General features: G+C 32.4%; 6 protein-coding genes across 6 annotated transcripts in view; 1 reads left to right on the top strand and 5 right to left on the bottom strand.

The window, feature by feature from the left end:
- Positions 1-9,640: 9,640 nt before the first annotated feature.
- Positions 9,641-10,886, bottom strand: LOC133304654 (glycine-rich protein DOT1-like). The gene is made up of 3 exons (XM_061504704.1): positions 10,790-10,886; positions 10,558-10,605; positions 9,641-10,467 (listed from the first exon to the last, which is right to left on the bottom strand). The coding sequence occupies exons 1-3, from the start codon at positions 10,884-10,886 to the stop codon at positions 9,641-9,643; spliced, it is 972 nt and encodes a 323-aa protein (XP_061360688.1).
- Positions 10,887-23,128: 12,242 nt separating this feature from the next.
- On the bottom strand, positions 23,129-23,817 carry LOC133304655 (uncharacterized). The gene is made up of 2 exons (XM_061504705.1): positions 23,733-23,817; positions 23,129-23,484 (listed from the first exon to the last, which is right to left on the bottom strand). Exons 1-2 carry the CDS (start codon positions 23,815-23,817, stop codon positions 23,129-23,131), a joined length of 441 nt encoding a protein of 146 aa, XP_061360689.1.
- Positions 23,818-26,568: 2,751 nt separating this feature from the next.
- Positions 26,569-27,620, bottom strand: LOC133304656 (glycine-rich protein 5-like). The gene is made up of 3 exons (XM_061504706.1): positions 27,536-27,620; positions 27,014-27,280; positions 26,569-26,870 (listed from the first exon to the last, which is right to left on the bottom strand). The coding sequence occupies exons 1-3, from the start codon at positions 27,618-27,620 to the stop codon at positions 26,569-26,571; spliced, it is 654 nt and encodes a 217-aa protein (XP_061360690.1).
- Positions 27,621-34,889: 7,269 nt separating this feature from the next.
- On the bottom strand, positions 34,890-35,468 carry LOC133304657 (cold and drought-regulated protein CORA-like). The gene is made up of 3 exons (XM_061504707.1): positions 35,359-35,468; positions 35,214-35,266; positions 34,890-35,128 (listed from the first exon to the last, which is right to left on the bottom strand). The coding sequence occupies exons 1-3, from the start codon at positions 35,466-35,468 to the stop codon at positions 34,890-34,892; spliced, it is 402 nt and encodes a 133-aa protein (XP_061360691.1).
- Positions 35,469-46,966: 11,498 nt separating this feature from the next.
- LOC133304658 (glycine-rich cell wall structural protein-like) lies at positions 46,967-47,794 on the bottom strand. The gene has a single exon (XM_061504708.1). It carries the CDS (start codon positions 47,792-47,794, stop codon positions 46,967-46,969), a length of 828 nt encoding a protein of 275 aa, XP_061360692.1.
- Positions 47,795-70,755: 22,961 nt separating this feature from the next.
- LOC133304659 (putative E3 ubiquitin-protein ligase XBAT31) overlaps positions 70,756-72,089 on the top strand; it is a 1,401-nt gene continuing 67 nt past the window's right edge. Inside the window, exons 1-6 of the mRNA XM_061504709.1 lie at positions 70,756-71,037; positions 71,157-71,213; positions 71,325-71,399; positions 71,499-71,620; positions 71,709-71,784; positions 72,073-72,089. The exon at positions 72,073-72,089 is cut by the window's right edge and continues 67 nt beyond it. Of these exons, the coding sequence (XP_061360693.1) occupies positions 70,858-71,037; positions 71,157-71,213; positions 71,325-71,399; positions 71,499-71,620; positions 71,709-71,784; positions 72,073-72,089 (527 nt within the window). The 5' untranslated portion in view covers positions 70,756-70,857. The remainder of the gene's footprint in view (positions 71,038-71,156; positions 71,214-71,324; positions 71,400-71,498; positions 71,621-71,708; positions 71,785-72,072) is intronic.

Consider the following 72,089-nt stretch of genomic DNA (forward strand, 5'->3'; position numbering starts at 1 on the left):
TTTCTGAGTTGTATGCGAGGTAAATAGCCGGAATTTCCACTTGACTTGGAGATTACAAAGACAGAAAAGAGAAACAGGAAACTTGCTCGGAAGAATATTGCATTCAACGAGTTGGGACTTATGTCTGAAAAAGAACACAAGTTGGCAGGGAAAAATGAAGCGGACAATCCACTCATGGACACCATTCTGACGCCACTATTTAACAGGCTCAATTCAAGTATTGTCCATCCTGAAGTTGGCAACAATAATTGGGAGCTCAAGTCTGATAATATTCGACTGGTGGAGAGAGCTCAGTTTGGTGGAGAGGATGATGAAGCCCCCTCATAGGTTCATAAACAGATTCCTGATGATCTGTGACTCGACTGAACATCCTCAAGTGTCTAATGTTGCAGTCCGGCTGAGACTGTTTCCTTTTGCTCTTAAAGGAAAAGCTTTGAATTGGTTGGAGAGGCAGCCTGCGAGAAGTATTCCCTCATGGGAGAATTTATCAAACAAGTTCTTTGCAGAGTTCTTCTCGATGGAAAGATACAATCAAATGGTGAATGATATCACCAATTTCACTCAAGCTGAGGGTGAAACTATGTGTGCAGCCTGGAACCGGTTCAAAGATCTAATGAGGAGGTGTCCTCATTACCCCATGACTAATGGTGATCAGGTCCGGATCTTCTTCAACGGTTGTAAACCGGAAATCCGGATGGTTCTGAATGGTGCAACAGGTGGTAGCATTAAGTCAATGAGAGCAAATGAGACTCTTGAATTGATTGAAAGAATGGCTGCCAATGAAAATGAAGGGTTGTCATCTAAGCCTAATAGAGGCATTCTTCACAGCAGATGGTGAATTTGACATCAAGGCTTGATAAAATGCAGCTCTCTAGCGTCCAAGCTCAAGCTGCTTCAGTTATTTGTGAATATTGCAAGAAAGGTCATGAATCTAATGAATGTCCTACCTTGCTATCTGATGATCCCCCTCAACAGGTGCATGTAAATGGCGTGTGGTATGATCAGAGGCCCCCACCACAAAATGTTCCAAGAAATCAGAATTTTCCTTCTGGAAACAATAACTTCCAGAGGAGGGTGCAGGGTATTGGTCTTGACTTCAAGTCCAATAATTATCTGCAACCACCACCAGTTCAACCGAAGGAACCTTCTGATTTAGAGAAGCTAGTGGGACAAATGGCCCAACATTCTAATGCTTTCATGGAAGAGACTCGGGTAAATACCAGAAATACACAAGCCTCCATCAGAAATTTGGAGAACCAAATTGGCCAGACAACTAAACAGATGGCTGAAAGAGCTCCAGACACCTTCCCTTGTAATACTGTTACTAATCCCAAGGAAGATTGTATGGCTATCACAACTAGAAGTGGTAAAGTGTTAGCAGCTCCAGAAAAGCCAAACACAATTGTGGAAATTGATGAGAAGCTTAAGGAGGTTAAGGAGCCAGAAAAAGAAGTGGTAATTCCTTCTAATGTTGAGAAACCTGTTCATAAAGGTGAAGAAGAAGAGCCACCTAGTGTTGCTGAAAAGAAGAAATTTGAGTTGAATCATGAATATGTGAGAGCCATGGCACCTTATCCTGAAAGATTCAAGAAGGATGCTCAGAAGCAACACTATGCTAGGTTCCTAGATATTTTCAAAAAGCTTCACATTAATATTCCATTTGTTGAAGCCTTAGCTAGCATGCCAAATTATGCCAAGTTCAGAAAGGATCTGTTGTCTAGGAAACATAAGCTGCAAGAATGCCAAACTGTTGCACTTACTGAAGAGTGCACTGCTATTATACAGAAAAATTTTCCTCGTAAGCGTCGTGATCCAGGGAGTTTTAACATTCCTATTGTCATTGGTAACAAAAATGTTGGCAAAGCTTTGTGTGATCTTCGGGCAAGTATAAATTTGATGCCCTTGTCTGTGTATAAATCTTTGGGAACCTCTGAGCTCAAGCCTACTAAGATTTCCTTGCAACTTGCTGATAGATCTTTGAGGAAACCGAGTGGTATTATTGAAGATGTTCTTGTTAAAGTGGACAAATTCATCTTTCCAGCAGATTTTGTAGTGTTGGATATGGAAGATGGTACTGAAATGCCTCTGTTGTTGGGTAGACCTTTCTTGGCTACTACTCAGGCTATGATTGATGTTGAAGAAGGAAAACTCGAGTTAAGGATGAATGATGAGACTATAACCATCAATGTCTTTGATTCTATGAGACAAGCTTCTGATGAAGGTGATTGTTTCGGACTTGATGCTTTAGAATAAGTGGTGGAAGAAGAGAAATCTTCTATTCAAGAGCTTAAGGAAGAACTAGAGGCGCGAGGTATTGTTCCTTTTGAGGAAAAAGAAAGTGTTGTGTTTGAAGTTCTTGAGAAGAAGGATTCTGACAAAGAAGATGGTGCCCCAAAATTGGAGTTGAAGGAGCTTCCTGAAACTTTTAAATACATCTTCTTGAGTGATGAGGAAACTTACCCTGTTATCATTAATAAGGGGTTGTCTTCTGAGCAGGAAAGGAAGTTGACAGAAGTGCTGAAAGAACATAAGACTACCATAGCGTGGTATATTTCTGATTTGAAAGATAAAGATCCCTCTTACCGTACTCACAAAATTCATAATACGAATGATGTCAAACATATGAGGAAGCCTCAAGGGAGGAATCATCCTACAACGAAGAAGGTAATGAGAAAGGAAGTGGTAAAACTCTTTAATACTGGTTGGAAGATGTGTGTGGATCACCAACAAATGAAGGCCTAAAAAAGAAGAGTCTTTGACAAGAGACACCGAGACTCTATCTCTCAAAAAAATCAATGCTTCAAAGAGTTCTTAACATGGCTTCATGGTTTGGACCAAATCTGGGAATTGTGGTCTCATACACGAAGGCGTCCAGTACCACCAGATTTTCCATTTGCTGAGTCATCCCATGCTGCTGAGGGGGATGACATGGATGATTGATATCTCCTTGCTGACGGAGATTTTGTATATTAGTTTATTTTTCTGTTTCGCATTTTTAGTTACTTTGTGTTAGTATATTTCTCTCTGATGTTTAAATGTGCGCATTATAGTTCATCCTATATGCCACTGTTTGTTTCATTGTGCAGGTTTTTCTTCCTTCTTGTGGTTTAATTATTGCTGAGGGCAACAATTCTCTAAATCTAGGAATGGTAGGCTTGCATCTTAGGACTGCAATTCTTCTATCAGGGGAGATATTCTAACTCTTTTAATTTTCTTAGTTATTTTTGTAGTTATTTTGTGTGCTATATAAAAAAAATAGTGATCTGTTTTTCAAGCAATTCTCAGGTTTAAATGTGCTTATCTAGTTAATGTGCTTGACTGAATTTTTGGAAGTATGTTATATGACATTCTGGCATGACTTTGCATAGATATGAGTAGATTTCATGATTGCTCGTTTGTCTAAATTTTGTGCTAGAATGATTAATGATGTCTGATGTTTCTTTTGGAAGTCTAGCTTGACATCATAACTGGTGAGGTTTTGTGCTTAAACACTTATTTTATTTTGAGAGACCTCACTGTGATAGCATTCTAGAACTTGCTCTGTTTCTCTTAGATGCATGCATTGATTGAAATGATTAAGGCAATTTTATTCTGTTAGCCATGGCCAGATAGCCCACCTGTTTGATTTCTCCATTGTTAACCCCTTTGAGCCTGAGTCTTTTTGTTCATAGTTCCTGCTGATTGCTTAGCCATATTCCTATTGTCTTACTTTTGTTGAGATTGAAATACTTGAAAAGAAAAGAAAAATCGATTGGGGTAAGTTTCATTGAAGTTAAGTAATATGTCAAAAAGAAAAGAAGAAATATAAAATATTTCTTTGAAATTTTTGAAAGGGTCTATAGCAATGTAAAAAAAAAAGGAAAAAGAAAAAGAAAAAAGAAGAAGGTGGAAAATAAAAGGGATGGACCCCTGATCTTAAAGAATATTGGAGCTGAAATTTGTTTGAGATTTGATTGTTTTCAAGAATATATCAGTATTCCAATCTCAACTAACAATTTTAGCTACTTTCCATAAATTCCTACCCTTAAGCCCGGGCAAATTATATCCATGAGAAGTCCTTTTGATCAATTGTGCATGTGTTAATGTTCCTCATCTTTAGGAACTTGAGAATATGATCAAGCTTATGGTAGTGTTATTGCTGTGATGGATTGAGTGATTGTTACTCCCTCAAACACTTGAGTGTTGAGCGTTATATGTTTATCTTGGTGAGCGGTGTTCAAGCTAGATTCTGATATTTTCATGAGAATAGAAGGCATTGTTAGGAGTTCTTTGCATTGATTCAGTCATGCTTAACATAGTGATCTATTGATTGTCTGTGTGATGTTATGCTGGAATGATTGTTTATTTCCTGAATTGAGTCTTGTACATTGCTGGGGACAACACCCTTTAAATCTGGGAATGATTTGATGTGCCTCTGGCATGTGATGTTTTCCAAGCCAAAAATAATAAGAAATCAGTCATAAAAGAGCATTTCTTGTATATTAATTACTTTTATTAGTTAGTTTTCCTATTTCAGTTTATTTTTCATCTTTTATATCACTTTTGCAGGTTAAAGCAAGAAGAAATAGGAAAATTGAGAAATATTGAAAAAGGAAAGTGGTGCTACCCGCGCCACTTTGGCGCTGTTGCAGCGCCGGAAAAATACAAAGACCAGGGATTTGGCGCGAGACCCGCACGAGAAATCATCCCAGTGCAAAAAAGTGGCGCTAGACTCGCGCCAGAATGGCGCTACCCGCGCGGACTTCAGCGTGGAGGAAATTTCGAACTTAAAAGGACGCTGCGAGGGTTCTTTAACGGGACTTTTGACGACGAAGCAGAACAAGGATTCATGAAGGAGGAGAAGAGCAGAGGATTGTTCTTAGTTTCTCATTGTAATTACATTCTTTCATCTTTATCTTTTATAATTTTATGTCAGCCATGTCTATGGCTGGTTAATTTCTTTTATTGTAGTTACGGTCACAAACCCTATGTGAACCCTTTTTACGCTGGATTGATTATTTTTGCTCGTTTATTTTAATATATTTTAATTTTACCCTGTGCGTATTGATATTATTTCTGTTAGACTTGATCAACCTAAAAGAAGATAATAATTTGGGAATTAGGGCTCGCAATAGGAATATTGGGGTTTTTTATTCTGAAAGGGGGTAAGGTAACAATTTATGCATGTTCTAGGGATAGACTTGTGTGAGTTGCAGTCGTTTGATTTATCGTGATTAATGCTTAATTTCATGCGGGGTTGCTAAGGGATTAGGATTTCAATTGAATTAAAGGGTTAGATTGCCAAGGGATTGAGATTTAACTAATTATTTAAGATGATAATTTGTCTGAGTTATTAAATTGAATGAACGTTGTCAATCAATCCAAAGTTTAAAGTGGGGATCATATAGTGTGTGTACCTTAGCTGCAATGCCTTTTATTATTCTTACAAAAATCCATCTCTATTGTTTTTCTCATAAACAAAAATTCAAAAATACGTTTTACTTTTAATTCTTATTATTCTCAAATCCACGACAATATTTGTCACAAACTATTTGAACTCCTCCATTCTTGAAAGGACTATTAATTGATATACGATCACAATTCCTGTGGAGACGAACTTTTCTTATCATTATATTACTTGTGCGATCGGTATACTTGCCGGTGAGCATCATAGGGGCAGAGAAAGACCGCGGCTGTGAGAGAGGAATGGAATGACTAACACTAAGGATGACCTAACCTAAAGAATACCACCTTCATAAAATTACTATAATAACCCTTATACGGGTTGACACGTTAACCAGCGGGTCAACCCGTGACCCGGCACGAAAAAAAACGTGTCACTTTTTCGAGACCCGTACACGACCCGTCTTGACCCGCGGGTTGACACGACACGAGATTTGGCGGGTCGTGTCACGGATCAACCCGCGGGTCAATACCTGTATTACCACCCCTACTATACATAAGATTCACTTCCTCTTCACTTATCATCCTATAATTAAGAGAGAAATTAAATAGTATCTCATGAGTGTTACTTTTGAGTGAGGTATATTATCCTAATATAAAAGAGAATAATATTTTTTTGTCTCTTTGTATTCATAGAGAGGTTATAAATCTTCTTACCTTGGTTAAGTTGTAAATATTAAGGGTAATACTTTTCTTATATTACTTAAGAGAAGTATTATCTCCTACACTCACATTTTTCAAATGAGTCCCACAAGAATTTTTTTCTCTCACCTCCAACCTTTTTTTTTCTTATTTATTGTTTGAATAGGAGATAATACTTCTCTTATGCAACATAAGAAAAGTATTACCCAAATATTAATTGGTTGGGCTTAGTCTTCTTTTAATAAATTAATAGAAGTCCTAAGAGGCATATTTTTCTTTGTTAGGCTAATGGGCTAGAAGTTTAGATCTAATTGTGGATTTGAATACATGTAGTTAGGGGTGTTCATCAACCGATCAAAACCGATTCAAACCGCAGTGGCCGAACCAAAAAACTGATAATGAATAAATCGAAAAATTGAAAACCGAAAAAAATCGCAAATTTTAATTGGATTGGATCGATTTTCGGATAGGTTGAAGAAAACCGATCCAATCCAAACCGATCCAATATATTAATTTTTCTCTACCTACTTGGACGTTTCCTCAATCATAGCCCAAAAATTTCTAAATCCAAGACCTGTTAACCCACCAACTACACCAAAAAAATAAACCTAATCACTTCTCATCAACAAAATTTCATCTGTGTAGAGCTTTGATGCTCACCGGCAAGTTTACCGATCGCACAAGTAATATAATGAATGAGTAGAGTATCGTCTCCACAGGGATTATAAACCAAGTACCACAATAACCAGTCCCCTTAAATTGGAAAATTCGGTTGTTTAGGAAAATAGTGAATTGATGATTAAATAGAGACAAATATTTAAAATATAGAATTTTCAATTTAATAAGCAATGGTAAAAATAAATTGGATTTCTGAGAGAATAATAAAAAGCATTGCAGCTAAGATACACGCACCATATGATTCCCACTTTAAACTTTGGGTTGATTGACAACGCTCATTCAATTTAATAACTCAGACAAATTATCATCTAAAAATAATTAGTTAAATCCCAATCCCTTGACAATCTAACCCTTTAATCTAATTAGAACCCTAATTCCTTAGCAATCCCAAATGAAATTAAGCATTAATCACGATAAATCAAGCGACTGCAACTCACACAAGTATATCCCTAGAGCATGCATAAATTGTTATTTTACCCCCTTTCAGAATCAAAACCCCCAAATATTCCTATTGCGAGCCCTAATTCTCAAATTATTATCTCCTATTAGGTTGATCAAGTTTAACAGAAATAATAAACAATACGCACAGGGTAAAATAAAATATATTAAAATAAACGAGCAAATATAATTCAATCCATCGCAAAGAGGGTTCACATAGGGTTTGTGATCCTAACTACAATAAAAGAAAACTAGCCAACCATGGTCATGGTTGATCTATGAATATTCAATATCCACTAGAAATAAAAGAACAGAAGAACGAAGATCAACAAGAAGATCTCTCAGGAGGTCTCTCTCTCTGAAGCACGACGGTTCTCTGATGAATGCAAAATATAATTCTATCATGAAACCTCCTTTTTATAGTCCCCACATATCGTCTTCCAAAATTTCCCTTAAAGGACATGGTGATGTGATTTCCGCAAACTGGCGCGGGACCGCGCCACTGTGGCGCGGGACCGCGCCACTGTGGCGCAGAATCGCGCCACATCTCTAGAAGATGGCCTAGCAACCTGGTACTGGATCGCGCCACTATGGCGCCAGATCGCGCCATTTCTCTGGATTTTGGCCTGGCAAGACTGATGTAGCATAAAACTTCCAATCGTGTGGATTCGCGCCACCAAGCTTTTTACACTTTCGTATTTTCTACATTTTCTCCCTATATAAACATAACAAATAGGTGAGAAATATCATTGAAATGGAAAAGTCAATATAATAAGCAAATATGTATATAAAGTGCTCTTTTATGACTTAATCCTCATCTTTTTTAACTTGGAAAACTACATATGCCAGAGGCACATCAAGCTTCATATCTCATTGCCTAAAAAAATAAATTATATTATCGTTTACTGATGCTTTTTTATTTCAATTTTTTTTACAAAACCAATATATACAAAAGATATTATTTGCACAATAATCATGAAATAAATTTTAGGATTTTTATAAAACCGAAAATCGATCCAATCCAAACCGGAAAAAATTGGATTGAATCGGATCAGATTTGAAAAAAATTCAAACCGAATGGATGATTAAATGATCAACCGAAGGTATTGGATCAGATGATCTTTGCTTCCAAAATCGATCCAATCCAAACCGCGAACACCCCTGCATGTAGTTTGCTCAAAAAAGATTTTTTAAAAATAAAAATATATCATAAAACAACATAAAGTATATATTGAAAGTAAAAACAGTACAAAAGTAAAAAAGACAAACTCAAGAAAATGAAAATAACAAATTTTATTTCAAGTTCAATGTGATTTTTTTAATCATTGTTTTTTTTTTACCTCTTGCTTTGCTTATTATAAATCAAATTATGATTTAGCCATTGAGTTGCGACATTGCTTACCCAGCTTATTTTACTTATTTATTTGATTCATGCTTTCAAAAACATTTTAGCTATCAAGTAAATTTTTTAAAAATTGATTTTCTTACTTCACACAACGATTTCTAATATTGTTTGATATTTAAATGTTAATTATATAATTTACCAAATCAAAGGTAATTTGAATTGTAAGAATTTATCGTATAGTTATGTTGTTTTGCACTTTATAGAATAGTGAGTTTGTTTTCAAAATAAAGTCTTTCTTCTAAAAATTAAAACAATATTAGCCCAAATTCATTTAAACGAAATACATTGGTTTTAAATTCCTCTCGCACAAGAGATAATATTTTATAAATTAGTTGAAATTATCAAGCGTAAATAATTCATATTAGATAAGGGCAATATTATTCTTATGCAATAGGAAAAAAAATTTATCTTATGTCCATACATCGATACTTGTGCCATTTATTTTTTATTTTTTTTCATTTTTTTTCTATTGAGTCCCACTTTAAATTGAGTGTGTAGGAGATAACAAAATTTTTATGTGACATAAGACTACAATTACCCATTAGATAATTAGCTAAAGTAATAAAACTGAACTATTACATGGAGGCATGTATATTCTTAAATTAAATCGTCATATTCAGAAGAGTTTCATTTGTAATGAATATATGCATGTGCTTATATTCTCAAAAATAAAATGGTAAGCCATAACTCATAAGCTCACACGATAGACGCAAATATATATGTACATATCAAACTCTCCCATTATAGCAACAGCTAGCCACTTATGTCATAAATTTTGATCAGGAAAATCTGTAGTTAGCTAATTGGATTGCTACATGGTTGTTAAAATATAGGATAATATATATGCGACATAAGTCTCGGTAATTTTTCATTTCAGGATAAACTTAAAACATACATGAAAATAAGATAATGAAACCAGATTACATCCAAATTTAAATTCAACAAAGAACTAAAACGTCTAATTCTAGTCTTTGGTTTCACATCCTACAACACCTCCTATTCCTTTATTTTTAATAATATAGCCTCCTTTGTACTTCAATATCCTCCTCCACCACCTCCTCCTCCACTTCCACCACCACCATATCCTCCGCTGCTACCGCCTCCTCCTTGGCTACCTTCACCTCCTTGGCTGCCTCCACCTCCACCACTTCCGCCACCACCATAACCTCCGCCGCTACTTCCACCTCCTTGGCTACCTCCACCACCTCCTTGGCCCCCTCCACCGCTTCCTCCCTTACCACCTCCTCCTTTGCTACCTCCACCTCCACCACCATAACCACCACCACCACCTCCGTGGCCTTTGCCACCTTCTCCGTGGCCACCACCACCATATCCTCCTTTCCCTCCTTTCCCCCCTTTACCTCCACTTCCACCTCCTCCTTGGCTACCACCACCTCCTTTACCACCTCCACCACTTCCACCACCACCACCATATCCTCCGCCGCTACTGCCACCTCCTTGGCTACCACCACCTCCTTGGCTACCACCTCCTCCTTTGCCACCTCCACCACTTCCACCACCACCATATCCTCCGCCGCTACTGCCACCTCCTTGGCTGCCTCCACCTCCTTGGCTACCACCACCATATCCTCCGCCGCTACTGCCTCCTCCTTGGCTACCGCCTCCTCCTTGGCTACCTCCACCTCCGCCATAACCTCCTCCGCTACCGCCTCCTCCTTGGCTACCTCCACCGCCTCCTCCTTGGCCACCTCCACCACTGCCACCTTCACCGCCTCCACCGCTTCCTCCTCCTCCTCCTTGGCCACCACCGCCGCCTATTCCTCCCCCTCCTCCACTACCACCGGATCCGCCGCCATATCCACCACCTTTCTTCCCTTGACAGTTGTCGATACCCTTTACAACTGCATAATGTCACGTATAAAGCCATAGCTAAGATTCATATTTGATGTTGGCTTAAAATAAAACGTGGGAAGAGGAAACAAAATACTTACAATATGGCCGCTTTTCTTCACATTCTGGAATTACATTTGTTTCAACAGCTGCATCAACAAAATAACATATATACATGAGCTATAAAGGCTCACTATATATAAATTACATGCAAAATGTCGAAAATGGTTCGGTATAATTCATGCATTATATATATGCCATTCACAAATTAATATCTTTAACGAAATTGATGAACAAATAAAGTTGCATTAAATAAAGGGTTGAGGTTCATACCTTTAACCCCATCTTTAGATGATTCAACAGCCACAACCGCAGCTATAAGAACCACGCCAGACAGAAAACACAGGAAAATAAAGGGCTTGAAAATCATCTTGTTAGTGAACACAACAACACTTGATAAGGATGAAAGCAAAGGTTCTAAAAGACCCGTATATATAGTGCATGAAGATCTTAGTACTATACAGTGAGAGGGACCCACTTCTCAACCGTAAGTCTTAGTACTTTTTGGCTCATTTTAAGGCCGATTCACTTTAATTTGACATGAAAACATGGCCAAGTTAGACGTTTATGTTTAGCTGTGACTTTGAAATTCATGTGAAGCTGTGAGTCGTTTATGTTTAGCTGTGACCTTGAAATTCAAGTGAAGCTGTAAGTTAATAGTATTAATGAAGCTACTCAGTTAGTCATCTTTTTCCGTGTTATCCGCAACTTCAGGTTTGAGGCTTTCTTCTTTATTTGTGCATGAAGATTAGTGGTCCACTGGCGGTTTGATACTGAATTTCATGTTTCTGTGCCACCTTGAATACGCGTGTTCATACAAGAAAGAAAGATTTATTAACCACTTGCACATTATCTGCATAAAGCGTTTCTTATAGTCAATCTTATTGAAGAAGAAAGAGAGGGAGAAATGCAAAGGACACATGAAAGAGGGATCAAAGAGAAGAGAGACGGTGTCAGGTAGCTGAACTTTCGTGTAAAAAAAGGAAAGGAAATAAGGACAGAGATGACGAGGTTGGCTATGTCATTAATTTCATGAATTTCACCTCACATTTTAATTAGCCTACCGCCCCTCCCAGGTCCGCCGGGTCACTGACCCTCTTTATAAGAATTGGGATCAGCAGTTAGATGCTATATATACATTAACTCCCGGTTGAATCCGTGATTTCGTGGGTTATTGGATTTTTTTTTTTTAAAAATTACACAAACAAAGACATCATTTGGTATGTTAAAAAAAAAAACAAAAATTCGCTTGTGCCTAAATTTAGAATTAGATATGAAATATGAATCGTTTTTCTTTTTCTCTTCCGATCTTCTCTCCCAGATTAGATACAGTCTCTTCGGTCGTCTCTCTCCCTCTCCTTCGTCGTTCTGGTTTTTCTTTTCCCATCATTGGTTCGTCGTGCCACTGTTTCTCCTTTGTCGTTCTCTCTTAAGTATGTGATCTCCTTTCACATGCTGTTGTAGGTACGTGAGAAGGACAAGAAGGCCCTAAATTTGATGATATTACTTGTTGAGATATATAAAACCAAATGTAGCCTCACCTAACAGCTTAAGCTTTTGAGTTGAATTGGTTTTTTATATGGTATTAGAGCTTCGTGTCCCGAGTTCGATCCTCACCGCCCCTCACTTTCTTTTGTGAAATTTCTTAGCACAGGTAGTGGGCCTGTGCATTGTCCACCCTTCAAGCCCAATGGGCTCTCGTGTGAAGGGGCGTGTTGAGATATATAAAACTATTAATGTAGTCTCACCCAATAGTTTAAGCTTTTGGGTTGAATTGATTTTTTGATGATTGGTAGTTTGATTTTTTTTTTTTTTTGAATTTTTCATATTGGGTATATATTTATTTTTTTAACGCATAAAATCGGGTCAGCGAAATGACTCCTAATTTAATTTGTGATCACGTGACCCCTAATCTCGGTCGGATCATTGATCGGCCGAGTTTTTAAACACTTGTTATTGGCATGGCACTTCTATCTATTTAATTTTATTTCTTTTAAATTATTTAAAATGACGTTTATAACTCTATTTATTTAATAATTTTTGATTTTTTTTACTTATATTTAATTAATTAATAAATCACACATTTAATTTTAATATATTTAAGTGAAAAGGGATCAAAGTGAAGGGGGACGGTCTCATGAGTCATGACTCCTTGAAGTATCTGAACTTTCGTAAAAGGGAGAAAAAAAAATAAAGACAAAGTTGATTAAGTTGTTTAAAATGACTTTTATTAGTTTATTTATTTAATAATTTAAACTCTTTAATAGTTATATTTAATTAGTTATTTACACACTTAAATGTTATTTATTTAAGTGGGGATCAACTTGAATGAGGGACGATTTCCGCAAAAGGGAAAGGAAATAAGAACAAAGTTGAAGAGATTGGCAGTATCATTAATTTCATGAGCTTGAGCCCACATTCCTTTTCTTTTGTTTTTGCTGACCACTTGAGCCCACATTCTAAATTATTCGCACTTCTATCTGTTTTTTTCTTTTCTTTTTTTGGGTAAACATTCGCACTTGTATGTTGTATCTACTTAACTATATTTCTCTTAAATTGTTTAAAATGAATTTTATTAGTTTTTTATTTAATAATTTACACTTTACAATAATTTTATTTAATTAATTATTTACACATTTAAATTTAATATATTTAAGTGAAGAGAGACGATTTAAGGATGGTAGGTAATCAGGTAACTGAAACGAAAGGATCAATGAAGACAAAGTTGATGAGCTTGGAAATGCCATTAATTTCATGAACTTTTATTAGTTTATTTATTTTTAAATTATTCACACTTCTATCTACTGAATTATATATATTTTAAATTATTTGAAATAACTTTTATTAGTTTATTTATTTAACAACTTAAACTTTTTATTATTTGTGTTCAATTAATTAATCACAGATTTAAATTTACTCATTTTTCAAACAAATTTTTTTATCATTATCAGAGAAATAGAAAAAATTTAATTAATTTTTTAAATACCAAAAGGAATTTTTTTAAATAAAAATGTTTTATTTCAAACTGATTAGTATTTATACTTTTTTACTTATATACTTACACTTTATAAACTTTATATTCATTTTATTATTTTTTGCCCAATTTATAAGTTGAATATAAAAAATTTAAAATAAAATATAAAAATATTAACTGTTAGGCATATCAAATTATTAGAGATCTACATAAGAGCTTATTCAAATTTTCATGCCATGATACAAACTTAATTCTCTACCTCCATCAAAGCTAAGAAGCATGGACACACATATTTTTGAGAAAAATGCGTGTCAGACACCGTCACGTGTCCGACACGCAATTAACTTTTTCGACACCCAATTAACGTTTCGACATATTTCGACTTGCGGTCAATGTTTTCTGACACATTTTTTTAATCCAAAATTTATTTTATTTTATTTTATCTTTTTAACTAAACATGAAAAATAATTTATAAATCAAATATTTTCTATTATGGAATTTGACATGAAAAATTAACAAGGTATGAAAATTTATTTTTGTTTTATATTTATGTTATGAAATTTGAATATTTGATTGATTATATGACTTATTATGGACTGCTATATGTATTAAATATAGATTGTGTAATTTATATTAAAAATATTATTTAATATCAAAATGTGTCCTAACATGTCAAAATTTAACAATTTTTAGAATTAACGTGTGGGTGCGTCGTGTCCCATGTCGATGTCGGTGCAATATAGCATCAAAGTCCTCCGTACTGACAATGGTAAAGAATACTTTAATTCAGTCCTTGGAGATTATCTCTCCCACCATGGCATTATTCAACAAAGTTCATGACCTGACACTTCTCAGCAAAATGGTGTAGCTGAAAGAAAAATTAAAATTGTTACCTTCTTGAAGTTACCTGTGCCCTTATGGTCACTATGAATGTTCCCAAATACTTATAAAGGGAAGTCGTCCTTACAACCTCTTACCAATGTTATAAAAACCGACCCAGTTATCGAACCGGTTGGAGTGCTGGGTCATTGGGTCACTGGTTCAACCGCATGACCCAAATATATATATATACTTTTTAATTTTTAATTTAGGATACCAGTTATAATTTTTTATTTTAAAATAAAATAAATATGAACATATTACCATTATTAAATTAATAAATAAAATAAAGGTTCACACATGTGAATAGAAGAAAAAATGATACATGAAATAATATAAAAATATAAAAGATTTTAAAATTATTAAATTTTTCTTTATGGGTTTGCAAGAAGAGTGAAATTAGATTTGGCCCAAAGACTGAACAGACCCAACTTTTCAAAACCCTAATATTCCTATGTTTAATATCTCCTTCCAATCTCAGTTAGAAAAAACAGTAGCCGCCTCTGTTGTTTTTCTCTGGTTTTAGCCAAAACCAGAAACGAAACCAACATATAAATGGTTTTCGCATGTCACTAACTGGCGAAGTCCAGCCGCCTCTATCTCGTAAACCCTGATTTGGTTTTCATTGATTAGTCCTCTTGTCTGTTTTCTGGTTTTCTCTCGTATGGTTCCATTTATGGTTTCTCTCTTCTTGTTTCGTTTCTGGTTTTCTCTTCTGGTTTTGTTTCTGATTTTTTTGTTTCTTAAGGTTGTGCCTTCGATCTGGTTTATTCGAATATTTTTTGAATTGGTGGGTCACCGATTTTAAAAAAACTCGGTCGGGTCTCATCGAGTCAAACCGGTTCACCTGCAAGTCCGATCCAATATGCTACCTGGTCTGGTCGCACGACCAGTTTACCGGTTTCCGGGTTGAACCGGCCGGTCCGGTTCGATTTTTACAACATTGCCTCTTACCTAATCAACCGAATGCCTTCTTGTGTTTTCAAATTTAAGTCTCCCTTATCATGTCTCTTCCACACCTTTCCTTTTATTCGATATATCTCTTGTCTTCTTCCTAAATTTTTTGGTTGTGTCGTGTTTATCCACATCTCTCCTCATCACAGGTCCAAACTTGACCCGAAGTCTCACAAAGGGGTACAAATGTTATTCTCCATTTTTGAATAAAGTCTTTATCTCTATGGATGTTACCTTCTCTGAAACACAATCTTACTTTACCCACCCTTCTATTTAAGGGGAGCCTCTAAATGAGATTGAAGATAAGTCTGACCATCTTATTGAATCTATAGTATTACCTCTTCCATGTCCCCACATATAGAAATAGAGGGAGATGCTGAGTTGCATCAACCATTATGAGTCTATAGTAGGAGGATGCCTCCTCAAAGTGTAAAAAATCCAGAACTTCTACACTGCTAAGAATCCACTTTGGAGTCCATTTCCAGCAGTCCAAAATCTCCACATTCTGATGACCTACATCTTCCGATTGCTTTACGAAAAGTTACTAGATCTTGCACTGCATATGCTATTTCTCAACATATCTCCTATGATAAATTATCTTCAGGTTTCCGTGCATTCAACACAGTGTTGGATAGCACAAGAATACCACTAAACATTTAGGAGGCTCTTAATGATCCCAAATGTAGGAATGTTGTACTTGAATAAATGGATGCCCCAAAAACAATGGAACTTGGGAAACCATGGAATTACCAAGAAGAAAACAAATGGTGGGATGCAAATGGGTATTTAATGTTAAATTTAACGCTGATAGCAGTATCAACAGGTACAAGGCAAGATTGGTAGTAAAAGGGTTCACCAAAACATATGGGATAGACTATCAATAGACCTTTGCCCTAGTATCCAAGCTCAACACTATCCGAGTTCTTCTGTCCTTGGCAGCTAATCTTGATTGGCACCTATAATGATTGTTTGTGAAAAATGCATTCTTGAATGATGACCTACATGAGGAAGCATACTTGGATCTTGACTCGATTTTGAGAAAGGAGGTGGCTAAGTGTGTAAGTTGAAAAAGTCTCTATATGGACTCAAACAATCTCCTAGAGAATAATTTGAAAAGTTCACTCAAGCAGTCAAGGGGAAGGGATTCCAACATGCACAGACTGATTATTGCCTCTTCCATAAGCACTCTAAGGATGGTAAGGCTCTTATTCTTATAGTTTATGTGGATGATATAATTATTACAAGTGACGATCATGAAAAGCTAGTTTCCTTAAAAAAAATATAGCAACTCAATTCGAATTGAAAGACATTGGAGCCCTCAAGTACTTTCTTGGCATGGAAGTGGCACAAAGTAAGATTGGGATCACTATCTCCCAGAAAAAATACATCCTAAACTTGATTCGAGAAACAGGTATGTTGGGATGCAAACCAGCTGACACTTATATGGAACCCAACATTAAATTAGGGATCGAAGATGGAAAATAAGTGGATAAGGAACAATATTAGAGATTGGTTGGTAAAATGGTCTAGTTGTCTCATACCTGACCTGACATCGCTTTCACTATGTAAGTATGACCATCCAATTTATGCACTCACCAAAGGAGAAACACCTTGAGGAAGTCTACAGGGTCCTGAGGTATCTCAAAAATACACCCGGTAAGGGACTCTTCTTTAACAAGAGATACAATAGGATGGTTGAAATTTACACTGATGCTAATTGGGCAGGTTCTGCTATTGATAGAAAATCTACTTCAAGGATATTGCACCTATGTACGGGGCAACCTTATAAGATGGAGAAGTAAAAAGCAAACTGTTGTTGCGCGGAGTAGTGCCGAAGCAAAATTCAGAGCACTCGCTCATGGAGTCTGTGAAGAAATTTGGCAAAGAAGACTTCTTGAAGAATTGAATATCAGCTATTCTCTACCCATAAAGATGTATTGTGATAATAAGGGAGCTATAAGTATTGCTCATAATCCAGTTAATCATGATAGAACAAAGCATGTTGAAATCAATCATCATTTCATCTAAGAAAAATTAGATAATGGAAGTGTGTGCATGACATATATCCCCACCAAAGAACAAAATGTAGATATCTTCACCAAAAGTCTACATATAACAACATTTGGAGATTTGATTGGCAAGTTGGGAATGATCAATATTTATTCCCCAACTTGAGGGGGAGTATAAAAAATCTTTCCACTTTTATTTCCAATTAATTAATAATTGATTTTTTTTCTTGAATAGGAATTTGAATTTTTGAATTTGCTTTTATAGAAAGAATAAGCCTTATGACTCATTACTGAGTTATTATTGATTTATCCAAAAAAAAATCTACCTCATTTAGTTCACATTATTTTTATATCAAAACCATTACGAGTAAAATAAATTATATTATTTAAAAAGGATAAAGGATTTCTCCGGTCAATAGAGATAAGTTATCTTCGGTGAACCCAAAACGACATCATTTTGGAGCAGAAGTCAAGGTGTTTTTGTAATTCTAATATATTACAAGGTTATATTAGGGCCTATTTGGTGTGATATATAAGGCCTGATAGTATAAGGTTATAGTATATGTTATGAAATTTTAGTTGTTTGGTATGACTATCGTATAATATAAGCTTATACAACAAGATCCCTTTATGCATCAAAATGATGTATAACTTAATCAGGCCTAGGAGGGTAGGATTAGACTTGATGAGGGATTGATTTATTAACCAATGCAATTCTCAAGAATTAATATATTATTTTAATATTAGTATATTAAAATAAAAAAAAATCAATATATAATTTTTTTTAAATTTTGGAGATTTTTATTTTTATAAAAGTTAATATATTTTTTTGGCACACTGATCAATAGATTTCTATAAAAATTAATATCATCTGATATATTTAGAAGAATTATATAAATTCATTATTAAAATGTATTTTTGTCTAAAATATTTTTTTTATTCTATCTAGTATTAAATGCATTACCAAATATTGAATTATATTATTTTATACAATATATTATCTTATACTATATCATACCAAATGCTGGATAGTATTAAAATTTAATCAGGTCTTATACAATCAGATTTTATACTATCAGGTCTTATACTATCAAGCCTTATCATATATTGTGTACCAAACATGCCTGTAGTGCTTATTATTATAATTTTTTAATCTTATAATCTTAAAACGACGTCGTTTTGAGTTCACCGGAGATAACTTCATCTTATGTGACTTGACTGGAGGAAAACTTTTCCGTGTGAACTTATTCTTTAATTTCTTATTGGTTTCGGCTGTGTTTATGGAGAGATTTTTTCGGTTTAATTTGGAGAGATTTATAATATAATTAATGAGGTATATTTATAATAAAGACTATTTGTATGGGCCCGATGAACTCAGGCCTAGATGCTGAAAACTGTGACCTGCCCCAATGTCATGGCCCAATAGCTGAAAACTATATTCCTTCGTCTCGCCTTTGCTATCACTGTTATTTACAAAACGTTTAATAAAGAGTCCGTTGGGAAGGATTTTTTTCCTCCAGAAATTTGTTTTTTTTTTCTTCTCTTTTTTAAGAAAAAAATCTTCTCATTACATGGGTGTTTGGATGTTTGCTAAATATTAAAACAAAAATTAAATAATATATGAATTTTGAGGGAGGTAATGGCCCGGCCATGTTAGTTCCGCCCTTGATTGTTCTACATCGACATTTTATTAATGGCTTTGAGATTCATACACTCATCTTAATTTAGATGGTTTATCAGCCACCAATGCAGCAATAAGAACCACCCCATATATAAAATGCAGGAAAATAAAGGGCTTGAACCTCATTTTGTCAGTGAACACAACAATTGAGAAGGATCAAAGCAAAGGTTCTACAAGACCCTCATGTATAGTACGTAGGAAGTGCATTAGAAAATTGAATGCGATATTTTGAACTATTCTTAATACTTTTTGGCTCATTCTTTGCACATTTTCAAAGCCGTTTCCACTTTGACATGAAAACATGCATGCGAAGCTAGAAGTTACTTCAAGCCACTTCGAAATTAATGTGAAGCTATGAGTTAGTAGCTTTAATGAAGCTGCTCAGTTGAGTCATTTTCATTCCGTGTTATCTGCCACTTCAGGTTTGAAGTTTTCTTCTTTATTGTTCATGAAGATAAGTGGTCCACTGGCTGTTTAATCCTGGATTTCATACATGTTTCTGTGCCACCTTGAATGCCCGAGTTCATGCAAGAAAGAAAGCTCTCACTATTAATATAAACCAGATACTCACTCAACACTTTAACGTTGGTTCTTTACATAGCATCGGAACTTCAGGATTATGAAGAGGTCATGAGTTCGATCTTCATCGCTCCAGTGAAATTAAATAAGTACAAAGTAAAAAAAAAAATTAAGCCCGTGCAATATCCACACGTTTCGTTTCAAGCACAAAAGACTCTTGGATAAGGGGATGCGTTAGAAAATAACATAAATTATTTAAAAAACCCTGAGTAAATACTCTCATATAATTTTTAAACATGAGAGGATTCATTTTCAACCCTCACACAACTGGCACATTAATTGTCTATATAATTAGCATTTATTTTTATTCAATTTTATTGAAGAAGAAAGAGAGGGAGAAATGAAAAGGACACACTAAAGAGGGATCAAAGTAAAGATGAATGGTTTCAATACTCCAGAGGTAACTGAACTTCCATAAATTTAAAAGGAATAAGGACAAAGTTGAAGAGGTTGGCAATATGTCCTTGATTTCACGAACTGGAGTCCACATTCTAAAATAGCCTAGGGGTATATTCCCACACTTCTATATACTTAATTACGTTTTTTTTTTAATTATTTAAGATGACATTTACTAATTTATTTATTTAATAATTTCAACTTTTAATTACTTATATTTAATTAATCATCTACACATTTGAATTTAATATATTTAAATAACGATGGATCAAGGTCAAGAGGTAACTGAACTTCCATAGAAAGGAAAGAAAATAAGGACTAAGTGGATGAATTGGCAATGTAATTGGCTTCATTATATCCTACATTTTAATTTAACGGTTTTTCACACTTCTATCTACTTGTTTAATTATATGTATTTTCAAATATTCAAAATTACTTTTATTAATATAATAAGCTGCTAAAATTACAAACAATCCTTAGCTATCAACATTTTAGTCTATTTATTTAATAACTTATTTTTTAATTATATCTAATTATTTATTTTCATTTTTAAATTTAATATATTTATTTAATTTATTGAATAACTTTTGACCAATATATTAGAATGAGACAGTTTCTTTTTCTTTTTCTTAAGTTTTCAGAAATACCTAATGCAAAAATGTTATAAGAAATGTTTTATTTCAAACTTATTGCTATTTTCATTTTTACTTATATACGTACAGTACTTTTTAAACTTAATCAATGTTCATTTTATTATTTTTTGTTTATATTTCAGTTTGAATATAAAATATTAAAAATTAATTTCTAGGTATATCAAATTGTTAATTAGAGACGTAAGAACTTATTAAAATATTTACCTGCAAGAAAAAGTTAACATTTTTACTATTTTAAGTGTAATAAAAAATTACTTTAAGAATGAAAAATATATTAACAACTATTATTTAATTTTTTATTTTTTTAATATTTTTTCATATATTGCGGAAATTAAACATGAAAAGTAATTTGAAAAAATTTCAAAAAATCCCCTGTACTATTGCTTTGAATCACTTACATCCCCATAATTTTTTTAATCACTTAATCCCCTACGATTTTTTTCACCCATCCCCTTTTTAACACTATTAGAATTGACTAAATATGCATACTTTACCCTTCTTAAAATAAGAAAATAAAGTGATAAAAAATAAATAAAAATAAGATTAACTATTATGAAAACTTAGAATACTTAATACAAGATTAAAAGAAAAAAAAGATTAAATGTGTCTAAATAAAAACATAGAAGAAAAAATAAAACCAAATATGTTAAAAATCAATACATTGACAGAATAAAACTAAAATAAAAAAAAAAAAAAAATATGCATAACTAATACAAAAAAATAGAAGAAAAAATTAAGATAAAAAACAGAACAAAAAGAAATCTCAATTATGAGTTTTCAATATATTGGGTTTTATTTTTATTTTATTTTTTTGTCCATGATCTATTTTATTCTTTTTTATTTAGATATTTTTTATCTTTTTTCTATTTTTATTTTTTTTTCATTTTTGGTCTATTTTATTCTGATTTTCTTTTTCTTTTTTTTAGCCTTGTGCCATCTCATTTACTAAAGATTTTTGTAAAAAATTTTAAAGAGAGAGAGAATAAAATAGAGATATAAAAAAAACCCAAACATATCTAAATAAAAAGAATAAAATAAATCAAGGATAAAAAAAATCAAATATGTTGAAAATTCACAACTGTTATTTCTTTTTGTTCTATATTTTATCTTAATTTTTTTCTTCTATTTAGTATATATTTTTTCATTTAGAATATTTTAATTTTTTTTAGTTTAGTTTTTTCTATCACTGTTATAATTTTTAACCTATTTGGTCTTTTTTTTTATTTAGATACATTTGATCTTTTTTCTTTTAGTCTTTTATTAAGTATTCTAAGTTTTCATGATATCTGGTCTTATTTTTCTTTCTTTTTTATCACATTATTTTTTTCTTATAAGAAAAGTAAAATATGTATATTTAGTCAAGTTTTTAATAGTGTTAACTGTTAAGGGGGATGGATGAAAAAAATCATAGGAGCTATTAAAAAAAGATATAAGTGATTCAAAACAATAGCACAATGAGATTTTTAAACTTTTCCCGAATAATTTTTATATAACAAGAAAGATATGAATATAATTTAACAATAAAATTAAGTGTATCTATTTTGGAGTTCCGGAAAATCCTGGTTTAAACCCCGAATGCTCGTGGGAAACTCTTCTGATCAAACTTTTCTTGTTCTGCTTCAACATAGTATTAAAATTTTACTTGTAAAATTGAATAAAGTAATGGGCAAAGGTCCTCAGGATCTGATGTAGAACCTGAACGACGCATGGATAGCACAAATTTGGACCACATGGCGACGTTTGAGATGCTGGCATTGGGCCTTGCATGCAATCAAGTACTTTATTAGTAAATTAAAATTAAAAATAAATATCTTTTTTGATTGTCGGTAAATTTCACCTGCTTTAGTCCCTAGCAAATAAAAAAGCTATTCGTGGTCTCTAAGAAATTCAAAGTGGATCCATTTTAGTTTTTGTAGAGACTAATATGGATCTTTTTTGAATTTGTGAGGGATCACAATTTCAATTAATTGGGTCCGTTTTGAATTTCTTAGGAACTACAAATAGCCTTTTTATTTGCTAGAGACTAAAGCGGACATTATGAAATTTGCTAAGAACCAAAAAAGATATTTACTCAAAAATTAAAAACGATCTTTGCCTAAAATTTTGCTTGAAGAAATGATAAGGCTGGTTCACCCATAAATCCGCGAACTGCTGGCAAAAACTTGAATACAATAATTAAATTCGTGGTTATATCAATTTAAAGCATGACTTTGCCATTGACCTTGGTTATTAAAGCAAACTCGTAGTTGTATAGTTCCATGGTTTTTGATTCTGGATAATAGATGTGAAAATAATATAAATGAACGTAATTAAAAACGATAAAAGAACAAATTTAGAAACACGTACGATTGTTAAAGCCAAAGTAAAAATTCACTATTATTTAGGGAAAATAATATTGTAAGGTGGGTACACCTTTCCACTACTTGTATTGACATAATTTTTTTCTAATGAAATAACTCTAGTTTTTGCTCCATGGTAATTAAGCCCTTAGACCAAGCCTCCACCGTAACCTCCTCCGCCAGGCTTATCATCGCCGGGAGCACCACCACCACCAGGCTTATCATCGCCGGGAGCATCACCACCAGGCGCACCACCACCGGGCGCACCCCCGCCTGGAGCACCCCCGCCAGGCTTATCACCGCCAGGAGCACCACCACCGGGCATGCCACCACCGGGCATGCCGCCGCCGGGCATGCCACCGCCAGGCATACCAAAACCGGGGATACCAAAACCGGGAATACCAAAACCAGGAATACCGAAGCAGTTAGTACCCACTCCATTCGGACAAGCATTTTTGCTATATTTGACATCACCAACATCATTTTTCTCTTGAACAACCTCAGCTGCAAACACATGAACCGTGAACAAATCAAACGATGAGAATCATCACATTTGCCATGAAAAAAATTATTGTATGATTAATGAACACAAGTCTTATCAATTTGATTACTAATGGCACAATCAATAGGCAAAGAACCATGGCTAGATTTTTAAACGAAAACAAAATGTAAGGGAGCACCTTATTGATTTATGGTTGGTGAGAATAGAAAGCAAAACGCAAAATTATAACACATTCTAGAGGAAGTCTCACCCAAGTTCCTAGCTGCCACTTCTGAGGAGATCAGAACAACAATGGCCAAGAGGCCTAGGATGTGTACGGCTTCCTTAGAAACCATTTTTTTCAGTAGTAAATTAAAACGAGAATCAATTAGATGTTTGCTGATGAAAGATGTGAAAAATAGTATGGAAGAGTACTCTATTTATAAGAGACACAAACCTGAGGCGTGGAGGAGGTAAGATCTCAAAAGTTTACATAATAATTGCATTTTTACTATCTAGCAATGGGAAAAATATATGTTATTTTAAAAGAGGTAAAGTTATATCATTTTAAGTAAGAGAAAGAGATAGATAACGAAGAAGAGAGAGTGACAAAAAAAAATGTGAGTAAAAAAATGTGAGTCCTATCTCTTTGTGGAGCATATCTTTGGTACTAATGTAGTATGTACTCCTTTACTAAAAGTAGAAAATGATAATGGTTTAGGGGAAAATAACCATACAAAAAGGGTAAAATAGTAAAATAAATATATTATTATTTCTAAATTAAGTAAATGATGTACTGAGTCTTCAGTACTACAGCTCTTTGTGAGAATGAAATGACACAAATTATGTCATTTTAAAGGATAAATATTTTTCTCTTAATCATATAATAAAAAATCGTACACAATAAATATATCTAGCACTAAAGTCAACCAGGAAAAATAACTTGCATTTTTGCTTTAAATGCTTTCCTTTAAGTTTCTTAATCAGCAAGAAAAAATTGAAAATTTTAGTCAAATGCAATACTTGGTCGATCAACACCAAAACTAATCAAAGTGAGAACCCAACTCCGGGTTCATAACCGACGCCCATAGATTTTGCATTGGTTAGCTTTTTTTTTTTTAGGAAATTGTTCCAAAGATATCTCATAGTCGAAAGTCAAGGACTAATTCTCTCGAGACAGAGAGATAATGCTATCATGGGTACAACTTCTTCCAACAAAACATTTTCTATACACATATTCAGGAATCGAACTCCTGTCAATATACTTAAAGGACATTGTTATCTACCAACTATGTCAGGCTTTGTTGGTTAATATTGTTTAGCTTGACAAGCAAACTTTTACCAACCACTAGGGCTAGTCTAGTGGTGTAAGTGTGTGTAATTGGGTGTGTGTGAGTGTGTGGTTGTGTGTTCTATTCCCTGTAACCTAAAAAAAAAAAAAAAGCAAACTTTTACCAAGATACACTTAAATTTATTAGTTTTACAATTAATTTGCTTGTAACAACAATAATGATGAAGCAACTCTAAAATATAAACCTATGAATTCTCTAGACATTAAAATATAAAGTTTGCCCACACGGAACGATGTATTAGGCTCACCATCAATAACCAAACAAACTCACACAATTGAACCGAAGGAGTAAAAGACTTAACTCAGCAACCAAATCTGTAAATTTTTTAATTAAGATTAGGGTGAGTTGCAATACAACTTATTGAATAAACAATAGGATCTATAACAACTGGGACGTGACAATGTATAAAATTAACCTCTAGTAAAATAATAAATATGAAAATTCTAAAATCAATATATGTGCTAAATCATTTCTAATATAACTAAAACCAATACTATTCAAAATAATATTTTACTGTAACCAAACATTAAAGCCGAAAAAATTGTATATCGAATCAAAATCAATGAATATAGGGTAATATTTTTTTGATGTTGCATAAGAAAAATATTATCTCCTACATTTATTTATATTTTTTAAATGGGTCCAACAGTTTTTTTTTTACTCTTGTCTCTCTCCTATTTATTGTTTGAGTAGGAGATAATATTTCTTTTATGCAACATAGGAAAAGTATTACGCATTCATATATGTAAAACAAAATCCTTATTTTACTAAAATAATGCATGCGTTCAATAATTTCTTAATTGTTAATTTTGCTTTAATTTGAAAAATTAAATACTCATTAATTTGAAAAATTAAATACTCAAAAATGAAATTCCCTTCATTAATAAAATTAAGGGTTGTGTTAGATTACCAAAAAAAATAAATTAAGGGTTGTGTGTTTCTTTCACTCAAAAAATTTCATTCGATTAACTATTATTCGTAGATAATATATTTACTATAATTTCGGGCATAAAGAACTTTTGTATTCGACGGTACTCAAAAGATTTCATTCCATCAATAAACTTTAATGGGAAAGCTTGCAATGTGTACTCTATATCATCAAATTAACTAAGAGATAACATGTCTCTTGCCCTATAAGATGAAGAGAAAAGCAACGCAAGAAGCAACCACGGGACATCAAAGGTTCCTTCATGTTTTTTTTTTTCTGTTTTTTAAGGATAAGTAAGGTATTTTTGAAAAAAATTTAACTTTCTTAATTTATTTCTGGATGAAAAATTAAGTTTGGGAGTAAGTGATAAAGAAACTTTAAATAAGGGTGTAAATGATTCAAAATTTTGAGAAGGAGATAAAGTGATTCTAGAGAAAACTTCCTGAGAATTTTTTGAAAATTTTCCTAAAATAATTAACATTTAGATCATCATTCGTTCGCGATACAATAACATAAAATCTAAATCACTTTTTTGTTTATAATCAGACTCCTAACCTTTTTTTTTTTTGGTATAACCTATGTGACAGGGAAAGTTGTTTAGTTCAGTGGATTTTTATTTTGAATAATAGATGTGACAGTAAAGGATATTCAATATAATAAAAGAATAAATTTAAAAACACGTACGGTTGTTAAAGCCAAAGTAAAAATTCACTAATATTCAGGTAAGCAATTTACCATGGTGCATACACTTATTCAAAATAGTATTACAAAGAGAAGTAATTTTTGCTAGGGATAACTCTAGCCATTGCCCACATGGCACATGGTAACTAAGCCCCCAGACCATTCCCCCCACCGTGACCACCTCCGGCAGGCGCAGCACTAGGAGCACCACCTCCGGGCGCAGCACCAGGAGCACCACCTCCGGGCGCAGCACCAGGAGCACCACCTCCGGGCGCACCACCGCCAGGAGCACCACCACCGGGCATGCCACCACCAGGCATGCCCCCGCCTGGCATACCAAAACCAGGAATACCAAAACCAGGAATAAAGCAGTTGGGACCTACTCCATTCGGACAAGCATTTTTGTTATATTTGATATCACCCACATCTTTTTTCTCTTTAACCTCATCTGCAAGCACATGAACCGGGAACAAAAATCAAACGATGAGTATCATCACATTTGCCATGAAAATAAACACAAGTCTTATCAATTTGATTAGCAATTGCACAATCAATAAGCAAAGAATAGAAAGCAAAACACAATCATCCCACCGTAACCACCTCCGCCAGGAGCAGCACCTCCTCCGGGAGCACCTCCTCCAGGAGCACCAGCACCGGGAGCACCTCCGCCAGGAGCTCCACCACCGGGTGCACCACCACCGGGCGCACCCCCGCCTGGAGCACCACCGCCAGGCGCTCCACCACCAGGCATGCCCCCGCCGGGCATACCGAAACCAGGAATACCAAAACCAGGAATAAAGCAGTTGGGACCCACTCCATTCGGGCAAGCATTTTTGTTATATTTGATATCACCCACATCTGCAAACACATGAATCGTGAACAAATCGAACAATGAGTATCATCACATTTGCCATGAAAATAGTAACGTATGATTAATGAACACAAGTCTTATCAATTTGATTAGTAATTGCATAATCAATAGGCAAATAACCATGGCTAGATTTTTAAACAAGAACAAAATGTAAATAAGGAAGCTCCTTGTTGAGTTTATAGTTGGTGAGAACAGAAAGCAAAACAAAAATTCACACATTCTAAGGTTGGAGGAAGTCTCACCCAAGTTCCTAGCTGCCACTTCTGTGGAGATTATAACAACAATGGCCAAGAGGCCTAGGATGCGTAGGGCTTCCTTAGAAACCATGTTTTCAGTAGTAAACTAAAACCTGAATCAAATAGATGTTTGCTGATGAAAGAGGTGAAAAATAATGTGAAAATTGTACTCTATTTATAGTAGAGACAGACCTCAGTAGTGGAGGATAAGATCTCAAAAGTTTACATAATACTCCGGCAAAAATTGTGTCATAAATATATCAAGCAACAAAGTCAACTACGAAAATTAACTTACACTTTTGTTAAAATGTATAAAGAATCACTTTAACCCAAAATTTTAAGGTATTGGATGAGGATTATTTTAATGGTTTATATTATTTTCTAAACACCCCTTACGCTATAGCCTTTGCGCTTGAAGCGTGGATATTGTATAGTTCAAGTTTTTTTCTTTTTTAATTTACCTTAGGCTTATTTAATTCCACAAATGGGAGAGGTGAAAATCAAACTCGTGATCTTATAGTCACTGAAGCTGAAACTATGATATCATATAAAGAATCACTTCAACCCAAAATATTAAAGTATTGGATTCGAACCATTTTAATGATTTATATTATTCTCTAATAAAATAAATTTTAAAGTTTCTTTAATTGAGTAAAAAACAAGTTTGAAAATTCTTATCAATTTTTTCCCTAAAAAAGTTTGAAAATTCTTATCTTTTCCCTAAAAAAGTTTGAAAATTCTTATCAATTTTTCCCTAAAAGTATATATATATACTTTTGGTCTTATTTGGATGAGCATTATGCAATTTTGGTCCCCAAATTAATTTTTTTCCAACAAGGAAAACTATCAGATTTTTTCCCATTTAGCAATATAATAATTTTTTGAAAGAATTATCAAAATATAATAGTTTGAATATCATTGAACCATGGAAGCCCCACGTGTGGAATCAAGTCAGCATGTGTCCCCGTGGTGGCATGATTGTTAAAATCTCGATTTATCACTAAGATTTTAGGATTTTTTTCATTAAAACAATTTTACCAATATTCCAAATGTTTTTACAATTTTTTATGATTTTTTTACATTACAATTTTACATTTTATTATTTTTTAACTCCTTTCAATTTTACTTAAAATCTCAATCTTAACACCTTTGATTGGTGAGTCTCACATGGTCATACTTTGTCAAATTCAATCACTTTGATAAATTTGGTAGTGCGATATATGTCACCTAAAACTAGCAGACGGGGTTGGAAATTGGAATAATATTAAACTTGGTTAAGTAATATTATTTTTGTAAATAATTTGTACATATATTATTTTAATAAGTATTATATTATATTATGGAGAAGGATATTGTAACAATTAACTAGTGTTACATCCAATATTACTACCAATTAATCTCACTGTTAGATCGATTATGTTCATCAAACAGATATATTTATTTCTATCTTTGTATAGTTATGATTCGTCATATTTAATATTTTATATTTATTTTCACCTTTGTATGGTTATGATTCCCCATATTTAATGCGAAATGGTTATGATTCCCCATATTTAATGCTTTCACATTAAATATGGGGAATCATAACCATACAACGATGAAAATATATATAACCGTTGGATCCACATAATCGATCTAACGGTGAAATTGATTGGTACATAGTAATATTGGTAGTAAGACTAGTTGATTGTTATAATATCCTTTCCCTTATATTATTATATAAATATAGGGAAAAATATTTCTGCAGTTAATGCAAATGAATTATCTGCATTTATTTTCAAAACGACGTCGTTTTGGTATTGAAATCTTAAAAAATTATAAATAAAAAGACTATTATAACCTTGAAATAAATTAAAATTACAAAAACACCATGATTTTCGCCCCAAAACGACGTCGTATTGGGCTTACTGCAGATAACTTATCTGCAGTAACTGCAGAAAAAACGAACCCATAAATATATGAATGCTTCAAAAAAATTAATTAATTTTTTTATTTCTCCAACAAGGTTTATCCATACTTTTTTTTTTGGTAAAGTTATTATTACTCTTATTTTTTTGATATATTTTAATTGATTTATCGCTTTGTAATTAGTTCAATTTGGGGTGAGTCCTGGGATTAAGGATTAAGACTTTAAACCCCTCCCAAAGATAATAACGAGGAGGATCGGGCAGATGCTCTCACCTCCACCTACTCGATTCCATGATTCCAAGGGAGTTACCATCATTTGGTAGTTATCCTTACTCTTTAAATGTGAGGATAAATTTTGTTTAAAGTTATTTCCTTTCTTATATTGTTCATTTCATTTATTATAGTTGTCTTGTACTTATTTGAATTATAAAATAGAATAGATTATTTTAACTATCTTTTTTTCCTGTCTACCTTTGTCTATCACTCTCCAACACCATTAAATAAGAATCTCAATAAGAGAAAGAAATTATAAAGATAGTTGAAATTATGATCTAATAGTGTTGGAGAGTGATAGACAAAGATAGACAAAAAAAAGTGGGTAAAATCAGTGGCAGACTCAAAAATTTTTATTTATGTCTGCACACTTAGTGGCGGGGGCTGCCCCCATAAATGTTTTAAAAGAAAGTTTAAATGTATTAAAAAAACAAAATAAGATAAACAAGAAAAGAAAAAATTGTAATTAAGAGTCAACTGAGCTATTAGCCTATTACAATAGAATGATTATTTCTTAAGAATAATAATAATTTCACAATTTCAAACTGATTATTTTTAAGATTTTTATTCTTATAGCGATGCAAAATAATCGTGCCATTTTTCATTATTATTTTGGTGTGAAATATAATTAATTATACCTAATAAACATTCCGCTCATTCAAAAAAAATTCACGTAACACAATATTTGGATAATTATATGAGAATACGTTTCACTTTCTAATTTTCAGTTTTTCCACCTTGTCTTTAGACCCACCAATCACAGTAACTTAACACTTTCACGTCATGGTGCATGAGCAAGTTGTGGTTGTCGTGTTTTATATTGAATATGTGACAGTCATGCAATGAAAGTGTGGTTTATATTGTATGTCATTGAATGATAGTCTGACGATGTTTGTGTATGCACTTGCCCATACTTACACAAGTGTAAGTCCGCCAATGAATAGAATAACATATCCCTGGTAAAATAACATAAAACTTTTCTTTTGAACGATTGAGCTTGTTTTAGCTTATTAACTTCACAATGCTTATCTAGGACACCTAAGGCGCAAATTAGTTAAGTTGTGATAGTTGTTAGCTTTTTTATTATTTTATAAAAGTTTATTAAGCTTGTCGAAATTTATTGACCTAATATTTTTTGTATTTTCTTTTCATATAAATTATTCAAGAATATTTCTTTTAAAAAAAATTAAGTGAATATTTATTTCTTCAACATCGATGGTTATATAAAAAAAATTATTAAAAGGGATTTACGAAGTTATAGCCTAGTAATCCTACAACATTTAGTAAGGGTGCCAAAATGTGTCATGATATGCGACACGTCAAAATGCGGGTCAATTTGAAACGTGAGATAAAACGAGTTGTACGTAGGTTTGAATAAATGACATGAATCAGTGTAGTTTCGTATTGTTTCACATATACCATTGCAAATTACAAGTCAACTTGAATACTTTATTCAAATTTTTACTTTTACTCAAATTTTAAAAAGTCAATATTTTTATTTTTAGGGCCAACTTATGCGACCCATGACCAGCTATAGTACAAGTTTCAATTTTTGACCTGCGACAAAAACATATCCTGTATGGATTAGACGGCTTGACCTCCGAGTCAGACTTCATACGATACTAATCTGATCCCAACATGTTTTGTCAATGCACGGATATTGACACGTGACACAAAATATGATACAATACGTTAATATGTTAATTTTAAAAAATAGTATATTTTGACACATTAGGACACGTTTTAATATTAAATAATATTTTTAATATATTATAATATAATTTATATTTAATAGATATTACAGTCCATGATAAGTCATATAACCAATCAAATATTCAAATTTCATAATATAAAAATAAACAAAAATAACTTTTCGTACCTTGTTAATTTTTCATGTCAAATTTTATAACAGAAAAAAATTGATTTATAAATAAATTTTTTATTTTTAGTTAATAAAATAAAATTAAAACTAAAAAAAAGAAAAAACGTGTCCGAGCATTCACTATGTGTCGAAAAAAGTTGACTGCGTGTCGAAAAAATGTGTCAGAGCGTGTCGAAGAGTGGACTACATGTCCCAAAATATTAATCGCGTATCAGACGCGTGTCGAAACGTGTCTGTGTCAGACACGTGTCTGATACGCACAATTCACAAAAAAACAACAAGTCCGTGTTTCAGAGCCTAACATTTTGCAAGGGTCACCCTAGTTGTGGGATAGTATGGTGAACTAAATTTTTTCAAAGTTAATTATTATTATTATGATTTTATTTGAGAAGGTGTTGAAAATTAATTTTTATTTAGTCAGGATTTATTCAATTGCAATAATATGTTAATCATATTACTTTTTTTTTTTGGGTGAGCTGATAATCATATTACTTTTATTTAATTTCACTAACACCAAGCATGTGAATCATTATATACAAGGTTGTTTCTATTTAATCAGTACATTACTGTGTTAAAATTTTGAACTTGATAAATATTCAAAAATAAAATTTCCTATATTAAAAAAATTAAGATTTAAATGATCTACAAGAACTGATTAATTCTTTAGTTTTTGAAGTCATATGAGTTATGATAAGTTAAAAATTTGAATTAATCTATAATTTCAAAAGGATTGCTTAAGATGCGCTAACTTGTTAATTCAACTTTTTGGTTTTGATCACCTATTAATTAAACAATCGTCCGAAGTTAATTTTCTTTAATCAAGAAAATTAGTTTAGGTATGAGAACTTATTAGTTCTGTAATATTTAATCAAATAATTTTTTCAAAATAAAAATTATGCGTTTAGAAAAAAAAAATTATATTTAAAATTACACTAAAAAATTATTTTTCAAAGATTTACGTGACTTTAAGATTATCATTATATTAAAAATATGTGATAGATAAGTTAAAAAAAAGTGGTGTACGTTCCACACCAAAAAAAAAAAAAAAAAGTGGTGTAGGTTTTGTTTTAGGAGTTAGAATAGATCGGAGGAATGTTAGTAGTATTGTGAAGTTGGCAAAGCGCACAGGTCGCTCCGCACCATCCATCCCGCGCCGTAATCAATTTCTCAAAAAATAATGAGTTTTATTTGTCTCATGTAATACGAGAAAATTTATTTTAAGTTGTAAGATAAATAAAGTGAGGCTTATCAATTTTTTTTTTAAAAAAGAAAAGAAAAAGAAATGCATGTCTTTTTATGTAAGTGTAACATGAGAGATGAATCTCATGTAATATAAGAGTATAATTTTCCAAAATAATCAACCTGTCGGAACACCAATCAAAATGTCATTGTTTACCAAATTTTTTACCTAAATGCCATGCGAACAGTATTATTTCCCAATCTGCCACTGGGGCAAGTTTGCTACCCAGTGTAACAAACTCGGTTTGCTGATGTGTCACATTTTTAGTGGATAACAACAAGTACCAAGTTAAAAAAAAAGTATGAAGTTCGCAACATTAGGTAGCGAACTTGGTTAAAACCAAGTTCGCTACCCCGTGTAGCGAACTTAGTGTACACTGAAAACATGACACGTTATTTCCAAAAAAAAAAAAAAAACGTGACACGTCAGCAAATCGAGTTCGCTACACCCGTGGCAAATTGGAAAATAACACTGTTCACGTGGCATTTAAATAAAAAACTTAGTGAAGAGTAACATTTTGATCACTATTCCCAATCTGTCCTGTTCTGTTTTTAAAATTGAATTAAAAGATTCGGCCCTCTGCTTCGCTTGGTGCGTTGGCCAGCCAGGCCTAACACATTTTACATAAAAAAAAAAAAAGCAAGTTCCTTTTTTTCCTTCACTTTTTCGGTCGCCCTTTTTTATTTTCTCTTTTTAATTTTTTTTTTCTTGTTTTATATTTCTATCTCTTTATTTCTTTAATTTTTTCTATGTATTTTTCTTTTTGTTTTCTTATTTTTTCGCTCTTATGTTATTTTCTCTCTCATATAATTTTATTTTATTTTTTTCTTGTTTTATTTTTATTTCTAGTGTTATTTATATTTTTTTTAAGGAATAAATATTTCCCATATTATAAGAGATAATTTTATTTTATTGTTTCACACATAAAAATATATGAAGCCTATGTTTTTTCTCTTTCTTCTCTTTACATGGTCTCGTATGGGCCCTATGCACTTTTATATATGTATAAAAGATAAAATTATCTTCTGCAATATGAAAAATATTAATCCCTTCATTTAATTTATATTTGTAATTTTTTTCCTCTTTTTATTAAGACTTATTTGCCCCCAACCCTAATTAATTTGAAAAAGAGGTAATATTGATGTTGATGTATGTTATTTTGCCATTTTTAAAATAAAAAATATTTTTAAGTTTGACAATAAACTCATAATCAACTTTGGCCAAAATACTTCTTATGTTTTTATCAAATTACTCTCCTCATATCACTTTTACTTTGATTTCCGCGTTATTTTTTATTTTTTTTACAAGGTGGGCCATCATCTTTCTTTCTCAACTGCAAAATTGAAGTTAAAAGGAGAGCTTGAAACCTCATTATCTTTTAGATCATCATTTTCAATCAGCGCATCGGCGATGCAATAAAATAAAATCTAAAGCATGATGTGATAGTGAAGGTTGTATAGTTCAGTGGATTTTTATCCTGGATAATAGGTGTGACAGATAAGGTTGTTAAATATATTGATTCTCAGAAATTAATTTTATCTTATATATATATATAGATATGAAATAGGATCTTTTCACACCATTGTCAAATTTAAATTTGACATCTCATCTGAGAGCATTAAATCATAGTAATTGATCTTTTTTGATCTAACAGCTTTCTGAGGTATCAACTTTCAAATTTGACACTGATGTCAAAAGATTCTGATGTCAAAAGATTATATATATATATATATATATATATATATATACACGAGACTTATATTTTTTTTCTCTTTTTTTTATATAGCTTCACATGAACTTCATGTATTTTTATTTATATATAAGAGATAAAATTATCTCTTATAATATGAGAAATATTAATCCATATAATATAAGAAAAGAAAAAATGTTGAAATACGTACGGTTGTTAAAGCCAAAGTAAAAAAATCATTAATATCCAGGAAAACAATTTAGCATGGTGGATACACTTCCGTTACTTGTATTCAAAAAAGTATTACGCAGTGACATGATTTATTGTAGGGATAACTCTAACCATGGCCCACATGCTAACTAAGCCCTTACACCATATGTGCCCCACCGTGACCACCTCCGCCAGGAGCACCACCACCGGGCGCACCACCGCCAGGAGCACCTCCGCCAGGCGCACCACCACCAGGAGCACCACCACCGGGTGCACCACCTCCAGGCATGCCCCCGCCGGGCATACCGAAACCAGGAATACCAAAACCAGGAATAAAGCAGTTGGGACCCACTCCATTCGGACAAGCGTTTTTGTTATATTTGATATCACCCACATCTGCAAACACATGAACCGTGAACAAATCAGACAATGAGTATCATCCCATTTGCCACGAAAATAGTAACGTATGATTAATGAACACAAGTCTTATCAATTCGATCAGTAATTGCATAATCAATAGGCAAAGAACCATGGCTAGATTTTCAAACAAGAACAAAATGTAAATAAGGGAGCTCCTTGTTGAGTTTATAGTTGGGGAGAATAGAAAGCAAAACAAAAATTCACACATTCTAGGGTTGGAGGAAGTCTCACCCAAGTTCCTAGCTGCCACTTCTGTGGAGATCATAGCAACAATGGCCAAGAGGCCTAGGATGCGTAGGGCTTCCTTAGAAACCATGTTTTCAGTAGTAAACTAAAACCTGAATCAAATAGATGTTTGCTAATTGCTGATGAAAGATGTGAAAAATAATGTGAAAATTGTATTCTATTTATAGGAGAGACAGACCTCAGTCGTGGAGGATAAGATCTCAAAAGTTTACATAATACTCTGCATTTCTACTGTCTAGCATTAGTTATAGCATAAAAAATTGTATGTCATAAATATATCAACTTATCAAGCACCGAAGTCAACTAGGAAAATTAAATTGCACTTTTGCTTCAAATGCTTTTCTTAAAGTTTCTTTAATTGAGTAAGAAAAAGGTTTGGAAATTGTGGTCAAATGCATTACTTGGCTAGTAAACGTCAAAACCAATAAATTAGCTCTAATATTAATTGGAATAAATAAGAGTTATGTTCTAGGAAAAATAATTTATTTATGCTAAGATATAACAAAATAAAATCATTGAACTAAATTTCTTATCTCATTTTTTTATTATTATCTTTTTTTGTCTTTTACTGTTGCATTAACATAATAAAATAAACACCCATATTAATTATACTTTTGATCTTATTAGATGACCAATTATGCAATTTTGGTCTCCAAATTAATTTTTTTTCCAACAAGTAAAACTCAGTTTTTTTTTTCACATTTAGCAATATAATAATTTTTTGAATGAATTATCAAAATATAATAGTTTAAATATCACTGAACCATGCAAGCCCCAAGTGTGGAATTAAGTCAACATGTGTCACCGAGATATCATTGGTGGGTCTCACATGGTCATACTTTGTCAAATTCAATCACTTTGATAAATTTGGTAGTGTCATATGTCACCTAAATCCGCTAGCAGATGGGGTTGGAATAATTAAACTTGGTTAAATTATGTTATTTTAGTAAATAGTTTTTAAATATATCATTTTAATAAATTTATATATTATCTTATTACATTAGTGTATGAATGTTGCAAAAAATTTCATTAATTTTTCTCCAACAAAGTTTAATTATTCTTACTCTTAAAATGTGAGGATAAACTTTGTTTAAAGTAATTTTCTTTCTTGTATTATTCGTTTTACTTGTTATAGTTGTCTTGTGCTTATTTGAATTACAAAATAGCATAATTTTTTTTTTTTGTATTGATCTACTATTAATTTAAAAATTGTCCAAAATTAATTTGCTTTAATCAAGAAAATTAGTTTAGATATGATAACTTATTAGTTCTGTAATATTTAATCAAATAAATTATTCAAAATAAAAATTATGCGTTTAGAAAAAATTTAATTTTAAAATTACGCAATTAAAAAGTTATTTTTCAAAGATTGACGTGACTTTAAGCTTATCATTATATTAAAATTACGCGATAGATAACTAAAAAAACAAAAAAATTAATGGTGTGAGATGTAAATTGGTAGATTTTGTATATTAGAAGTTAGGACAGATTGAAGGAAAGATTTTAGTATTGTGGAGAGTTTGATCCATTTCTTTTTTCTATATTCTATATGCTACATTTAGTTCTTTTCGTCTATTTTTCCTTTTATTTCTTTCTTTACCTTTCCTTTTTCCCTTTGTTTTATTCCATTTTCTCCCTTTCAGTTTTTCTTTTGTTATTAATTTATTTATTTTCTTCCTTTTTCTTTATTTTTATCTCTTTATTTTTTATTTTTTTCTATTTATTTTTATTTTTACTTTCTTATTTTTTCTCTCTCTTATATATTTTTATTTTTATTTTACTTTATTTTATTATTCTTTTTAATTGTTTATTGTAATGTTTTTATTTCTAGTGTTATTTATATTTCTTTTAAGGGATAAATGTTTGTCATGTTCTAGGAGATACTTTTATTTTATCTCTTACATATACATATATGGGGTCTACGTTAGTTCTCTTTTCTCTTCACTTGGTCTCATGCTAGCGGACCTACATATAGGTGCCATTGTCTGCAAGTGCAGACACAAAAAATTGTTTACTAACAACATTCCCATGTCTCAATATTCACATCGCACTCATCATTCGTTGCTCGTGAACAATTCCTATCTCTTAAGGCTTCTTGTATAGTCAGTGGGGGTATCTGTGGTGTTTAAGGTTGACAAGAAGGCTTTGTATCTGTCGAAAAGGCTATACGATGTTGAGTACAACTTCTTTTTCCTTTTCTCAAAGCTTTAGGTAGATCAAGGTGCGAGATTTGTGCAGTGCCATGTCGTCAGTTAGTTGGACAGGAATGTATGATCCATGCCAATGGCGGACCTACATACTATTTTTTTATATTAAATTGAAGTTTTTTTTATATTTTTTATTTTTTAATGCATTTAAACTTTCTTCAAAATAAAATTTCGGGGGAGAGGGGCTTCCCCCGAACCCTAGTCACTGTGCGGACATAAATAAAATTTTTTGGGTCTGCCACTGCGACCTCATATGGGCCCCGCACATTTTTATGTATGTATAGAAGATAAATTTATGTTCTACACCATGAGAAACTTTAACCTCTTCTTTTAATTATATTTTTAATTTTTTTTCTTAATTTTTATTTTGCACTTTTCATATGGATTTATCTGTTGCCAATCTGAATTAATTTAGGACAAAGCTAATTTGACGTTTACGTATGTTATTTTATCATTTTTAAAAGGGAAAACTTCAATTATCCTCTGTAAGTTTCCTCAAAAGCACTTACTCTCTCCCGAAATTTTTAATCATTTACATCTGTTATGGAATATTTCCATATCCTAACCACCTACCCAAGGATCCCTTAAAGGATAACTACCCAATTATCCTAACAATATAAAACAGTAAGGCTGCTAAGGATAAAGTCTTTATCCCAACAGAAAGGAAGTTAAATCCTACTACAACTGGGAGATCTACACAAGCCCAAGAGGTAACCCTTATAAATAAGAGGTTAAAGACCCCAGGTACATACTCTGAACTCATTTACTACTTCTGCCCACACTGTGCACACACCCACGTCTCGGCTATAAGCCTATTGCTTGTGCGCAGTGATGGAGATATTGGCTATAAGCCAACCAAGATATCTATCCATAGGATATCTTTGAGCGCATACCTGGTATCATTATACGGTTTAATAGAACCGAACATTGGCACCGTCTATGGAAACGTCAAATTTCGACTCCCATCCATGGTGAACACGCGCGGCATAGCACGAAGCCACAGATTAAAGGCGACCTCGCGCGCCCTGAAATTGCTTAAACCACATACATATGAGGAGACAAATCTTACCGCAAAAAAGGCTTTTGATCCTCTGAGAGACTCTAGAATGGAGCTCTAGATCCAAGTAGATGACGATTTGACAAAGATTATTGTCGTCGCAATTCTTGATGGAGCAAGTGAAGACCTGGAGGACATTAAATTATAAGGAAAAAGCTTCAACTCAGCCCAGTGAAGGGCTTCAAGTTTAAGAGCTCGGCCAAAGCCTAGAGCTCATCCCCAACGAAGGACTTTAAGTTTAAGAGCTCGACCACGGCCTTGAGCTCAGCCCAACGAAGGGCTTCAAGTTTAAGAGCTCAGCCTCAGCCTTGAGCTCCAACTCAGCCCAGTGAATGGCTTTAAGTTTAAGAGCTCGGCCACAGCCTTGAGCTCAGCCCAACGAAGGGCTTCAAGTTTAAGAGCTCAGCCATAGCCTGGAGCTCAGCCCAACGATGGGATTCAAGTTTAAGAGCTCGGCCACGGCCTTGAGCTCAGCCCAACGAAGGGCTTCAAGTCTAAGAGCTCAGCCTCAGCCTTGAGCTCCAACTCAGCCCAGTGAAGGGATTCAAGTTTAAGAGCTCGGCCAAATCCTGGAGCTCAGCCCAATGAAGGGATTTAAGTTTAAGAGCTCGGCCACGGCCTTGAGCTCAGCCCAACGAAAGGCTTCAAGTTTAAGAACTCAGCCTCAGCCTTGAGCTCCAACTCAGCCCAGTGAAGGGCTTTAAGTTTAAGAGCTCGGCCACAGCCTTGAGCTCAGCTCAACGAAGGGCTTCAAGTTTAAGAGCTCGGCCAAAGCCCGGAGCTCAGCCGAACGAAGGGCTTCAAGTTTAAGAGCTCGGCCACGGCCTTGAGCTCCGCCCAACAAAGGGCTTGAAGTTTAAGAGCTCACCCTCAGCCTTGAGCTCAGCCCAACGAAGGGCTTTAAGTTTAAGAGCTCGGCCACGGCCTTGAGCTCATCCCAACGAAGGGCTTCAAGTTTAAGAGCTCGGCCATAGCCTGGAGCTCAGCCCAACGAAGGGATTCAAGTTTAAGAGCTCAGCTTCAGCCTTGAGCTCAGCTCAACGAAGGGCTTTAAGTTTAAGAGCTCGGCCACGACCTTGAGCTCAGCCCTACGTAGGGCTTCAAGTTTAAGAGCTCAGCCTCAGCCTTGAGCTCCAACTCAGCCCAACGAAGGGCTTCAAGTTTAAGAGCTCGGCCACGGCCTTGAGCTCAGCCCAACGAAGGGCTTCAAGTTTAAGAGCTCATCCTCAGCCTTGAGCTCCAACTCAGCCCAGTGAAGGGCTTCAAGTCTAAGAGCTCAGCCAAAGCCTGGAGCTCAGCCCAACGAAGGGCTTTAAGTTTAAGAGCTCGGCCACGACCTTGAGCTCAGCCCAACGAAGGGCTTCAAGTTTAAGAGCTCAGCCTCAGCCTTGAGCTCCAACTCAGCCCAGTGAAGGGCTTTGAGTTTAAGAGCTCGGCCAAAGCCTGGAGCTCAGCCCAACGAAGGGCTTCAAGTTTAAGAGCTAAGCCACGACCTTGAGCTCAGCCCAACAAAGGGCTTCAAGTTTAAGACCTCAGCCTTGAGCTCAGCCCAACGAAGGGCTTTAAGTTTAAGAGCTCGACAACGGCCTTGAGCTCAGCCCAACGAAGGGCTTCAAGTTTAGAAGCTCGGTCATAGCCTGGAGCTCAGCCCAACGAAGGGCTTCAAGTTTAAGAGCTCGGCCACGGCCTTGAGCTTGGCCCAACAAAGGGCTTCAAGTTTAAAAGCTCAACCTCAGCCTTGAGCTCAGCCCAACGAAGGGCTTCAAGTTTAAAAGCTCGACCTCAAGCTTGAGCTTCAACTCAGCCCAACAGAGGGCTTCAAAATTATTAGCTCGGCCTCGCCCTTGAGCTCAGCCCAACAAAGGGCTTCAAGTTTAAAAGCTCGGCCTCAGCCTTGAGCTTTAACTCAGCCCAACAAAGGGCTTCAAAATTATGAGCTCGACCTCGGCCTTGAGCTCAGCCCAACGAAGGGCTTTAAATTTATTAGCTCGGCCTCGGCCTTGTGCTCAGCCCAACGAAGGACTTCAAGTTTAAAAGCTTGGCCTCAGCCTTGAGCTTCAACTCAGCCCAACAAAGGGATTCAAAATTATTAGCTCAGCCTCGGTCTTGAGCTCAGCCCTATAAAGAGCTTTAGTTTTAAAAGCTCGGCCTTAGCCTTGAGCTTAGACTCAGCCCAACAAAGGGCTTCAAATTTATTAGCTCGGCATCGGCCTTGAGCTCAGCCCAACGAAGGGCTTCAAGTTTAAAAGCTCGGCCTTAGCCTTGAGCTCCAACTCAGTCTAGCGGAGGGCTTCTAATTCATTAAAAGCTCGGCCTCAGCCTTGAGCTTCAACTAAGCCCAACAAAGGGCTTTAAAATTATTAGCTCAGCCTCGGCCTTGAGCTCAGCCCAATGAAGGGCTTCAAGCTTAAAAGCTCGGCCTTAGCCTTGAGCTCCAATTCAGCCTAATGAAGGGCTTCAAGATTAAAGCTCGGCCTCAGCCTTGAGCTTCAACTCAGCCTAATCCATAACTTCAGGCTCCGAGATCAAAATGAAGACAGAAAAGGAGAGATGTGATCTTAAGAAAAGTATCACACCCCAATCTGAGATAAAAATGAAGACGGAATTGGATAGTTGTGATCCTAGCCAAAGGATTACACCCCGATCCGAAAAAAGAAGAAGAAGAAAGATAGAATTGGAGAGATGTGATTCTACGAAAAAGGATCACACCCCAATCCGAGAAGACGAATTTGGAGAGATCGTGATCCTAGAAAAGAATCACACCCATATTTAAGATAAAAGACAAATCAAGACGGTATGCGAAGCCGTGATCAAACAAAATATGGCAAAAAGTCTAAAACACCCACGCTACGTTAAGCCGGGCTAAAATCAGAAAGGCAAATATACTGCCTTCAAAAGTGTAGGCAAGGCAAAAGCCAAGTCAATTTAAAGAAAGCTATGGTATAAGAAGTCGAGCTCAAAGTCAAAAAAAGACAAACACCGCCTCACCACTCAGAGACACTACTAGAAAATAGATTATTTGCGACAGACATTTTCCGTCGCAAAATTGGCAATTTCCGTCGCAAATACACTTTGTGACGGTATATGCGATGGATAAAAGTTGTCGCAAAAACCCTCGTTGCAAACAAAATTTGCAACGGCATTTTGGCTGATTATTTTCTGTCGCAAAATGCGATGGATTTGTTTCGTCGCAAAACAACATTTTCCATCGCAAAAGATTGAGCTGAATGTAGACTGATACCGTCGCAAATTGCGTCGGAATATTTAATTGCAAATTTTCATCGCACATTTGCGACGGGAAATATTAACATACCGTCACAATTTGCGACAGAATAATAAATACCATCGCAGTCAACTGCTGAATTTGCGATGGAATGTCCCACAAATACCGTCGCAAAATTACGAAAAAAAAAATTCATTTATTTTACAGATTTAAATTATAATAAAATCCACAAAAGACTCTAGTAATTGCATCAAACAAGCTTCATTAGTTTAGCACTTCCACCAATTAGAAACCGCAAAATGATATGGCAATTTTCACAAACCACAACCATTTGGGAGTGAAGATAATGGTTGTGCATATATAAATTTTTAATGTTAATGCACCACACAAAAATTCAAAAACTAAATTTTTACTCAAAGAAATAAATAGGGATTCATATGGGACTTACATATTAAAGCAACCAATCTTGAAATTTTACATCCTACAACAAATTTGAAGAAAAACAAAATATCAAAGATTATATCATTAAAAAATATTCTAACACAAACAAAGATAGGTGATAACAATGGCTACCATGAAGAATGAGTTTGAGAATGGAACAAGACACTTGAGCTTGTGCTTCCTTTTCTCGAGCTCGGCCGGTGGATTCAACAAATTGAAGTCATTTTGGAGAACCTAAAACTATGAAATGGAGATGGAAGGGAACTATGGAAGAGAAGCCATGAAAAGGAGGCCATGGAAGGAAAGATGAAAATGGTAAAGTCAAATGCAGATGAAAGTAAAATGATGAATGTTTTTTTTCATGAAATGTAGAAAAAATTGAAAGAGAATTGAGTTGAAAGAGAAATGAGAGAAGTGAAAAATGTGAAGTTATTTTTTGTACTTAACAACATTTTGCGACAGAAATTTCTGTCCCAATTTGTGACGGATATATTTTGCGTCATAAATTTGCGCAATATTTTGAAATTTTGAAATTTTAAAACTGTTCCAATTTTTTTTTTCAATTTGGGACGGAAATTTCCATCGCAATTTGCGACGGATATATTTTCGGTCGCAAATTTGTGAAATATTTTTGAATTTTAAAATTTTTAAAGGCTGCTAATTTCATTTTCGAAATTGCAACGAAAAATTTCCGTCCCAACTTGTGACGGATATATTTTCGGTCGCAAATTTACGCAATATTTTTAAATTTCAAAATATTAAAAGCCCGCTAATTTTGGTTTTCAAATTACGACGGTAAATTCTGTCGCAATTTGTGACGAATATATTTTCGGTTGCAAAGTTGCGCAATATTTTTAAATTTCAAAATTTTGAAAGTGCGCTAATTTTATTTTTTAATTTGTGACAGAAATTTCCATCACAATTTGCGACGGATATATTTTTGGTCGCAATTGTGAAATATTTTTGAATTTTAAAAATTTTAAAGTCCGCAAATTTCATTTTTGAAATTATGACGGAAAATATTTGTCCCAATTTGTGACGAATATATTTTCGGTCGCAAATTTACGCAATATTTTTGAATTTTAAAATATTAAAAGCCCGCTAATAATATCGTCGCAAATTCCATCGCAAATTGCACCGGATTAACTCTCATAGCCGTCGCTAAGTTTGCTCCCAAGGTTTGCGATTGGTTTGCCTGTCGTAAAAATTTCGGTCATAAACACTCGTCGCAAGTTTTTCATTTTTGCAACCGAATTAATTTTCGTCGCAATTTGCGATGGAAATGCGACGGAATTTGTGTCTAATTCTATAGTGACCAAAATGTGGACGTAATTCGGTCGCAATTATTTTACGATCGCAATTTCCGTCTCAAATTGCTATAATTGATTTTTCGTAGTAATTTTCGTCGCAATTTGCGACGGTTTTTTTCCATCGCAAATTTCCGTCGCAATTTCAGCATTTTCTAGTAGTGAGACTTCAAGAGAAAAGAAGCCAATATAAAAAGCTAAACCAATAAGAGGTAGTCGCACCAGACTCAAGGCAGGATCATAGTACCTCGGTAGGGTCGACCTATCAATCAAACTTAGGCACCCCAGCAGTCCGAGCTTCTGAACTGCCAGGCTGGGGGGCAACTGTTATGGAATATTTCCATATCCTAACCACCTACCCAAGGATCCCTTAAAGGATAACTACCCAATTATCCTAACAATATAAAACAGTAAGGCTGCTAAGGATAAAGTCTCTATCCCAACAGAAAGGAAGTTAAATCCTACTACAACTGAGAGATCTACACAAGCCCAAGAGGTAACCCTTATAAATAAGAGGTTAAAGACCCCAGGTACATACTATGAACTCATTTACTACTTCTGTCCACACTGTGCACACACCCACGTCTCGGCTATAAGCCTATTGCTTGTGCGCAGTGATAGAGATATTGGCTATAAGCCAACCAAGATACCTATCCATAGGATATCTCTGAGCGCATACCCGGTATCATTATACGGTTTAATAGAACCGAACAACATCCTTATCTAAATTTTTTTTATCACTTACCCCCTATCTTCATTTTCCATCAAAAACTAAAGTTAATTATGTTAATTTTAAAAAAATACCACAACTATCGTTAAAACCCAAAAAAAAAAAAACACTTAATAAGAGAAGCTTTAACTTCTGACTTGTACAAACTCTCTAGTAGAGAAGCTTGGACGATGAAAGTGCTCTTTATTGATCACCAGAGGCAAAAGGTACAACAAGAGCCTTTACTTTAGTTGAGATTTCAGAAGGAAGAGTTTCTAAGATTGCAAAAATTTGGGTCTTAGTTGTCGGAACTAGGACCACTTTAGAAAAAGAGAACATATTAATTGAAGGCAGTTAGGATCCTCATCCTCCACATTTAGTTTCCTGCTTCAGTCTCATGTTATTTAATGCATAGATGAATACAGCCCGAGGTGAAGTATGCTTTGATAGTAATTCCTTATCCAGATTAATACATCTTATTTTAGTTTTAATATACTACTATGTAGAATTGACATATGCTTTATACTAATTCCTTATCTAGATGGCGGTCTATTATTTGTATCAGTCCTCCATTTTATATGGTAATTCAAATGTGCATGGTTCATCTCATTAATTTCTTTCTAGCTAAAAGGATACCTATTTGTTTTGCTTGTCCTTGCACATTTGGATACATGTTGAATGATATGGGTGGCTCTATTGGATTATCTAGGATGTTCCAACCTGTAGTCACGGTGCAAATTATTTATAACCTGGCACTGTCTTATGTGGTGCCATTTTATCATCCAAAATTTACTCTCTTGCAAGCACTGTACGTGGGTTCTGCACTTGATAGGTTTTGTTCTAAATCATTTTCACGTTTAGTGTTTTTTTGGTTTTAAGGGTAGTTGTGGTATTTTTAAAAAAAATTAACAGAGATAACTTAGTTTTGGATGGAAAATGAAGATAGGGGGAAAGTGATAAAAAAATTTAGATAGGAGTATAAATGATTCAAAATTTCAGGGAAGTGGTAAGTGATTATGAGAAAACTTACCAAGGGTAATTGAAGTTTTTCCTTTTAAAAAAATAATTAAGTTTGTCAATAAAACACATAGTTAACTTTAGATCATCATTCTCAATCAACGCATCCGCGATACAATAAAATAAGGGGATATTGTTTATCATGTTACATAAAATAAATTGTCTCATGCTACATTTAAAATAGTGGAAAAGACTTACTAAAGAGAATAGAGAGAAAGAAAATAAGTGGATTACATCCATTTTTTGTGTGTGTTGCATGAGACAATGCAACATAAGACATTATATCTCCGTAAAATAAAATATAAATCATTCTTTGTTTATAATTAGACTCTAACTTTATATGACAGTGAAGGTTGTATAGTTCAGTGGATTTTTATTCTAGATAATAGATGTGATAGAGAAGGTTATTAAATATAATGAAAGAATAAATTTAGAAACATTTGTAAAGCCAAAGTAAAAATAACTAATATTCAAGGGAAAACAATCTAGCATGGTGGAGACACTTCTACTAGTATTAAGGGTCTGTTTGTATGAGTTTTTGAAAAAAGAATTTTTTATGAGTTTCTTTTTTTAAAAGAATTTTTTTAAAAAGTCAAAGTTATTTTGTGTTTGGATATAATATTTAAAAAGTAATTTTAAATAAAAATATCATTTGGATGTTAAAATAAAAAGCACCTTTTAAGTATAAAATGTCTATTGTGTCCTCTCTTTGATTTTTGGAGACCACCCTTTTTTTTTCACTTCCCACATTCCGATTTTGATCACCGAACCATGACTGTTCAAACAGTGGTCTCCACCGCTCCCTCTGTTGCTGCCACCACCATACGTCTCCGCTCCCTTGCTAGAGACTACCTTCCCCGCGAGCTTCACTACTACCTGCACTTGAAACTCTCCAAAATCCTCGCCGCATTCTCCTCCCAAGTCACCTTTGTCATCGACGAGTTTGAAGCCCTCACCTTCAACCAAGTCACCGATCCGTGTTTGTTAATGGAAAATTTGATTTCAATTCAATTCTGGTGGTGGAAGGTCAACGAGATTTGAAAGATTTTTTCTTTTTTTGGGTATCAAAGGACGATGCCCCTTGAAATTTTAAGATTTAGGTGGATAGGATTCAACAATTGTAGATTCTCCCACGAGAGAAAGAAAGGCAGGGAAGATAAAGAAAGATTATCAAAAACAAATTGTAGTTAGATTCTTGAAACCAAATGTATTAGAGAGTGACAAAATCAATCTAAGAACGATGGTGGTTGTGGTAACTGAGAATGGAACAGGGTTGGGTAAGGTGTCCCTTGTCCATGCACTCAGAGGTTGAAGGCATTAAGGGTGAGATGTGTCCACGATGGTCAACAATGTTGTTTTTGACTTCTACTTCTCCTAGAAGTCACAAATTTTAACTTTTGAAAAAAGTTAAATTTTATCATTTTTTTGGCTTTTGCTTTTTTCAAAAGCCAACATCCAAACAATAAAAAAATATAATCAAAATTACTTTTTTCCAAAAAAAAAGCAGCTTTTGTTAAAGTAAAAGCACAACCAAACACAATAAAAAAAATATTACACATTGACATAATTTTTGCTAGGGATAACTCTAACCATTCCCCACATGGTAACTAAGCCCTTACACCATGTCCCCCACCGTAACCACCACCACCAGGAGCACCACCGTAACCACCTCCTCCAGACACACCACCGCCAGGAGTATCTCCTCCAGGAGCACCACCACTGTAACCACCACCGCCAAGAGCACCACCGTATCCACCTCCAGGAGCACCACCACCGTAACCACCACTGCCAGGAGCACCTCCTCCAGGAGCACCGCTGTAACCACCTCCGCCAGGAGCACCTCCTCCAGGAAAGCCACCACCAGGAGCACCGCCGCCAGGAGCGCCTCCTCCAGGAGCACCTCCGTAACCACCTCCTCCAGGCGCACCACCGCCAGGAGCTCCACCACCAGGAGCGCCACCACCGGGAGCACCACCGCCAGGAGCACCTCCTCCAGGAGCACCACCGTAACCACCTCCTCCAGGCGCACCACCGCCAGGAGCTCCACCACCAGGAGCGCCACCGCCAGGAGCACCACCGTAACCACCTCCGCCAGGCGCACCACCGCCGGGAGCTCCTCCTCCGGGAGCACCACCGCCAGGAGCTCCTCCTCCGGGAGCACCACCGCCAGGAGCACCTCCTCCAGGAGCACCACCGTAACCACCTCCGCCAGGCACACCACCACCAGGCATGCCACCACCAGGCATACCAAAACCAGGAATACCAAAACCAGGAATAAAGCAGTTGGGACCTACTCCATTCGGACAAGCATTTTGTTCAAATTTGATATCATCGACATCTTTTTTCTCTTTAACAACCTCATCTGCAAACACATCAAACCGTGAACAAATCAAACGATGAGTATCATCACATTTGCCACCAAAATAGTAATGCATGTATTATGATTAATGAACGCAAGTCTTATCAATTTGAGTAGTAATTGCACAATCAATAGGCAAAAGAACCATGGCTAGATTGTTAAACAAGAACAAAATGTCAGAGCTCCTTGTTGAGTTTATAGTTGGTGAGAATAGAAAGCAAAACACAAATTCACACATTCTAGGGTTGGAGGAAGTCTCACCCAACTGCCTAGCTGCCACCTCTGTGGAGATCATAACAACAATGGCCAAGAGGCCCAACATGCGTAGGGTTTCCTTGGAAACCATTATTTCAGTAATAAACTAAAACCTGAATCAAATAGATGTTTGCTTATGAAAGATGTGAAAAATAATGTGAAAAGTATACTCTATTTATAGGCAGGCGTGGAGGAGATAAGATCTCAAAAGTTTATATAATACTCTGCATTTCTACTGTCTAGCATTAGTTATAGAATAAAAAATGATATATAATAAATATATCAAGCACCAAAGTCAACTAGGAAAATTAACTTACACTTAATTTTGCTTTAAATGCTTTCTTTTAAGTTTCTTTAATTGCAGAGTATTTTTGTATATCCGGTGTACCTACTACGTATTTCCATTAAAAAATTAATACTTGAATTAAAAAAAATTCATTATACATCATAAAAAGTGCCCCATTTTAATTGGCCCGTCAGAGTTGTGTGACAGAAGTACCTTTCACTTTAATTGAGAAAGAAAAAAGTTTGAATTTTTTTTTTTTGATAACAAAAGTTTGAAAATTTTGATCAAATGCAGTACTTGTCTGGTCAACGCCAAAACCAATCAAATTAGCTCTCATCATTTTTTTTCCAAAAAAAAAAATATTAATTATATTTTTGGTCTTATTAGATGACCATTATGCCATTTTGATCTCCAAATTATTATTTTTTCAACAAGTAAAACTCTTATTTTTGTCGGAATAGATCATCTTATGTGTTAGTTATCATGAGCATGTTATGGAGAAGATCCTAATCATACAAAGGTGGATCAAATGTGATGATTATAAATCTGGGTTATAGTTCTCACACACCATAACTAAACTTGGTTAAATTATATTATTTTAATAAATAGTTTTCAAAATATATTATTTCAATAATTTATGTAAAAATATATTATATTAATAAATGTGACAAAAAATTAGTTAAATTTTTTTTTCCTTACTCTATTGTGTAATCATTAATAAAAGTTATTGACCTAATATTTTAATGAATTTATGGTAATTATTATATATATAAAGATATCATCTAATTATATTAATTTCATTTTTTTAATCTAATTTTATTGATGAACATAAATAAATTAAAATTACTTATAACTCCACTAATAATAATACAGTGAACTATTATGTCACATGTATAAATTATTGGCCATGTCCTTGATTTATGTTAGTAATTGGAAGATATATTAACAGGGAAATTTAATTTTTCAATTGAAAATTAAAAAAAAAGTTTGCAGTAAAAAATTTATTGAAATATACAATCGGCTTTTTTTTTTGGTTAATTATACAATCGGTTATTTAATTATAATAGATGGATAAAAAAGTATTACTAAATCATTAAATGTTAAAAAATCATATTAGTCATAACTAGTGATCAATGGCACATTGATGATTAGCTAACACGTAAGTAATGTTAGTTGTACAGAAAGAAATATTACATCTTTCATCACCCAAAAAAAAAATATTACATCTTTTTTATACTTTGTTTATTCCTGGAAAAAAAATGTAGGATTATATTATAATTTATAAATTTTCTTATTTATTATTAAAAAAATTTAAAGCTGGTTTAAATTTTTTAATGTGCAAATATTATTTCCCATAAATTGTTAGACAGTTTTGTTTTTATGAAGTTTCTCCAACGAAATTTATCCTTACTATTTAAATGAGGATAAACTTTGTTTAAATTGATTTCTTAATTCATTATTCGTTTCAATTTTTTATAATTATCTTGCTCTTATTGAATTATAAAATAGTATAAAGTGTTTCTTTTCAACGATTGAATACTTACCAATTAAGGACACCTAAGGCGCAACGCGTACGGTTTTGTGATCCAAATTTTTATATTTTTCTTGTATTATTTTAAAACTAAAAAAATGTTATTAAATTATTCTTTAAAATCAAAGAGATTCAGTTAAGCTATTACCCCATTTTTAATAAAACTAAGGATTAAATGAGCTGCAAGAACTGATTAGTTCTTTATTTATTTATTTGTACATAGTTCTTTATTTTTTTAAGTCATATATATGAGTTATGTTTAGATTTTATAATTTGAATCTGTCATTTCAAAAGGATCACTAGGTAATCCAATTTTTTTGTATTGACCTTGTATTAATAAAAATATTAATTGAAAAATTGTTTAAAATTAATTTGCTTTAATCAAAAGAATTAGCTTAGATATATAACGTATTAGTTCTGTGATATTTAATCGGCTAAAGCATCATTCTAAGAGTGTTGGCCAAAATAATTGTCCAATTAAGGTTAATTGGATAAGTTTTTTCAAACTAATACAGCCAAATATATCACTAATTCTGACGGGACTGATGTCATGTCAGCGCTACGTAGGCAGTCTAATCACCGTAAAACTTCGAAAGACCATAATTTTTTACTCCGGTATCCAAGTTAGGTATTTTTTTATTTCGCATAACTTTTCGAGATCTAAGTAATGACACCTCATTTTTAAATTTTGTTTTCCACAAACATAGTTTGTATTTGCAATAATAGTTCCACAATCACAACAGTGTTCAAATCCAGAAGCTTCTGAGTTCTTTCCAAACCAACAACATGAGTTGTAGCACGTTCCATCGAGTTCTTGGCCTAGTTTTCCCACTGTTTGCCTCTGAGGCCAATGATTTTTTTAGCAACAACATCAGTACTTATGGCTTTTCGTAAGAAGAAACATTGTTGCCTGTACACATTGATAAAGAGAAAACCACTATCATTATTTGTTATTGTTGGATAGTTGAAAAACTAGAAAAGAAATTAAGGGCATGTTTGGTGCATAGTATATAATAATGCCTGATAGTATAAGACCTGATTAAATTTTAACACTATTCAGCGTTTGGTATGGTATTGTATAAGATAATATTCTTCAATATTTTAAAAATTTAAATATTTAAAATTTATTTTAATATATTAATATTGAAATGATATATTGGTTCTTGAGAATTGTACTTGTAAGCAATAGTAATACATCAATCCCTTATTAGTCCTAATCTCACCCCCTTAGGCCTGATTAAGTTATACATCATTTTGATGTATTAAGGGGTTCCGATTTATAAGCTTATATTATACGATGGTTACACTAAACAACTGAAAATGTCATAACGTATAGTATAAGTTTATACTATCAAGCCTTATACATCACACCAAACAGGCCCTAAATAGCATCATTCACATAGATAAAATATATCAATTGATGACATGTGCTGCAGCTTATAGTGTTGGTTCAGAAAGAACTCGAGAGCTTTTGGATTTAAACGCTCTTGTGATTGTATTATCATTATTACAAATTTGAACTTTGTTTGTGGGAGATAAAATATGTCAAATGAAGTGTTATTGCGTAAATTTCAAAAAGTTATGCGAATAAAGAAAATTTCATCTGATTTGGATACCCGAGTCAAAAGTTATGGTCTTTCGAAGTTTTATGATGACAGGAATGCCTACGTGACACTAATATGACTTCAGTCCTTTTAGTAACGGTAACATGTTTGACTGCATTAGTTTAGAAAAATTTATCTAATCAATTTTAACCGAATTTCTTTTTTCCCAACAGTTTTAGAAAGGTGTTTTTGCCTATTTAATCACTTGCTAAACGATTACTGTCATTTTATTTTATCATATTTTTGAATAAAGGAAATTTTTTAATTTTGTTAATAGTACACAGAATTAATTTCAAGATTATCGTTCTCAATCGACGCATCCACGTTACACATAAATAAAATCTTTTTACTAAAAAAATAAAAAAATAAAATCTTAACCATTTTTTATTTATAATTACACTCCAAACGTGATGTGAATTTTTAAAGGCCAGTTTTTTAAATAAAAAAAAATGTTATATATATTTTTCCCAGTAAAACTAATAGCAACTTCATTAATATTTTAATAAATTTTACTTGTTTCTCATTGCACTTCACACCATACAGACGAGAATGTTATGACAGGTAAAATAGAAATTTTATTCCAAGTTACTCCTAATAAGGAGTAAATGCTTAAAAATAGTAACCAGATTTACAACTAATAGTTGAATTTGTGAAAATTTAACTCTTGCTGTTGCTGGCGGGGGGAGCTCCAGGCATACCAGGGATACCGGGGATTCCGGGAATACCGGGAATACCAGGGAAACCGGGGATACCGGGCATTCCAGGGATACCGAAGCAGTTGGGACCCACTCCATTCGTACAACGCTCACGACCGCCTTGATTTTCGTCATATTTAACATCACCCGCGTCGTTTTGCTCTTTAACAACCTCCTCAACTGCAAACACATGTACCGTGAACAAAATCAAACGATGTGTGTCATCACATTTATCATAAAAATAATAAAGCAAAATGCAAAATCACACGTTCTAGAGTTAGAGGAAGTCTCACCCAAGTTCCTAGCTGCCACTTCAGTGGAGATCAGAACAACAATGACCAAGAGACCTAGAATGCGCAGGCCTTGCTTTGAAACCATTTTTTCAATACTAAAACTAAAATCAGAATCAAATAGATGTTTACTGATGAAATATGTGAAATGTATACTCTATTTATAGGAGAAACAGACCTATAAATTTGTAGTTATCCAAAAAAAAAAAAAAAGATTTGTAAGGTATGAAATTGTAGCAGCATTAATTTTTTGTTGTTTGTATCAACAGGCCATGTAAGGAAAGTAGATAAGATCTCGAAAGAGTACGTAATATTCAGCTGTCATAAAATAAAAAGATTGTATAATATATATATATATATACATATATATATGTATATATATATATATATATATACATATATATATATATATATATATATATATATATCAAGCACAAAAGTCAACTTGGAAAAGTAAACTTTCAATTTTGCTTTCAATGCTTCCTTTAAATTTCTTTAACTGAGCAAGGATATAAAAGGAATTAAAATCATCCAAATTATCTCTTATAGGTTTTTTCTGTAAAAATAATAATAATATTTATTACACTGTTGTTAGAGATTTATTGACCAAAGTATGAAATTAAGTAAGACATTTACCATTTTGATATAAGAAAAAGTATTTCTTCAATCACAGCAGATAAAATTATCTTCAATGAACTCAAAACAACGTCGTTTCGAGTTTATAAGATTCAAAAATTATAGTGATAAAAATTAATATAACCTGCAATATATTAAAATTAGAAAAACACTTTGCTTTCCATCCCAAAATAACATCATTTACCGTTGAAATAATCTATCTCCATCGGAAGAAATTTTTAGTCTTTGATATAACCCACAAATTATTTTTCTTACCTGGAGTAATTGGAAGATCACGTGGCAAGTGTGAAGGAAGTTGTGACTGATTGACCAATGTAATATAATTATAAAAAAATAGTAAAATAATATAATTTAAAATTATTTATTAAAATGATATAGTTTGATTACTTTTGATCATGTGGAAAAAAAAAATATCAAAACAGATCAAATTATGTCATTTTATTAAATCATTTTCAAATTACATTATTTAAATTTTTTTTAATCATATCATATTAGTCAATCAGCCCAAATTTGAAAACTCAATCTATCTAATGCAATTTTTTTTCAATATAACAGTGACACTGAAATTTAAACTTATATTCCGTTACCAAGTATTTAAGTCTTTCATCACTATAGAACTGCTAGCTATGTTGCACGGATATCGATATAAGATACAAGATATGATATAATATTCTGATATGTTGATTTTAAAAAATATAAGATTTCGACACGTTAGGATACGTTTTGATATTAAATAATATCAAAACATAATATTTAATATCAATTTTGCAAAAAAATATTAAATTTATGTAGTGTATATTATATTTAATATTCAATAATTTAACAAAAAAATGAAGCTAAACTTATAATTCTCATCAATTTTGCAAAAAAATATAAGATTTCTCAAATATTTATATTAAACTCAATAAAATGATTATCGTAATTCAACAAATCTAATAGTTGTTTTGAACCCCTTTATGAGTTTTTGCAACGTATATTAGAGTGTTAAGTGTTGAAGTACCAGAGAGTATCAAAAAGTGTCGAACACGACACATCAAATTTTTTGAAATATCGGTGCATCATAAATTGCTAGTGGCTTTGCTTAATATAATTCTTCATCTTATACTGTAATGTGCATCGCACTCGCATTACAAATGAGAATTATATATTAAAATAGTTAATGAATAATTAATGTAATTAAAATTACTTTGACGAAAAATTAATATCACTATTCAATATGATAATACTAATTACTAAGGGACTTGATTGGGTCATTTTTGTAGTGAAAGCCAATTAATTCAGTTTGAAAAATTACTCTGGCATATAATAAAACATTATGGGGTTTATATTTTTTATGATGCTTGCGTCATGTTTGGTGTATAGTATAGGATAAGGCTTGATAGTATAAGACCTGATTGTATAAGATCTGATTAAATTTTAATATTATCCTGCGTTTGGTATGGTATTGTATAAGATAATATCCTTCAATATTTTAAAAATTAATATATTAAAATAATTATTTTAATATATTAATATTGAAATGATATATAAGTTCTTAGAAATTGTGCTTGTAAGCAATATTAATACATCAACCCCTTATCAGGCCTAATCTCATCTCCTTAGACTTGATTAAGTTATACATTATTTTGATGTATTAAAGAGTTATGTTGTATAAGCTTATACTATACGATGGTCACATCAAACAACTGAAAATATCATAACATATAGTATAAGCTTATACTATAAAGTCTTATATATCACACCAAACAGGCCCTTAGTATGCAACAGTCAAGTATTTGTCATATATATGTTTAAAATTATTAAATATGAAAAAATATAACCATACAAAAGATGAAAACATCAAATATGAAAAATCATAATCATACACATATTATTGTTATACGTAGTGCGGGTGTAAATTTTTTTTACCAAACATTATATATCAAGTACCAAAGTCAACTTGGAAAAGCAGCTTGTATTTTTGCTTTTAATGCTTCATTTAAGTTTCTTAAACTGACCAAGGATTTACAAGGAACCAAACAACCAAATAAGAACTCATCGGTTTTTTCTTAAGAAACATATTAATTGCACTTTAATATGCAATCGAGAAACTTGATTCATTGAGTAAAGTCATGTTAAAAATTTGATTTTTATATCTTTTTTTCATTGAGTAAAGTCATATTATCTATTATTACATCCACATAATAATAATAATAATAATAATAATAATAATAATAACAATAATAATAATAATAATAATAATAATAATAATAATAATAATAAGTGGTGGGTACAGAAATCAAGTTGATTAATGTTACCAAATAATGATTGTCTTCTTTTAATTATGAAAATATACGATGGGATACTATTAAAAAAAACACCAAATAATGATAATAGATTGATGAGTTATAAAAATAATTATGAAAAAAAAAGAGTTCAAAAATTGAAGAAATATCATTGGAAAATATTAAATGATAACGACAATCGAAAAAATAAAAAATTATGATGACAAGGTAATTAATTGTAGAAATAATAATGAAAAAATATAATTGAAAAATACTAATATACTTAGTTGTAAAAACAATAAGGAAAAAGATCCAAAAGTGGTGATAATACCGATGCTTCCTTGTCTAATACATCAAAATACAAATATCAGTTTAAATTAACTTTCAATACTATGATATATGTCAAAAATAAATTTTATAATATCAAATTAAATTTATATTTATTTAATATTTAATGTTTATATATTTATAATAAAATCAATCGAAAGAAAATAAAAAATTAAACAAAAAAACAGAAAAATAAAAAACTGAAAGTTTCATTGGATAAGATTAATTCTTCAACTTAAATTCAAGAATCGATCTAATTTAATCTGAACAAAACCTTATATATATTATTCATAATTATTTAAATAAATCCATATCCTACTTTAAGTCAAATTTATTTTTTTAAAGCATCAAAATTTAATTTTTATTTTGATATACTTTAATTTGTATAAAATTATGTTTAATTTATTTTAGTAGTTTTTTTTCTATGTTTTGCTAAATTAATAAGTAAAAAATTCTTGTCAAAAAATCAATTGAATCCAACAATCCATTTTTTTTGGTAATTTTCAAATAATTTTTTAAGTAATTAAATCTCATAATTTTATGAATAAAAAATCTCTTAATTTTCCTAATAAAAAAATGAGTTATTTTCACCAGTTTACAACTAATAACAAATAGAAGTTATATATCACTACTAGAAATATTAATATTTTCAATGGATTTTTTCTGTTGCAAATTATGAAAATTCCTTAGAAAAATCATTTTTATCACGGAATTTTCAACGAAATTCTTCTGTTGGAAAACCCTTCGTCGAATGGCAACGGAATTTTTTTACGTTGAAAAATTCGATGTAATGTATTCCGTCGGAAGCCTTACTTTTCCGTCATTAAATAAAGTCATGACATAATATTAAAATAAAAAATTGTATCAAAAATTTCAACGAAAAATATATCTGTCAAAAAAATTTGTGTCAATTTGCAACAGAATTTAACAAAAATTCTGCCACAATTTTCCATGGAATTTAACTATAATTTCGTCAATAATTGCAACAGAAAAATCTCCGCTGTAAAATTCAACGGAACTTATCTATAAGTCTGTCGAAAAGTTCCGTTGCAGTTTGCAACGAAATTTATCTATAAATTAGTTGAAAATTTCAACGGAAAAAAATTTCGTCCAAAAGTTCTGTAACAGTTTGCAACGAAATTTATCTATAATTTCGTTGAAAATTCTTAACCTTTTGCAATGGAGTGTACATAGAATTCCGTCGAAAATATGATTTTTAATTTTTTTTTTTTTAAAAACATTAATTTCATATGAATTTTAGTTCAACAAATATTGACGACATTTTAAACTGCCAGCATAAATATTGACGTCATTTTGAAAACTGCCTACGGATATGGGCCCACTAAATCCATCTGTGTGATTTGGAGTCGATTTTCTCAACCAACGGAATAATTAGCCATTAAACTTTTTCTTTGGAGAAAAGATATGACAGCTGTTAAAAATCGCCGCTAGGCATTTGCTTAATAATTAAAAAAATAAGCATAAAAAACAACTTCTTTTATTTTATTAAAAATCATTTAAAATATACTACAATTACATACAATCAAAATGAGAAAAAAATTCTAAATCTTAATTAAAAGAAAATTTTCCTAAATATGAAAAATGCTTCTAACAATTAAATATTCTCTGAAAATTATTATAATAATATTCACAGTGTAAAATTAATATGTATTAACAAGATAACTTAAATTCAATAAAGATTACAGAGATATGTTAGCAACATATATACGTATTTTCATATCCATTGTCATGTGAGTACATATGAGATTCATTTTTGTATACTCGTAACTTCACCCACTACTTCAACACTTCTAGTTGTGGATAGTCATGACTACTTGCATTCTCATATGAATATTTCAATATGTATGCACAACACCATAAACAATTATAAATGATAGCATTCTTGCATAAAAGAAATTTATGGTTTTTTATAATGCTTGTGATTACTTGAAGAGCAAAATGTAGGAGAAAAATTCAGTCAAAATTATCAACAGAAAAAAATTCCGTTGAAATTTTCAACGAAAAATAATTCCGTTGAAAGTATCAACGGACCAAAATTCCATTGCAATTTTTGACAAAAAAGATTCCGTTGAAAGTTTCGACAGAAAAAGTCCGTTGCAATTTTCTACGAAAAAATAAAGCAACACCAACCAAGTCTCAAATACAATAGCCATATAGAAATGACAATGCATATATAATCCAAATGCGATAACATGTAGGCATGCATATATCAACTCAACTCCGGCGTCCTGCCACCAGACGTCTCAACCTCAGAGGTAGTTGTACCTGAAAATGTGCCCCACACAAGGTGAGATCTCTAAAACGAAATCTCAGTAAGGCAAGGGGTCCTCAAGGATATTTCCACCCCAAGCTCACTTACATGTGCAATATAAGTTCCAAAGAGATAATAATAGCAAATATTCATGCAATGCAGCATATGTCTATGTCATGTGTGTATGCATCCTACTAGCCAGAGAATAAAAGGTAGGGATTACATACGTCTATAACCTACAATACAAGGCTCCTCGCTTGTACCTGACCCACAGAGTTACCATCTTGTATGTTACCACATACTCAGGGATTACCGTCTAGGTGGAATACCCCACATACATAGCATAAGGAACTTGCACTCATAAAGAGCTCAATAGCATATCAAATATTCTTCACATAATTTCAGAAAACACAACATGCATATAAACCACCACTCCATGAGGTTTGGTGAAATCAACAATGGACAAAACCGAGGACACGAAAGCTTACCTGTCCAGCTAGCAATATCAAGCTAAAAGTTCACACAAAATCCCTGGGTCACCAAACAGCAAGGTCACAGTCTGTTTATACCAAAAATATCATAAATTTTTATAGTCTAGAGTTTCATTGCATAAGGACAACATTTCCTTTTTTGTTTAATGATTACCGGTTTCTCCCAAAGCCTTAATAATGAGTTATTTCATTTTTATCACTTGAACACTTCTAGGACAAGCCCACACTGATTCCTTAAGGTCCTATATTGTACTTAAGGCTTCCCAACTTATTAAAATTTATTTTAGGCTCAATCTGCCAAAAGTATTCAAATACTCCTCGATAAGTATTCGAATACCTTTGTTCCCAGAAAAGTATCTCAATACTTTTACTAAAGTATTCGAATACCAAAAGTATCCCAATACTTTTACTAAATTATCCGAATACCACCAAGTATCCCAATATTTTTACTAAAATATTCGAATACTGTCATTCCCAGAAAAGTATCTCAATACTTTTACAAAAGTATTCGAATATCAAAAGTATGCCAATACTCCACAAAAAGTATTCGAATACTTTTCAGACAAAATGTAGAAACTCGAATGGTTTCTGCATAAACTTGATTTTAAGGGATTCCCAATGGTTCTAAGTCCAATTTCTCCACAAATAGAAGTTTATTACCAATTATTAAACATAGATTAACAGCCCTTAACTTGAACAATCAAAGCTTCTCTTTTTAAGGACTCACACAAGCTATGTTCATGAAATTTCAAAGGAAATGATCATGGGTTACCTTAAGGCTTGTGAAAGCAGAAAAAAGGAGTTGTCTTGAATCTGTCCTTACCACCCTACAATTCTGACTCAACAAGGTTGCGAATTTGGTCTGCCAATAAGGTTCTTTCCTCCACAAAATGGCCTCTTGAAGCACCAAAGTGAATGGAAATGACCTTCACACTCTCCACTCAAGAAGTCAGCAACTTCACAACTTCAAACAGAACTCACAAGAAATGATTTTTCTCCCTCACCAAGTCTGCTCTCAAGTGTTTACAAGATTAGAGAGAAAAAATCAGTAGAAAAAGTGGTGTCTTGGGTTGTTTCCTTGCATTGAAGGCTATGGAATTTGGGTGGAAGAAGGTGGCAACAATGAGGGAGTGGAGTGCAGCTACGTATGATTGCAAATTTCTAACCTAGGGCTTTGTGCAAATTTCTATATATAGGTTCACTTAATTAATCCATTGGTATCAGTTCTAATAGCTCCGCTAATTATTTAAATCTCAAACTTCATATTCTGAATCTAGCCATTTTTCAAGAAATTATCATATTTTTCATATAATTTTCACAGCACTTTGCAAATACGCATTTTATACGTAGCCGATATGAGTTCTAACATCACCGCTCATTATTCTTACTCCAAATTTGATATCCTAGACCTAGACATTTTTCTAGGAATATTTATGTGTTTATTATAATTTTTCCGAATATTTCACTGGTACGCATTTGTACCGCGAAACAGAACCGGTATCTGCACTTTTCATCCAAAAAGCGAATTTAAGCATTATTCGGTTTTCTAAATAATTATCTTATCATAATTATACATAATCTTATCAAATCCATGCTCCAACATCGATACTCTGATTTTATTAATTATTCAATGGTGCGTGTTCTTACACTTATAACTTCACCTACTTCTTCAACACTTCCAGTGGTGGATAGTCACTACTTGCATTCTCATGTCAATGTTTCAATATATGTGCACAACACCATAAACAATTACAAATGATAGCATTCTTGCATAAAAGAAATTTAGTGTTTTTGATAATGCTTGTGATTACTTGAAAATTATCAACGAAAAAAAATTCCATTGAAATTTACGACGAAAAAATACCAAAATTCCGTTGAAAGTTTCAACGGACCAAAATTCCGTTGTAATTTTTGACGGAAAAGATTCCGTTCAAAGTTTCAACAGAAAAAATCTGTTGCATTTTTCGACGGAAAATTTCCGTTCAAATTTTCAACGAAAAATTATGCCGTTGCAATTTTCAATGAAAAAATACCATTGAAATTTTCAACGGAATAATATTCCATTGTAATTATCAACGAAATTTGTTGTCTGTCGATAATTTTCGATTAAAAAAAATTATGTGATAACTTTTTGACAGAAAATTTCAACGTAATTTATTTTTCGTCAAAATTTTTGACAGAATTTATTTTCCGTTGAACATTTCTGTCTCAAATTTCAACGGAAATTTTTTTCGTCTCTATTTCAAACGCCACTGAATTTTCGTCAAAAATCCCGTTACTATGTTTGACGGAATATTTTCCGTTGATAAATTCCGTCGATAATAGAGCTAAATCAATCATATATGATTGACTTTTTAAAAAAGAAAAAACTTGCATCTAGTTCTTCATGTCTTTTTATATAGATAATACATGATAATAGCTAACCCCAATATAAGATTTTTATTATATACTTTGAAATGCTTGGTTCAAAATATATAATTTGAAATGTCAACCAAAGTTATGAAATATTGAATTTTGGATGCTGTTTCCAAAATAAATTTTAGCTTCACCATACATATATTTTTGAGTAAATACTCTTTTTGGTCCTCAGCAAATTTTACGATGCCCGCTTTAGTCCCTAGCAAATAAAAAGGCCCATCGTGGTCCCTAAGAAATTTAAAATGGACCATTTTAGTCTTTTTAGAGACTAATATGGGTTTTTTTTGAATTTGTGAGTGACTACAATTTCAACTAAATGGGTCCATTTTAAATTTCTTAGGGACCACGATGGGTCTTTTTATTTGCTAGGGACTAAAATGGGCATCGTGAAATTTGCTGAAGACCAAAAAGGGTATTTACTCTATATTTTTTTATCATTTGAGTCTGATTTGAACTCATTTCAAGGCGAATATTAGGTTCAACTCATGAATGGCTTAAGAGGTCCAATAACCAAAGACTTAAAAAGTTAAAAAAAACGCCTATCTCCATGTTGACATTTATAGTGGCAATCATGTTAATAACCAATAGTTAAGGGATAAACACATGATTCCCAGCGAGTTCCTGCATGAATTCATTCTCTCGAAGGAACTTGTGGGAGCTATTTATTCTCTTGCCGATTCCTAAGGTCATCCAAACAATCTTTCTTTTGAAGGTCAGCTTATGAATCGGTTAGATGCGAACCTTTCGAGTGAGTTCACTTTCTCAAACGACCGTTTGTTTTCTCTAAGCTCATTATGATCATATAATTTGAAATATTATCCAGGGTTAAGAAATATTGAATTGTAAGCTGTTTACAAATTAAAATTTAGCCTCACCATACACATTTTTTTTTTATCATTGGAGTGGTTAGAGTGTTCATCCACACTCGACAAATTTGAAAAATAATATATTTTTACTTATATATCCTTAAAATTTATAATCAAAATGAATCATATTATTTCGGTTAAATTATAAATAAAAAATTGTGAATTTAATCTTGATTACCTGCCTTTGACCTAAATAGGAAAGTCAATTAATCGATATTTATACACAAAAATTCATGTAGATATCACTTCATTACAATAATTTATTTTTCAAAAACACTATAATTTTTTCAAACATCGAAATCATCAATAAAAGTTTATCAAATCAAAATTAACATACTAAATTGTATTAATTTAAGGAGATAAATAATCGTATTTTGTTTGCCCTGTTGATTATAATGCACCTAAATCTTATATTAATTTAAGTAGTCCATACACACCCGCTATGGTACTTAACCGTTCACACTGCTATTCAGGACTACTCAACATACTTAGACCGCTGTTTTATGAAGACAAAGTTAAGATAGGAAAATGGGATGTTATTGTGGTTGAGATTGTTTTGAATGAAAATGCCAAACAAAGTGGGAACCAACAGAGACAATGGTACCTTGGAAGTTTGGGTAGCAGAAACAGACCAATCGAGTTCATCAGAGGAGAGGTCAAGCAAATCGAGGCAATCAGAAACGGCTTTAGAGAGACGAAAGTCGTCGAAGCCATTGCCCAAATCAGAAAGAATAGTTATCTCTAAAATCTGATTCCTTGAGTATCACCATCTTTGTAAGGCACAGGAATCACTGACTTGTACGGATGCTACTTTAGGAGGCAGCACCAATCCCTTGTCATCACCATGAACCATCACCATCACTGATATTGTATATGTGCAATTTTTAGTTTGTTTTTTTGTTTTTTATTTTAATTTCACTTTACGGTGGGAGGCAGTGAGAATTGAAGTAAAGAACCCTTATATAAGGAATGTGGGAGTGCTCAAGGCCTTATAAACTCCAACAGCTAGCTCAAAAGGTGGGAGTGCACAAGGCCTTATAAACTCCACATTAGTTGACTTATACAACCAATGTGGGACTATATATATCTCCACACAAATGAAATAAGATGTAGAGGAACCCTCAAATGCATGTATATTCAAGAAATCAAAGCTTACATTTCGAGTACTATAGGCCCATGAGTTCTGCCAAACCATAGCTTTCTCTCCCTTCTCATTTTCAAAGTTTATCTCAAACATTTTAGCAAAATTTTGGCCCAGACAACGAGAATTTGCACCTTGTATACCACGACCAGTGTTTGGAATAAATGCCCAGCAAAATTTAATATCACAATTTTAGCAGAGAATCAATTCAACCCAAAATCTTAAGTTATTGAGTGAGATTACATTAATAATTTTAAATAAGTTCAACGTCATTGTTTCTGCAAGAACATAAGAGATGTACCTCAACACTGGTTGTGTAAAGTTCACCAGCAAACTTCTCGTGCTCACTTTGCCCAACAATTTAAGAAAGGTGTTTTTGCCTATTTAATTTAATCACTTGGTAAACGATTATTGTCATTTTATTTTATCATATTTTTGAATAAAGGAAATTTTTTAATATTGTTAATAGCACATAGAATTAATTTCAAGATTATCATTCTCAATCGACGCATCCACGTTACAATTAAATAAAATCTCAACCATTTTTTATTTATAATTACACTCCAAACGTGATGTGAATTTTTAAAGGCCAGTTTTTAAAATAAAAAAAAATGTTATATTTTTTTTTCCCAATAAAACTAATAGCAACTTCATTAATGTTTTAATAAATTTTACTTGTTTCTCATTGCACTTCACACCATACAGACGAGAATGTTATGACAGGTAAAATAGAAATTTTATTCCAAGTTACTCCTAATAAGGAGTAAATGCTTAAAAATAGTAACCAGATTTACAACTAATAGTTGAATTTGTGAAAATTTAACTCTTGCTGTTGCTGGCGGGGGGAGCTCCAGGCATACCAGGGATACCGGGGATTCCGGGAATACCGGGGAAACCGGGGATACCGGGCATTCCAGGGATACCGAAGCAGTTGGGACCCACTCCATTCGTACAACGCTCACGACCGCCTTGATTTTCGTCATATTTAACATCACCCGCGTCGTTTTGCTCTTTAACAACCTCCTCAACTGCAAACACATGTACCGTGAACAAAATCAAACGATGTGTGTCATCACATTTATCATAAAAATAATAAAGCAAAATGCAAAATCACACGTTCTAGAGTTAGAGGAAGTCTCACCCAAGTTCCTAGCTGCCACTTCAGTGGAGATCAGAACAACAATGACCAAGAGACCTAGAATGCGCAGGCCTTGCTTTGAAACCATTTTTTCAATACTAAAACTAAAATCAGAATCAAATAGATGTTTACTGATGAAATATGTGAAATGTATACTTTATTTATAGGAGAAACAGACCTATAAATTTGTAGTGATCCAAAAAAAAAAAAAGATTTGTAAGGTATGAAATTGAAGCAGCATTAATTTTTTGTTGTTTGTATCAACAGGCCCTGTAAGGAAAGTAGATAAGATCTCGAAAGAGTACGTAATTTTCAGTGGTCATAAAATAAAAAGATTGTATATAATATATATATCAAGCACAAAAGTCAACTTGGAAAAGTAAACTTTCAATTTTGCTTTCAATGCTTTCTTTAAATTTCTTTAACTGAGCAAGGATATAAAAGGAATTAAAATCATCCAAATTATCTCTATAGGTTTTTTCTGTAAAAATAATAATAATATTAGTTACACTGTTGTTAGAGATTTATTGACCAAAGTATGAAATTGAGTAAAACATTTACCATTTTGATATAAGAAAAAGTATTTCTTCAATCACTGCAGATAAAATTATCTTCAATGAGCTTAAAACAACGTTGTTTCAAGTTTATAAGATTCAAAAATTATAATGATAAAAATTAATATAACCCTGCAATATATTAAAATTAGAAAAACACTTTGCTTTCCATCCCAAAATGACATCATTTACCGTTGAAATAACGTATCTCCATTAATCGAAGAAATTTTTAGTCTTTGATATAACCCACAAATTATTTTTCTTACCTGGAGTAATTGGAAGATCACGTGGCAAGTGTGAAGGAAGTTGTGACTGATTGACCAATGTAATATAATTATAAAATAATAGTAAAATAATATAATTTAAAATTATTTATTAAAATGATATAGTTTGATTACTTTTGATCATGTGGAAAAAAAAAATCAAAACAGATCAAATTATGTCATTTTATTAAATCATTTTCAAATTACATTATTTAAATTTTTTTTTAATCATATCATATTAGTCAATCAGCCCAAATTTGAAAACTCAATCTATCTAATGCAAATTTTTTTCAATATAACAGTGACACTGAAATTTAAACTTATATTCCGTTACCAAGTATTTAAGTCTTTCATCACTATAGAACTGCTAGCTATGTTGCACGGATATCGATATAGGATACAGTTATGATCTGATATAATATTCTGATACGTTGATTTTAAAAACATAAGATTTTCCAAATATTTATATTAAACTTAATAAAATAATAATCGTAATTCAACAAATTTAATAGTTGTTTTGAACCCCTTTATGAGTTTTTGCAACGTATATTAGAGTGTTAGGAAGTGTTGAAGTACCGGAGAGTATCAAAAGTGAACACGACACATTAAATTTTTTGAAACATCGTGCATCATAAATTGCTAGTGGCTTTGCTTAATATAATTCTTCATCTTATACTGTAATGTGCATCGCACTCGCATTACAAATGAGAATTATATATTAAAATAGTTAATGAATAATTAATGTAATTAAAATTACTTTGACGAAAAATTAATATCACTATTCAATATGATAATACTAATTACTAAGGGACTTGATTGGGTCATTTTTGTAGCGAAAGCCAATTAATTCAGTTTAAAAAATTAGTCTGGCATATAATAAAACATCATGGGGTTTATATTTCTTATGATGCTTAGGGCATGTTTGGTGTATAGTATAGGATAAGGCTTGATAGTATAAGATCTGATTAAATTTTAATATTCTCCTGCGTTTGGTATGGTATTGTATAAGATAATATCCTCCAATATTTTAAAAATTAATATATTAAAAAAATTATTTTAATATATTAATATTGAAATGATATATTAGTTCTTGAAAATTGTGCTTGTAAGCAATATTAATACATCAATCCCTTATCAGGCCTAATCTCATCTCCTTAGACTTGATTAAGTTATACATCATTTTGATGTATTAAAGGGTTATGTTGTATAAGCTTATACTATACGAAGATCACATCAAACAACTGAAAATGTCATAACATATAGTATAAGCTTATACTATCAAGTCTTATATATCACACCAAACAGGCCCTTAGTGTGCAACAGTCAAATATTTGTCATATATATATATTTAAAATTATTAAATATATATGAAAAAATATAACCATACAAAAGATAAAAACATCAAATGTGGAAAATCATATCATACACATATTATTGTTATACGTAAAGCGGGTGTAATTTTTTTTTACCAAACATTATATATCAAGTACCAAAGTCAACTTGGAAAAGCAGCTTGTATTTTTGCTTTTAATGCTTCATTTAAGTTTCTTAAACTGACCAAGCATTTACAAGGAACCAAACAACCAAATAAGAACTCATCGGTTTTTTCTTAAGAAACATATTAATTGCACTTTAATATGCAATCGAGAAACTTGATTCATTGAGTAAAGTCATGTTAAAAATTTGATTTTTATATCTTTTTTTCATTGAGTAAAGTCATATTATCTATTATTACATCCACATAATAATAATAATAAAAAATAATAATAATAAATATAATAATAATAATAATAATTGGTAGTGGTGGGTACAGAAATCAAGTTGATTAATGTTACCAAATAATGATTGTCTTCTTTTAATTATGCAAATATACGATGGGATACTATTAAAAAAAACACCAAATAATGATAATAGATTGATGAGTTATAAAAATAATTATGAAAAAAAGAGAGAATTCAAATTGAAGAAATATCATTGGAAAATATTAAATGATAACGACAATCGAAAAAATAAAAAATTATGATGATAAGGTAATTAGTTTTAGAAATAATAATGAAAAAATATCATTGAAAAATACTAATATGCTTAGTTGTAAAAACAATAAGGAAAAAGATCCAAAAGTGGTGATATTGCCGATGCTTCCTTGTCTAATAAATCAAAATAAAAATATTAGTTTAAATTAACTTTCAATACTATGATATATGTCAAAAATAAATTTTATAATATCAAATTAAATTTATATTTCATATAATATTTAGTTTTATAGATATTTATAATTAAATCAATTGAAAGAAAATAAAAAATTAAACCAAAAAAAGAAGAAAAATAAAAAACTGAAAGTTTCATTGGATAAGATTAGTTCTTCAATTTAAATTCAAGAATCGATCAAATTTAATATGAACAAAACATATAATATATATAATATATATATATATATATATATATATATATATATATATATATATATATATATATATTCATAATTATTTAAATAAATTCATATCCTACTTTAATATAAATTTATTTTTTTAAAGGATCAAAATTTAATTTATATTTTGATATACTTTAATTTGTATAAAATTATGTTTAATTTATTTTAATTGTTTTTTTTATATTTTTCTAAATTAATATGTTAAAAATTCTTGTCAAAAAATCTATTGAATCAAACAATCCGTTTTTTTTTTTTTTGATAATTTTCTAATAATTTTTTATGTAATTAAATCTCTTAATTTTATGAATGAAAAAAATCTCTTAATTTCTCTAATTAAAAAATGAGTTCTTTTCATCAGTTTACAACTAATAACAAATAGAAGTTATATATGATTGATTTTTAAAAAAAGAAAAAACTTGCATCTAGTTTTTCATGTCTTTTTATATAGATTATACATGATAATAGCTAACCCCAAGATAAGATTTTTATTATATACTTTGAAATGCTTGATTCAAAATATATAATTTGAAATGTCAACCAAAGTAAGAAATATTGAATCGGATGCTGTTTCCAAAATAAATTTTAGCTTCACCATACATATTTTTTTTATCATTTGAGTGTGATTTGAACCCACTTCTCGCGGAATATCAGGTTCAATTAGGGGTGTTTATCAACCGATTAAAATCAATTCAAGCCGCGGTATTCTAACCGAAAATCGAATTAACTGAAAACCGAAAAATCGAAAATAAAAAAAAATTCAAAATTTAATTGGATTGGATTGATTTTTGGATGGGTTGGTGAAAACCGATCCAATGATTCCCCAACCTTACCATCTACTTACTTGAGCGTTTCCTCAATCATAACCTAAAAATCATATAGCAAAATTCTAAATCCAATACCCATTAACCCATCATGTTAGAGAAAGTTGGTTGTGTGCTTGATCTATGTTATGCTCTTTTTTTAAGATACATAATATATTTGTATCATATGAGTTATAGTTGTACAACAGCTCTTATACAGAATGAAAATTTGGGTTACTTCGTAACCCAGACAATTATATTATAAATTTTTTGTTTGAGGTAAAATATGATAATTCAATTTTTTGTTGTCCAATGCTTCTAGATTACACAATAATCATCATACAAATATTATAAAGTCGATATATACAAAAGATATGTTATTTACATAATAATTATCATACAAATCTTAGGCTTTTCAAAAAACCAAAAATCGATCCGATCCCATCCAATCCAAACCCAATAAAGTTGGATTGGATTGGATCGGATTTGAAAAAAAAATTCAAACCGAATAAATGATTATATGATTAACCGAAGGGATTAGATTGGATGATTTGTGCTTCCAAAATTGATCCAATCCAGACCGCGAACACCCGTAGATTCAACTCATGAATGGCCTAAGAGGCCCAACAACCAAGACTCAAAAGTTAAGAAAACGCCTATCCAGTGTTAACATTTAAAGCGGCAACCATCCTAGTAACCAATAAGTTAGAGGACAAATACACGATTTCCAGTCACTACTAAAAAATCTCAATTTCTTATGGAAATTTTTGACATAAAATATTCCATCAAAATTAATGACAAAAATTTCGACAGAAAACTTATTTCGTCGATGTTTTCCACGGAAATAATATACCGTTGAAAATTGTCGACAAAATTATATTTCAAAAAATTTGGACGAAAAATGATTTCTGCAAAAAACTTTATAAAAAATAAATCAAAAAGAAATTATATTTGTGAACTTTTAGACGAAATTCATTTTTCTTCGAAAATTTTCAACGGAAAATGAATTCCGTCGAAAATTCTTATAAAAAAATAAAACATAAAAGAAATTATATTTATCAACTTTTAGATGGAAAATAAATTTCGTCGAAATTTTTTTACGAAAAATGAATTTCGACGAAAACTCTCTAAAAAAATAAATGTAAAAAGGAATTATATTTATAAATTTTTCGACGAAATTCATTTTTCGTCAAAAAATTTCAACGAAAAATGCATTCTGTCGAAAACTCTTATACAAAAATAAACCAAAAAATAATGTAGTAGTCTCGTGAAAAGCCTGCAATTGGATGCTCCTTCTGGCATATTTTATCTTTGTGAATGATGTTATTTAATTTTTTACTTCTCAACATCAACAAATAATTCTCCGAAAATTTTCTAGTGCGTAAATATTGAAAAGTTATGTGGAATAAAAAAAATCATCTTATTCGAACTTCTGAGCCAATAAAAATCACGTATTAATTTTTGTTTAAGAAATGGAGAATCGGAACGAGACCACAATATATTGTATTATCATTTTTTCAAAAACCCTTTTTAAAATGCTACATCCCTCTCCTGCTCTCTTGCACTTCCACTGTTGTTCTCAACAAAGACAAAGAACTCCCACACTCTCTCTCACTATGTCTGCGAGCTCCTATTTCTCTTGAATGGATGTGGTGGAGCTTGCAAGATAGAACCAAATCATTCTTCATGCACTACCTAGGAAACAGAGTTAGATGTTTGCTTTGTGTACTATTTTTTAAAATTTTAAGATTTTTAAAAAGAATATTTTGTTTGGTGTTGGTTCGAGAAAAACTCAGAGGCTTCGAGGGTTTAAATGCTCTTATAATATCATTGTTGCAAATTTGAACTGTGTTTTTGAGAGATATAATATGTCAAATGAGATGTCATTGCGTAGATATCAAAAAGTTATGTGAAATAAAAAAATTATAAAGTATATGTTCATCTTAAAACAATGAATTGAGTGTGATTTAAGGATAATCATGTTTTAAGATAACTTGGAAATATAATTACATGATACACATTCATATTATTTTAAGGATAACTTCATTTTCAACCACTGTGATTTATATGATTTTTCATTTGATTTCCTATGCGGTTAAACATCTCACTTAGATCCTTAGTTTTTAAATAATTTATCATTTAATTCACTGTGGTTCTAAATTTTCACTTATACTCATTGCAATTTCGAATTTGATTTAATATATAATTTTTATTTATTTAAACTTAAAATTTATTTAATATATAGATTTTATGTAATTATAACATAATAATAAAATTCTAATTATGTAATTATAATTACAAAATTTTAATTATATAGAAAATAAATTTAAATTAAATAAAACTAAAAATTTATTTAATATATAAATCTTATGTAATTAAAACATAAGGATATTCCAATTATATAATTATGAATTAATTTTAAATTAAATGTTATGTTAATATGAAATTCCCTCTGGTATCAACAGCGCGTTTCCATTCCCAATTTTGTTTAAAAATTTGATTCCCGTGCTTGAGGAATCGTTTTGTCTCTCTGGTTTCCCTGGTTCTCCAACCTGCAATTTTTATTGTTAGGCAACTCTGCACTCCTCTTTGGTTTTTAATTTTCTTGCTGTTTGATGGGGAAAGGAGGAAGCTTTGTTCCCAGCAAGAAGAAGCCACCGCCGGTCGACGGCGATTCTCTGCTGGACGTCGCCGGAGGTGCGAGTACGGCGCTAATCCCGGTCCAGGAGAAATTGAATTGAATTTGATTTGGAAACGTGGAAGCTTTGATAAATGTGGAAGCTTTGATTTGGAAACGTGGAACTGCAGGCCACCGTCTCTGCTAAAGGTGGCGCAGTCAGTGAAGAAAAGAAACGATACGCCATAGAGAAGAAAGGGATGGGTCAGAAGCTGAGTTGCAGAGGGAGCCATGAACATGGACTCTTCCGTGCTGTGCGGCATGGGGACCTTGAAACTGTTGCAACTTTGTTACAGACACACCCAACTCTTATGCATCACACCACTGTCTATGATAACCACTCTGCTCTTCATATTGCTGCTGCTAATGGCCAGATCCAGGTGGGTTTTTCTTCCTTTTTTTTCGTTTCGTATTGTTTCTTGTCAATTTCGTTTGCTTACCCGATTGGGTATTCATTGGTGGGTCCTTACATTTTTCTTGTTTTTGTGGCAAGTTGCAGATTTTATCTAGGCTTTTAGATGGATCCGTGAATCCAGATGTGTTGAATCACCAAAAGCAGGGAACTTTTTGGTGTTATTCCCATTATTGCTCATATTTTGGAATGGATGAATGTGGGTTCCACTTCAAAGTGTTCCTTTACTTATCTTTCATTGCATTGTGATCGATTCAGACTCCGCTTATGTTGGCAGCAATGCATGGAAAGATCGCCTGTGTGGAAAAGCTCCTTGAAGCGGGTTCTAATGTATGTGAAGTTTCCCCTCATGTTCGTTCCGTTTTCTTTTGATTTTAAGTAAAAAGAAAAAATTTGCGTGTAATTTAAAAAATAAAATAAAATTCTCAGGTATTAATGTTTGATGCTCGTTATGGAAGAACCTGCTTGCACTATGCTGCCTACTATGGACATTCTTCTTGTGTTAAGGCAATTCTTTCTGCTGCTCAATCTAGTCCAGTGTCTGTTTCTTGATTGGTACTTTTCTGTTTTGGCATCAATTTCTCCCCTAATTGATTCATTTGGGTGATTTGTTATGATGCTTTTTGAAAATTTTAAAACGGAAAAGAATTCAATTCCTTGCAGCGGTTTTCGTCGGTTTGTGAATATTAGAGATGGTAAGGGTGCAACACCATTGGTAAGCCTGCAAGGGAAATATTGCTTTTGGGTGAAAAGTAGTTTACTCTATTATACTTGATAGAATTTGATTGCTTTTGTGGGTCTTTTTGGTTATTGTCAACTTTGCTGGCTATTTAAAAATTAATTTGAATATGGATGGGGGATATATTAAATATAAATTCCTGGTAATTCATTTTAAATATTAAATATTACGGTTTGGATGAGAAGGATATGGTCAAGATGGGTTTGTCTAGAAGTGTTGAAGATGGTAATGTGTCACCCAAATGTACAAATGTCTTTCATGCAGGCCTTTGGGAATGAGAG

This window comes from Gastrolobium bilobum, unplaced genomic scaffold, assembly GCF_033153095.1.
Source record: "Gastrolobium bilobum isolate Gb01-03AN ecotype WA unplaced genomic scaffold, APGP_CSIRO_Gbil_v1 utg2366, whole genome shotgun sequence".
NCBI classification, from domain to species: Eukaryota; Viridiplantae; Streptophyta; class Magnoliopsida; order Fabales; family Fabaceae; genus Gastrolobium; species Gastrolobium bilobum.

Coding starts and splice junctions, on each gene's coding strand:
- LOC133304656 (XM_061504706.1), bottom strand. CDS start 27,620: ATGGTTTCTAAGGAAGCCCTACGCATCCTAGGCCTCTTGGCCATTGTT. Junction 27,281..27,535: donor AGTGGCAGCTAGGAACTTGG/GTGAGACTTCCT, acceptor ATGTGTTTGCAG/ATGTGGGTGATATCAAATAT. Junction 26,871..27,013: donor TCCTGGCGGAGGTGGTTACG/GTGGGATGATTG, acceptor ATGTGCTTGCAG/ATGAGGTTAAAGAGAAAAAA.
- LOC133304658 (XM_061504708.1), bottom strand. CDS start 47,794: ATGCATTACTATTTTGGTGGCAAATGTGATGATACTCATCGTTTGATT.
- LOC133304655 (XM_061504705.1), bottom strand. CDS start 23,817: ATGGTTTCTAAGGAAGCCGTACACATCCTAGGCCTCTTGGCCATTGTT. Junction 23,485..23,732: donor AGTGGCAGCTAGGAACTTGG/GTGAGACTTCCT, acceptor ATGTGTTTGCAG/CTGAGGTTGTTCAAGAGAAA.
- LOC133304657 (XM_061504707.1), bottom strand. CDS start 35,468: ATGGTTTCTAAGGAAGCCCTACGCATCCTAGGCCTCTTGGCCATTGTT. Junction 35,267..35,358: donor ACTTCCTCCAACCCTAGAAT/GTGTGAATTTTT, acceptor TTGAAAATCTAG/CCATGGTTCTTTGCCTATTG. Junction 35,129..35,213: donor TGATCGAATTGATAAGACTT/GTGTTCATTAAT, acceptor ATGTGTTTGCAG/ATGTGGGTGATATCAAATAT.
- LOC133304654 (XM_061504704.1), bottom strand. CDS start 10,886: ATGATTTTCAAGCCCTTTATTTTCCTGTGTTTTCTGTCTGGCGTGGTT. Junction 10,606..10,789: donor ATCTAAAGATGGGGTTAAAG/GTATGAACCTCA, acceptor TTGTTGATGCAG/CTGTTGAAACAAATGTAATT. Junction 10,468..10,557: donor TGAAGAAAAGCGGCCATATT/GTAAGTATTTTG, acceptor GACATTATGCAG/TTGTAAAGGGTATCGACAAC.